The 71,609-nt window shown below is 40.5% G+C and overlaps 3 protein-coding genes, 1 non-coding gene and 3 pseudogenes across 6 annotated transcripts; 2 read left to right on the top strand and 5 right to left on the bottom strand.

Moving 5' to 3' along the window:
* Window positions 1-4,146: 4,146 nt before the first annotated feature.
* LOC114640332 (zinc finger protein with KRAB and SCAN domains 4-like) lies at window positions 4,147-10,820 on the top strand. The gene is made up of 3 exons (XM_028789272.1): window positions 4,147-4,825; window positions 6,579-6,735; window positions 9,330-10,820. The coding sequence occupies exons 1-3, from the start codon at window positions 4,409-4,411 to the stop codon at window positions 10,190-10,192; spliced, it is 1,437 nt and encodes a 478-aa protein (XP_028645105.1). The 5' UTR covers window positions 4,147-4,408; the 3' UTR covers window positions 10,193-10,820.
* Window positions 10,761-11,266, top strand: LOC114640333 (annotated as a pseudogene).
* Window positions 11,267-20,841: 9,575 nt separating this feature from the next.
* Trnas-gcu lies at window positions 20,842-20,923 on the bottom strand. The gene has a single exon. It is a non-coding gene; the product is annotated as a tRNA-Ser (tRNA).
* Window positions 20,924-28,855: 7,932 nt separating this feature from the next.
* Window positions 28,856-29,446, bottom strand: LOC114640355 (annotated as a pseudogene).
* Window positions 29,447-29,524: 78 nt separating this feature from the next.
* On the bottom strand, window positions 29,525-30,255 carry LOC114640312 (annotated as a pseudogene).
* A 7,784-nt stretch (window positions 30,256-38,039) lies between these two features.
* Window positions 38,040-55,963, bottom strand: Zkscan8 (zinc finger with KRAB and SCAN domains 8). 3 transcript variants are annotated; one of them, XM_028789266.1, is made up of 9 exons: window positions 55,863-55,963; window positions 53,428-53,493; window positions 51,475-51,953; window positions 50,073-50,241; window positions 47,109-47,200; window positions 46,665-46,788; window positions 44,144-45,779; window positions 43,043-43,148; window positions 38,040-41,872 (listed from the first exon to the last, which is right to left on the bottom strand). In XM_028789266.1, exons 3-7 carry the CDS (start codon window positions 51,892-51,894, stop codon window positions 44,818-44,820), a joined length of 1,767 nt encoding a protein of 588 aa, XP_028645099.1. In that variant the 5' UTR covers window positions 51,895-51,953; window positions 53,428-53,493; window positions 55,863-55,963; the 3' UTR covers window positions 38,040-41,872; window positions 43,043-43,148; window positions 44,144-44,817. The 3 variants fall into 3 exon arrangements, with proteins under 3 accessions (XP_028645099.1, XP_028645100.1, XP_028645101.1); XM_028789267.1 differs by lacking the exon at window positions 53,428-53,493 and having other exon boundaries at window positions 51,475-51,950; window positions 55,863-55,876; XM_028789268.1 differs by lacking the exons at window positions 38,040-41,872; window positions 43,043-43,148; window positions 46,665-46,788; window positions 47,109-47,200 and having other exon boundaries at window positions 44,417-45,779.
* A 7,299-nt stretch (window positions 55,964-63,262) lies between these two features.
* On the bottom strand, window positions 63,263-64,249 carry LOC114640365 (olfactory receptor 1F12). Its single transcript, XM_028789296.1, is given in 1 exon segment — window positions 63,263-64,249. A coding segment is annotated over 1 exon segment (987 nt).
* Between the last annotated feature and the right edge of the window lie 7,360 nt (window positions 64,250-71,609).

Below are 71,609 nucleotides of genomic sequence, written 5' to 3'. Positions count from 1 at the left end.
GCTGGCTGATATAGGGTAGCTGATAAGGTTAGGACAAGAGATTCTGTGTTCAACAATTGTATTATCTGGCAAGTTCTAAAAAAAAGTAAAGCTGTCTAAGTGTTTTTCATCTGCAGAGCAAAAGCAGGCAGAGAAAGAGAGAAGCCAGGGCGGTAGTTGGCGGTTTGGTGAAGCTAGCCAGGAGCAACAAAAGAGAAGGCAAGAGGGAACCTATGGAGCCAAGACAGCAGCTTCTGGCTTTCCTATGTTGGGAGATAATTGTGATCCATCCTGAGCTAAGCTGGACGTTGCAAAGAGAACCAGGAGAGGTCAGAGCGTGGACTGAGCTCCCAGGAAAGGCAGTAGTGTGATTTTAAAATTACATTCAACAGATGGGAACCAATAAATTCTCATTGTAATAGATGATTTCCTTTAAGGGGTAGGCAAAAACACAGAATCTTCTTTAGAAAGATTTTATTTTTAAATTACGTGTCTTTGTGTGTGTTTGTGTAGTTTTGTGTAAATACTTCCATACAGATGCCTGTGGAAGTCAGGGGTGTTGGATTCTTTAAAGCTGGATTTACAGGTGGTTATGACTGCCTGATGTGGGTACTGGTAATCTAAGTCAGGTCTCCAGGAGGAAGAGTACAAGCTCACTGCCTGCAGGTTGGATCTATCCCAGAGCCAGGGGGAAAAGGGGTGGAGCTCTAGCTGGTCCCTCAAACTGAGAGTCTAGATGTGTCTTTCTTAAGTTGCTTCTTGTCAGGTATTTATCAGAGCTATGAGAAGGTATCTAATACCTCTTGTAGATTAGTTAATTGTGTGATACTGTGACAATATTCCTGATAAAAACAAATTGGAAGGATTTATTTTGGCTCATGGTTTTAGGTGGATTTAAGTTCATTGTAGCAGGAAAGAAATGGTGACTGTCAGAGGAGGCAGGCGCTCTGCACAGTTTAGATTACTTGGAAGCAAAGAAAGGGAATACATGAAGGAGACAGAAAAAGCCATAGAACCTAAGGGCAAAGCATCAAAGACCTACTTCCTCCAGTTAGGCTCTGCCTCTTCTTCTTCTTCACCCTGGTTATATCATCCTATAATGAATCCATCAAGACAGTATCGGGTTTACGGGGTTATAGCCTTTGTGACCACAGTATAGATGGTGTATGTTTTATTAATCTCTTAAGTTTTTCTGAATCAACTCAAATTGACAAAATTAAAAACTATCACAACAGCTTAAACCAGAATGGGGTTCACTCTGGGCTGAGCTGCCATTTCCTTTCCCAACTCTTTCTAGCTCTACTTAGTAGTTTTTGGACTGAATTACTCACCAATGAAATAAGGTAGGATCTTGCTTAATTAAAAAGAAAATTGCTATGGAAATGGTTTTTTTTTTGTAACTGTACAACGAACATTACAATGGATCCTCATATGCCTCTCACCCAGCTTCAACAATTACCATGGTTGCATTATTTTATTTGTTTCCTTCTTTTTTTCCCTTAAGTTTGCTTTAGCAAATCTCAGATACTGTATTGGCTCATCCATCCGTACAAGAATTTCAATGTAAAGTTCTAATGAATAAGTTCAAAAACTGACAGGGAGACAGGAGAGGTGTCTCAGCAGTTAAGAGCATTTGCTGTTCTTATGGAGGACTTGTGTATGTTAGTTTTTCTTTTTTCTTTTTTTTTTTGACAACTTGACAAAACTAGAGTCATCTAAGAAGAGTAAAGCTCAGCTGAAAATATGCCCCCATTAGATGGCTTGTAGACAAGTCTGTGTGCTATTTTCTTGATGATTGATGTGAAAGAATCCTGACTGTGGATGACGCTATCTCTGACAGGCAGTCCTGGGACGTATATGAAACCAATCCAAATAAACTAGGAGAACAAGCCAATGAGTGACATTCCTCTAAGGATTCTGTATCAGTTCCTGCCCTGACTTCATAACGGTCTGTGATTGGATCTTATGCGGCAAATAACCTCTGTCCTTCTCAGATTGCTTTTGGTCATGGTGTTTATCACAGTAATAGAAACTCTAACTATGACAGGACCTGAGTTCAAGTCACAACTGCCTGCAGCTCTAGGTCCGGGGGACCTGATGTCCTTGTCTGGTTTCTGCTGCAGTAGCACACATACGGCATTCACACAAACACATTAATAAAAATAAATCTTATAAAAATGATAGTACCACTTTAACAATTAAGTTCCCAATAATTTCTTAGTATTCCTGAGTTCTAGTTTTCCCCAATGTCTCAACTGTATCTTTTTACAGTGTTTCGGGAAGCTTACAAGAGTTCATCACTCAGGCATAGTGTATATACAATCAAAGTCTTTATTCCAGACAACTGGGACCACACCCAAGTGTTGAGGTTCATGTCGAGGTTCGTGGCCCCCAGTGTCCAGAACACAAGGTTTTTGAGTGCAGAGACTTCATCAAGGCATCTCCCTCAGTAGCTGTAGTGGAGACTTCACAGAGCAAGCAGTTCAAAGCAAGCAAGTTTTAAGAGAAGTTAAGACAGGCAGTTAGCCAGCTGCAGAGAGATTCCACACAAACAGGCAGCTGAGATTGAAGACCTCCGCAGAGGGGAGACCCTCTCTCAAGTCTCAGAAAGTCGCGACCACCCAGTAATCTGCTCGAGACACCGTGTACCAGAGCAATTGCGAGGTTTATTAGGGCGTGACAACTAGCTGCCGGTCAATTCGTATGCCCACGCAGGAGCTGAATTGACCCCGACAGCCAGTTTGAGAGGTGTTTTTAAAGGGAAAAACCACAAACCAAGGAATGAGGAGGGGGTGAGGGGGTTGCTAGGGTGGTATAACATAAAAATAGTGGAACATTCCAAAGGAACCCAACCTACATGAGTCAGGGTCAGGTGAAAACTCTCTGTACGCTTATCTTTCTCAAGAATGTAGTCCTGCCCTGTCACTGTGGCCTTGCCTTGTCACTGCGGTTACCAGCTTGGTTCTCAGCTTGGTTCCCAGCTTGTTTCCACGTAGTTCACTTGCATTCTTTCCTTTCTCTTTGCGGGTCGGCCAGTTCCAGTAATGGTGACTGGTCTTTCCACATTCCTAACTTGCTTCATGGCTCGGTTTCTCCATGTCTTTATAAAGAAAGCCTAAAGAATATTTTATATGTCTAAAAAGGATTCTATATACCCAGTATCTATAATTTTTCACTCTACAAGATAAAGGCTTAGCTGGAGGGGTTTCCTGCACAAATAAGCAATTTCAACAAAGCTTAGGTAACTTAACTAGGACATTCTGATCTTCAGTTCCTAGAATAGTTTTCCATGGGATACTACAAGATCAGATTCCAGTTAAACCTGGAAACAGCCTCAGCAAGAATATAAGATGGAGGAAGCTTGCACCACCTCACAGAACACAACAGTTGTTTGCTTCTAGTCATGGTCACAGTAAAGTTTGTCATGGCACCTCACAGATCTGTCTATTGGGTTTCTTTTAGTCGATGGCAGTTCACCTTTCTCAGCTTTGGGAGTGTCTTCATCTAACCTCTGTGTTAGTGTGTCAGCCAGGGCTGTGGAGAAACAGGAAGAAATGAAGCTGGAATGGGATATTCATGAGGCTGGGGACTAGAAAGTTTCTGGAAGTGCATAGAGGCAGCTTAGATGCTTGCAATGCATAAACTTTTTTTTGCAGAAGAGGTAGGAATCTCTAGTTATTTGGGTAGGTGCTGTAGTAGTGGCTATACTGGCTCTTTACTGCCTATAGTGTCTTAAGAAGTGGTGGGAAGTAGGATCTAGAGTCCACATCTGGAGAATTTTTCTCTCAAATAGTTTGGCTGGAGAGGGAGAAAAGGGAGCAGCAGGAAGAGAACAGAACCTGGGACAGACAGGCCCCTGTAGACAAGTGAATGTCTTGCTTCTTTCATGGTTTCTGAGATGAGATGTACCAATTTTCTTGTCTTTTTCTACCAGCATTTCCCATTCTGCAAAGTCTACTTGCCAACTGAATTTTCCTGTCAGCATTGTGACAACTATGAAGGCAAGCTTTATATCAGAAAGAACCAAAGACCCCGGGTAACTTACTTCCTGTGCTTAAACATATACTCTTGTGTGACTCAGGGTCTACAATTCTCTCCCCAACAATAATGGGTTAATTTGGAAAGAACCACAGAGAAGAGCATCCTAGAGGGCACAGGAAGTGGCTTGGGTTCCCACAATGCTTCCTGTGTTCCACCAGAGTTTGGATGTAGTTTATTTGCCCGTAGCATCCCTTGAGGATATTTATTGTGGAGTGCAGAAGAGAACTCCGTAAAGGCCAGGGTTGTAGGTGACACCTCTGCAGTTGTGCCTTTGGGCGTCCCGGAACACAAGGGGAGGGAGGAGACAGATCCATTCTGAATTCCCATCTTGCGAGAATCTTCTGCAGAGCTAGCCTGCAGCTAAGCGTGAGCCTCCAGTTGGCACAGAATGGCTAGAGAACCCGGAGCGAGCGCAGCCCTAAACGCTCGATCTGCAGAAGAGGGAACTGGGCTTCTAGTGGTGAAAGTGGAACAGGAAGAGACTTCCCCCTTGGCAGAGGAGGTCAGTTGGCTGGGCAGTCCTGGGCCTGACAGCTCCCGCCAGCGCTTCCGTGCTTTCCGCTACCCAGAGGCAGCCGGGCCCCGCCAGGCGCTGAGCCGGCTCCGCGAGCTCTGCAGACAGTGGCTGCGGCCAGACATGCACAGCAAGGAGCAGATCCTGGAGCTGCTGGTGCTGGAGCAGTTCCTGACCATCCTGCCAGGGGAACTGCAGGCCTGGGTGCGCGAGCAGCACCCCGACAGCGGGGAGGAGGTGGTGGCACTGCTGGAGTACTTGGACAGGCAGCTGGATGAGACACCTCCACAGGTAGAAGGAACAGGTTTAGACCCATGCCCTGTGCCTTTCAGAAACCTCAAGCAAGATCCAAGGGAGGCATTGCTTAGAGCCTGCAAAGTCTCAGTCTGTGCTGGGAACCTGAGGCAACCAGCGAATTGACCTGGGCTCCTCAGAATAGTGAATCGCATAAAGGAAAAGAAAAGGATTGTGGAAGAACTCAGACCTAGTGAAGCTGGGGTAGAACGTGTAGAGCAGAGTGGAGAAAGGTTATATATGTTCTTCTTACTCTGTGTTGAGTAAGATACAAGGACGGGTTTGAGCACAGTGACAATAGGCACAAACGACTTTAGGTGTTTTCTTGGCTTGTCACATGTAACACCATCTGCAGTGGCTTGCTGGCAGTACTGTGGTACTTATGCCACACACACACACACACACACACACACACACACACACACCCTTGTAGTTCTCCCACTGACAGTGGAGGGGAATTCTAGTGTTTTCATAGAGCCTAGAACCTAAGAGTTTTTTTTTTTTTCTATCAAAATTCTTGTATATGTTGTTTCAGAATTTGGTAGAAAGCAGAGTGGTTTTGACTTCCATCTTCTGACCTAAAACAAAGCAAAATGAAACCCTTTTTGAAATTTCATACACGTCCACAATGCGTCTCCATCATATTCACCAACAACCCGGCTCCAATTTCTCTTGGCCACCACATGTCCCCTTCTCTCCTTCATACACCCCACCTGCTTTTAGCCTATTAACCTATTAAGTTCCATGAGTGCCACTTGCTGAACCATTGACTGATCGTGTCGTCTTGATCTGTGCAGTAACCAGAGTATCAGTGAGTTTGTGAGTCAGTAGCCATGTCTTTCCCAGAAGGTAGCTTTGTGCGTTACCCATCTCTATCCCTCAGTTCTTATGGTTTTCCTGCCCTGTCTTCCATGAGGCTCACTGAGCCCTGGGAGCCAGGGGTTGACGTAGATGTCCTGTTTGAGCATGAGCACCCCATAGTCACTTCTTCCTAGCTCTTTGACCAGTTATGAATATCTGAATTATCTGCCATTTACTGCATAGACAAGCATCTTTGGCTATGGTTGAGGGCGACACGAACTGACATGTGTAAACACATTTTGCCTGTTTTAGGAGATTTCTCCTCTGCAGTCCCCAATGTCCTTGTGTCAGAAGATACATGGCTAGAGCTTTCTAGCTAGTGACCAGGGACCAAGGTTCGAGACTTGGAGTTGGTGTCCTGAGCTCTGTAACAGGAACCTCTGAGCATCAGTTTACTATCAGTATCTGCAAGGGAGCTAGACTTTAAGGTGGATACACTGTCATGTTCTCTGTTACTTGATTTCACATACTGCAATTGGATTTGTTAGTTTCTTTAAAAAAAAAACCATTAGGTGGAAATTATTATGCTTATTTTTTAGAGAAATGCTGACATTTTTATAGATTTTCCCATTCGCTTCGTAATGATAGAGGGACAGAACAAGGAAGCAAAGCCGTAGTTAATCCACAGGCTCCACAGCTGGTCTGCCAGACCTCCCCTTGCAGTATTGCTTCTTATGAGCTACATGACAAGGGCAAGCTGCTTAAACTGGGCCTCAGTTTCCAGTTACAAAATTCTAAACAATTCCAAAGCTCACGGGGCTCTCTGTATTTCCATGAGTTAATATTTTCTTGAAGCTCTTAGAGTCAATGCCTGATAATATAGAGCCCTCGGTCAAAGTGTGATGGGAATGTGTGATTGAACAAATAAAAGTAAATGAATGGCTTTTAGGTCCCAACTGGGGAATGGAGTCGAGAACTTCTCTGCTGCAAGGTGGCATTGGTGACACCATCCCAGGACTCACAAAGTAGCCGCTCCCAGGCAGTGAAGTCTCTCTTCAAGCATGAATCTCGGGAATCTCTGGAGTGTTCACCCTTAAAAGCCAGAGGTAAGCATATGTTTATGAGTGAGTATGTTTCTGTGAGTGTGTGTGAGAGAGGGTAAGGGGCAAGGGAGGGATGGATACAGGGGAGGAGGGAAGGAGGGAGGGGAAGAGAGGGAGGGAGGGAGGGAGGGATCCGGTTCAGTGCCTTGCACATGCTAAGAGAGCAATAGAACAGCAGTAGAGTGGTGGCTAACACAGTACTTTTCTCTACAGTTCCCCACCGTCTTCCTAATTTTACATCAGACTCAGAGTTTCTAATCATTTCCTAGCAGCAGCAGTCTTCATTTGGGGTTCACTTAGGAGGCCCTTTCTTCATTTGGGGCTCACTTAGGAGGCCCTTTCTTCATTTGGGGCTCACTTAGGAGGCCCTTTCTTCATTTGGGGCTCACTTAGGAGGCCCTTTCTTCATTTGGGGCTCACTTAGGAGGCCCTTTCTGTTCTCTGGCTGCCTTGGAGGATTCTCTGTGTTCTCAGACCCCTTCTAACCCACTGCTTTGCTCAGGCCCTTTATTGATGGTTTTGTTTGTTTGTTTGTTTTTTGAAGTACAATTCAGGAAATGCAAATTAAAGTTAATTTTTTTTTTGTAATGTTAGTTTAGGTGTTTTGTTTGTTTGTTTTGGGCAATGTTAGGGTTCCCGCTGAGGGCTTCATCCATGCTAGGCAAGCAGTCTGCCACCAAGCCACCACTAAACCCTTATTTTGTTGTCTTAAATTATAATAACATGTACTCTCAGTGAAGGGCATAAACACCAGGCTTCTGCCCTCAAAGACTTATAGTTTAAGGGGACAGATACAGCCTGTCATTTTGAGGTATTAATGTGATGATAATATAACCTGGATTTTCATATTGATTCAGTCTTTCATTTCTTGCTTGAAGTCATCAGTGTTTGCTGTGGTAATAATATTCTTTACCTTTTCTCCTGATTTTTTTCTCACCCAAGACCCAAGTTTTATTTTATTAAAAAAAAAAATCTAATTCAATGAGCCCTCACTTTGAGTTTGACAATGCAAAGCATATATCTTTGGAAGTTTGGAAACTGATTTTTTAAGCCTTTTCATGTCCTGGACTGTTTATATATCATGCGAAAGTACTTACTCTCATGCATGTAGTTGTTTTTACTATTTGCATCTTCACATGAAAGCCCTTACATTAATGCGTGTCATATTTATTACTTTTGACTGTTTTTGAGACAAAGTCTCTCAGTATAGCCCAGGCTGGACATGAACTGAGAGCTTCATTGTTTAGACTCTCAAGTGCTTGAATTACAGGCATGTACCACTGTGCCACGTTAGAGTTTTTGTACGTGGAGGTATGTCTTAAGACACTTTACCCCTGCCCCCCTTAAGAGTTCCTTTAAACAGTTTTCGTGTGCCTTTGCATGTACCTCAGTTTGAGAGTATGAGCGGAGGTCCTCGTGGGATCATCTGTTTTAGGGGCTGCTGACCCTTTCACCTGGGTGGAAGGAGCAGATTCGTCTCAGAGGAATCTATAGAGATGAAAGGCAGAGAGCTCTGGGATCCTAGTTTCCTTAGAAGAACCTGACAGGCACTATCTGCTCCCCAAGTCTTTTCCTTTGTGTGTTAGAAGCTATTTGACTCACAGAAGCAGTTTGCTGCGTGCCTGGTTTCAGAATTACCATGTTGGAGTCCTGTTAGTGAACCATTGTTTAACTCTAAAACCCTCTGACCATCGCTTTTTTTTCTACCTTGCCAGTGTTCTGGTCAGTTTAAGTGAGATGAAGCAGATTCAATCCTTGTTCACATAAATGTCCCCTTTCCCTTCTATACCCTTGCAGGGAAGGGAGGCGGGGGGGACACTTCAGGAAGCACAGTCTGGGAGTTAGAAGTGAGCTTAGATGCTGACTATAGTCCCTGACCTTAGAGGCGAGTGACAAGTCACAGTGGGTAATGGGGCTTTTCAGAAGCCCCAGAATTCTTGATGGCACCTCCAATGTAGAACCCCCTTGTCAGTGATTGTTGGGAACACCATCTGTGCCTGGAATAAGAATAGCAGGGGTCAATGCATAACACTAACTGGCCATGGATCTCTGGGAGTCCTTACTTCCTTAGTTTCCTATAACAAGTTTCAGAAATACGTTTACTTGCTGTTTGTGTTGCTTTTGTCAAACATCTCAGCCTTCCTATTCTTAGGGACCATGCACTCATCACAGCGCCTCCTTTCTTTAGGCTTCTGCCTAAAGCCTCTCTAGAGAAAAGAGGCATACAGAAAATATTTTTAGAGCCTACTATTCTAGAGAGTGAAAAGGACTTATAAGGTACAAAAAAACTAAACTTTTCATGTTTTATTAAATGGTTTTAAGGAATTTTTGTGTTGACTGATTGGCCATTGTGGATCATGATCTTAGTCCTCACTTTTCTCCAACTTCCTGTTTTTCCATTTAATCCTGATTCCCATCAGGTTTCTTTCCTCACCAGCATCGCTGTTGTTCCCGTACTTATTCCTGCACTTAAGCCTGCATTTAAGTATTTGTCCTTGGGATACAGAGAGCTCTGTAACATTTGTCTCCTTGTAGGGTTTCTCAAAGCTTTCTCCCTTGCAAAACATAATTAACATTTGCTGACAATTGTGTTTCAGGTCTGGAAATGAAGCCTGAGACCAGGGACTTGCCTCCAGCTGAGGAATACATGGAACAAAAGCCTGAGCAGACAGTGTGCTTCCTGGGTGAAGACACTGTCCAAATTCCTACAGGTGCAGAAGCCAGTGAGCAGGAAGGCAAGTTACAGACAGCACAGAAGAATGCCATGGGAAACAGGCGGTTCTATTGCCATGAATGTGGAAAGAGCTTTGCTCAGAGTTCAGGCCTAAGTAAACACAAAAGAATCCACACTGGAGAGAAACCCTACGAATGTGAAGACTGTGGGAAGACCTTTATTGGGAGCTCTGCCCTTGTCATTCATCAGAGAGTTCACACTGGTGAGAAGCCATACGAGTGTGAAGATTGTGGCAAAGTCTTCAGTCACAGCTCAAACCTCATCAAGCACCAGAGAACCCACACTGGGGAAAAGCCCTACGAGTGTGATGACTGTGGAAAAACCTTCACTCAGAGCAGCAGCCTCCTTGAACATCACAAAATTCACACCAGTGAGAAGCCATTCCAGTGCAACCTGTGTGGAAAAGCCTTTAGGCGTAGCTCACATCTCCTGAGGCATCAACGGATCCATGGTGATAGAACTGCTCCAAAGCCTCTTTATGGGAAGGCCTGGGAAGGTCAGAGTAGGGGGGCAAGCCAGGGGGATGACGTTGAAACTCCTGAGACTTATCAGTGTAATGAGTGTGAGAGAACTTTCACTCGGAGTAGAAGCCTTCTTGAACATAAAAAAATCCACACCGGTGAGAAACCCCACCAGTGTGATGCATGTGGGAAAGGCTTTACCCGAACTTCATACCTTGTTCAACATCAGAGAAGCCATGTGGGGAAAAGAATTGTCTCACAGTGATCTATAGCACACCTGCTGGGGTTGGTGCATACTTGCCAGTGAGCTGAAGACACCCGGAGACCTTACTAACTGCAGAAGAGAGGGTATTGCCAGTGCACACTGTCCAGTGTTAGATGTTATAGTCTGGCTAAGGTGGATCATCTTTTCTGTTTGCAAAGTAACTGTCATGGAACTTACTAATAGAGGACAGGGGAGTGTTCTCTGCATGAGATAACACCGAAGTGTTCCCACTCTTTGGATTTACAGGGACTTCCAGAACAGTCACCGTTGGCCACCATATTTTTCTCCTGAATGGATGATTCCAGATTTTGGAGTGTACCTTCTTGACTATTTGTGCGTCAACCTGAATCTTTCATGTTTAGTTAGATTCCTGAGGTTTTAGCTCCCCTATTGTGCCTTGTGTATAGGTGCTAATAAATGTTTCCCACAGGGACTGACGAAATGTCCTTCAAAACTGAAACTCTGTGTCTGGATTTCTGAAGAAGTTCTAACTTGGAGCATTTGTGTTTGCATCTAATTGGCTAAGGTTCTAGAGTCTGAGTCAGCCCTCCAGTTTTCATACTAAGCACACAACGTTACAGAGTTCGAGAAGGAGACTCCATATATATTTATGAGGATAGAGAGTATGGTAAGAATACCTCGGTACGATTGTGTTTCTCAGGTGAAGCATGGCCAAAAGCTTGTGGAGTAAGTGGAAAAGGAAGGTTCCTCTTCTGAGAAGAGGAAGAAGAATGCACCCAGGGAGCTCAACAGGCTTAAAAGCATTCTCCGAGTTGACGGTGATGCTCTGATGAAAGATGTTGAAGAGATAGCCACTGTGGTAGCACCCAAACATTGCCAGGAGAGGATGGAGTGTGAGAAAGTGCAGTGTGACAGGGGTGACGAAAAGGATGACATGAAAATGGAAACTGAAATTAAGAGAAACAGAAAGACTCTTCTAGACCAGCATGGCCAGTACCCAGTGTGGATGAACCAAAGGCAAAGAAAAAGACTGAAGGTCAAGAGAGAAAAGAAACGGGGGAAAAGCAAAGCAAAGGCCACCAAGGGCCTGGCATGGTAGACCCTTAAAAGACTGGGAAGGGGCTGGAGAGATGGCTCAGTGGTTAAGAGCACTGACTGCACTTCCAGAGGTCCTGAGTTCAAATCCCAGCAACCACATGGTGGCTCACAACCATCTGTAATGAGATCTGATGCCCTCTTCTGGTGTGTCTGAAGACAGCTACAGTGTATTCATATATAATAAATAAATAAATCTTTAAAAAAAAAAAAAAGACTGGGAAGGGAGCCAGGCATGGTGGTGCACCCCTTTAATCCCAGCACTCAGGAGACAGAAACAAGTGGATCTCTGTGAGTTCAAGGCCAACCTGGTCTGCAGAGCAATTCCAAGACACCCAGGGCTCTTTTACACAGAGAAACCCTGTCTGGAAAAAACAAGAAAACAAAAAACAAAAAAACCAGAAGCTGTTTGTTTTCAGTTTGGACTTAATTCTGTAATTCAAAACCAAAATAACTCATTTGTGTTGGGAACTTCAATAAAATATCTTTGGTGATGAAAGAACGTTAAAAAAAAAGAAAGAAAGAAAGAAAGAAAGAAAGAAAGAAAGAAAGAAAGAAAGAAAGAAAGAAAGAAAGAATACCTCAAGCACATTCTGATGATGTAGGGTGACATTCCTGTCCAAAACAAACAAGCAAACAAACAAAAACTCCATTAGAGCATACTTCGTTTTTTGTTTGTTTGTTTACTTTTTACTGCGGAAAGTTTTCAGTTAGGTAAATAAAAAGCAATCTTATTTCCACAAGACAAAATATCTAGTTAGGATTTCTATTGTTGTGAAAAACTCTAAGGGAAAAAGCAACCTGGGGTGGATGAGTGGGTGTTTATTTAAATTTACAACTCATTTGTTACACTCCATCACTGAGGAAAGCCTGGGCAGGAGCACAAGGCAGGAACCTGGAGGCAAAGCTGAAGGAGAGGTTATGGAGGAGTGCTGCTTACTGGCTTGCTTCTAATGGCTGTCTCAGCCTGCTTTATTAGAACACTCAGGACCACCAGCCTGGGTTGGTACCACCCACAGTGACTTGGGCCCTCCCACATCAGTCGTCAATCAAGAAAATGGCCCATAGGTTTTCCCTGCAGGCCAATCTGGTGGTTGCATTTTAAAAGTTGAGGTTCCTTCTTCCCAGATAGCTCTGTTTTGTGTTGAGTTGACATAAAACTGGCCAGCACAACAAATGATACAGATGATGTAAATTCTATAACACTCAATGTATTGGTTACTTTCCTCACGGCTGTGACTACAAACCCTAGAAAAGCAACTTAAGGTGGGAATGGTTTGTTTGGGTTCATGGTTTGAGACAATACATTATGTTGGAGAGCCAAGGACCAGCCTTGGCTTGGCTTGGGCTCCTGAGAAAGGGGTGTTTGGGAGTGGTGAAAGAAACTACTTGAAGTCAACTGGGGGAGGGCAGTACAAGCTGACAGCCTTGTGTTCTGCTAGAGATGGCTCTCCAGACAGCTCTGTAGATAGCACTTGACTCTGTAGTCTGCTGGAGACCGCTCTCGGCTAGAGACAGTTCTCTAGTGCTAGAAAAAAATTCTTGGATTTTCCCAACCAAAGTCAGAAAAGCTATTAGAAAAAAAATTTGGGGTTTTCCGAGCAAAACAGAAATCCTATTAGAAAAAAATGCTTAAAGAGCTGTGTTCTTTTTCCAAGCAGTTCTCTCTGGGGAGCTCTCTCCTGTAGACCAAAGCCCAGTCTTTTATTTACATATCAATTCAGTTGTTTACTCCAGGATCCCTTTTGATTATATCCAGGAATCAGAATTTTATGACCTTAGCCACTTGATTCTTTAAAAAAGGACAGCAAGTAAATTAAAAAACAAAACAACAACAAAAAACCAACCAACCAACCAAACAAGCAAACAAGCAAACAAAAAAAAAAAAAAACCATGGCAAATGAGTTCAGAAATCTGCCTGCCTTTGTAAGCATAAACAATAATCTTAGCTGAGTGGGATCTTGGCCTGCAATCACCACTCCCCAAATCTCTTTGTTTCTTTCCTTAATATCTTTCTGACAAGCTGGCTCACAGTGAAGCTAGTCTCTGAAGCTCCTCATACAATTCATATTGCATTCTTATATTTTGCATAGTTGAGAAACTATATATTTTTGAACTCATGGTTTCAGAGTACTTTCCCACAGCCTTAGAGATTGTCCTGAAGATATTTACCATTTAGCTAAGGGCATAGACACACTCTTGCCTCCTCGAGTCTTGCTGTCTCTGGTTATCATGTAGTCATTAACCTTGGCAGAGAGGACATTCCCTGATAATCTTGGAAGGGAGAATATTTCCCGAAGGAGGAACATAAAGGTAATGTATATATTATACAAACAATCCTCATGCCCAGTGAGAGACTAGATCTTTTGGGTTCAGATTCCATCTTGGAGAACGTGACCTAAGGTTGAACTCAAGTTAATTAACAGACAGGTACCTAACACTAATTTCCAGGTTATTTTCCAACAAATCTGCACCTCCAGGTTACAAGCCTGCCCTGAAACTTCATTTCTTAACAGCCAGCGATCAGGAGGAAATCAGAAGTTAAGTTTATGGTTTGGCTCCTAGCACTAGCCAGTTATGCTAAAGGCCATAATGACTTCCCAATCAAATGTGTACCAGGCTAGAAACCCCCTATTGTCTCTATAAATGCTTGCCTGAAACTAAGTTTAGGGCTGCCCCTCCCATTTTCCTGGATCAGAGATAGCCCAAGCTGGAGATTGTAATAAAGAGACTCTAATGCAATCGGCTCCTTGGTGGTTTTTTGGGGTTCACGAATGCTTTCTGGCACAACACCAGCAACTGTCAAGACTCATGGAGGCCCAATGCCCATGGCTCTACTCCAGGGGTGGGAAACTTTGTCAGGAATGTCCCTTGCCCATGGCCATGCAGGATTTGGTAGTGGAAAAGGCATGCAGGCAGAAATGCGAGACAGCTGGTTGCACCGTGTCTAGAAGCAAAGATCAATGCTGATGTTCTAGCTGGCTTCCACTTTTTTCCCTTTCAATTCATTCCTGGACCTCTGAATGTGGGATGCTGCCACTCATGTTTGGGTAATTATCTAAACAATCTTATATATTTTTTCCAATCCTTGAGTTATTATTCATTTGCTTACTTGTTGCTCTTAGTAAAAGCAGTCCACTCAATGCTTAGTCAGTTGGTAGGCCCACATGAAGTGATGCACTGCCTCCCCTCAGTGAGACTTCAAATCTTCTCCTCTCCTCTCTTGCTGCTTCTCTGCATCCCCTTTCCAAAGGATATTGCTTGAACTCACTACAGAGAACCCCGCATGGGACAACGACACAGGCCCTGGCACGATTACTTGGGCATGGTAGGAATGAAGGCTTAGCGTGAAAGGTGCTAGTTGACCAGTATTTGTGAATGGACCCAACTGAGACACTTATAGTCGGGACTAGGACATTCATTCTCAGTGTTCTGCCTCTCCCTGACCACGGAGGTTGCCAACTCAGGCTTAGATCCAGTTCTTGAAAGTACTGGATCTTATCATTTGAATTTCATGTATACATGGAACACACATACAAGGTTTAAACAGAAAACATTAATGCCACTAACTATGGAAATACCATTAACTATTGAAAAATACTATTGAAAATGCCTATCCTAAAAACATTTAAGTAAACACATTCTTTCTGGTTTAAAAAAGCCCAGATGATACCAAAATCAATAGAGTCAAAGATGAGAACACAGCCATCCCTCCTCAGCCCCATCCCCCACAGCAGCCACCGCCACTGTTTGGATTTTTGTGTGAATCCTTCTGATACTCCTCTCATTTAGCTTTTAATCCCAATCCTGTTAACATTTTTACTTCATGTACAGTGTTTTAGACATCTTTAATTCATCATATAAGTTACATCAAGTGGCTGCATTAAGAGTCGATGTGGCCCATGAACAATGTTCTTGTAGTCATTCTCCCTTCTCTTTTTTCCCACCCATCTCTGTTCTTTCCTTTTTCTTTCTTTCATCCCACTATAAGAGTCATCAGGGTCATTAGTAATCATACTAAAGCAAGACAAAACCAATTAAAGAAGGATCATTACCACAAAAATAGAATTACTATTACTCATAGTTTTATTGTGTCAACCATAGTAGTGGTACCGGATAAGCTTGAACTATGTTTTGTTTAAGCAGAATTCCATTGTTTATTTCTGAGGCACATTCTGATATGCATGGCTGCACGAGGGTCACCCAGGGACAATTCTGCTTTTGCATTAAAGCAGGCTGGATTTAGAGCAAGGCCCCTGTTGCCTCTGAGTAGGAGCAGAAAGAGTTAATCTTAACAATCTCTGGCTGCAATTTGTCTTATGCTGTCCTGACATCATTGTAAAGAATTCCACTGTTAAATGAGTGGGCTCATATCTTTAGAAGTCTGATCCTGACTGACCCCAGTGCCCTGTACAGCCTCCTATTGCCAAAAAGTGACAAACCACATTGTAATATCTATTCCTCATTAAAATAATGAGATATTTGCCTAACCACCCACATCCCACAAGTGTCTCAGCCAATATGATAGAGAATAACTTTTCTTTAACTCCTGTAAAAAGAGTGTTCCCTCCCAATGGGTGTGATCATTACTCCAAGAACTTGCCCACCAAGGCTTTTGTCATTATCTTATTAAAGTCTCCTTTTCCATCTCTGTTCTTTGGTGACTTCATTCACAGCAAGATCATCACTAGCCTGGCATTGCTGTTCCCAATGTGGTAATTAAAACAGTGAAAAGACATTTATGTACTGAGGGAGGTTCCATGTTGTATTTTAACTGTAGTTAAAATCCTGTAGTTCTATACATTTCTTTAGCTATTCTCTCCAACCTCATCTTGTAAGGGAATTAAATAAACCCGCACTTCACTTCCTTTTCTCCCCATGTGTAGGTAATCATTAAGAGCACTAGCATGAAGAGATTGCTAAGTCCTCAGTGCTTTCTACCATGGGCCATGTTCACTTGTAAAGCTCTCATAACAAACTTTTTGATAGCTGTCTAACAGGAGTAGATACTCAATCACCATTAGCCCTGGAAAATGTTTACAGAATATATTATCCTCTTCCATTCTCAACATCTATTTGTAACAAGAAAGCATGATTTTCATGGGTAACTTCTTGAATGTCTCATAGGCAGTTGGTTAGGCTCTGTAACTGGTGCATGTGTGTTCATCAAGAAGGGTAACTGTAGAGCTCAGGCAGGTGCCACCTAAGAGTTAAGTTGGAAGCATACTGGAATTGAGGTAAAGACATGGACACAGTGCTGCTCATTTCCCTTTCACAGATGTGCAGTACTTATTGTGTAGATTTATTTAGGTTATGTCTACATACGGGAACCTGGTGGTTTTAGTCCTTTCTGTTTATAACTAATGCTGAAACTAAGTTTTGAGCATACATCATTTTGCACATGTATGAATTCATCACTAGGATACAGTTCAAGAGATAAAGATTATTTGCATAACTTGATTTTCAATGAGGTGGTATAAATGTGCTCTGTAGAAATATAGATACATACGCCAAGTATTTTCTCAGCTAGGAGTCTTCCTTCCCAATTCACTGTAGCTTGTGTCAAGTTGACATATAAAACTAATCAGGATGCCTGAAGTACAGGAGGAATGTAAAACCAGGAAATTTGGATCTGAAACACAAAGGATAGTGGGAGTCCAAGGTGACAGGATTGTACCAGCCTGCTTGTCCAGTTCCACAAGCCAAAAAGACAGCAAACCCTTTACAGTTAGGGATTCTATCTTGTAGTTATTCTGTAGTGCACGAGTTTGGGCGCTTGTACATGCTGTGTGTGCGTGTGCGTGTGGGGGGGAGGAAGAGAGAGAGAGAGAGGTTATATCTGGTATATTCCTCAGTTATTCTTCACCTTGTTTTTGAGACAGGATATCTTACTGAACCGTGATTGGCTGTCCAGTAAGCTTTAGGGGGCTGTTTAAAAAGCACTGGGATTCCAAAGGTTCTGGGGATTCAACTCAGGACCTATGCATAGACCATGGACCCATCTCTCAGCATTTTATTTTGTTTCATCCTGAGTCTGTGCCTCTGTGCTGGCCAGGCTGGTCTCAGCCTCCTCAGTTGCTCTTATGCTCACTCTGATTCCTGTAATCCATGCCCCAGGGGTTTACATTTTTATTCATTCATTTATTTTTCTTTTATTGATGTACCAAATTTCCCCTGCAAAAAGCCAAGATAAAAACCATCTTCCATCTCAGTCATCCCTGAAGGAGTCTCCATTGCTCTTATCATCTGTATTGACAGAGGTAAATTTGTCAAAGATTCCCAAGCACTGTTGTCAGAGGCTTGTACATATGATTCCCGGAGATACTCAATGACAGAAAATGTGAAAATCCATCTAGATTTTCCTACAGAAAAATAAATCTGCTCCTTTGACCAAAATAAAGCCTCAGAATCACAGAATCAACGTGGCTGTGTCCTGCCTGTGGAAATCTGCTGGTATGTCAGCTGCAAGGACAGCAGGAGGCAGCAGCTCTTGTCATGCTGCAGGTGGGAATCCACATGGGCCTCATCTGCTGGTGACCATGGCATACTGAACTCATTCAGCCACAGCACAGGTGCCTGGCATTCCCAGAGTCCAACTCTAGGATGACAATTGATGAAACTAATCCCTGCTTTTAAGCTGGATCTATTGTAGCAGACAAGAGGTTTCTCAGAATCCCTTAGAGTGAACCCAACGTTTACAAAAGACGTCTCCTCTTCTCTTCTCTTCTCTTCTCTTCTCTTCTCTTCTCTTCTCTTCTCCTCTTCTCTCGTCTCTCGTCTCTCGTCTCTCTTCTTCTCTCTTCTCTCTTCTCTCTTCTTTCTTCTCTCTCCTCTCCTGAATGACTCAGGAACTCAAATATTGTCAGGTTACTATTCTTTTCTAGTGTCTACCTTGCTCCCCAGTGTTGCCTGGGGGAAATGGTTAGAGCAATTCCTCTCTGCAGAGTTGGATGTTGAAAGGTGGAAAAACCAGTTCTGAGGAAAAGAAGACTTTAGCACAGTGGGTCTCAACCTGTGGGTCACAACCTCTTCACAGTAGTTGCATATCAGAGATCCTGCATATTAGATAATTATGTTATGATTCATATAAGTAACAAACTTACAGTTATGAAGTAGCAATGAAAATAATTTTGTTTGGGGTCACCACTTCAGGAGTAGCTGTATTAAAGGGTAGGAAGGGTGAGAATCACTGACCTAGCAGCTGGATAGAAACCATGAATCAGGTTTTCAGAAGTGAGGAAAAGAAAACAAAACATAAGCAATAGCCTCTCACCTTAGCAAAGTCAGTTGAAGCTAAAAGCCATCTTAGAATCCCTATTGCTGACCTTTCCAGGAGAGGATGGAGTGTCTGGGACAGGACTCTGAGAACCACCTAACGGGAGTGAAGACTGAATCTGCCATCTTATTGCCAGCATGTGCATTTGACTCTGAGTTTGTTTGACTTTGTTTATTTGATTGACATTACATAGTTGACAATAGCCTGCTGTGCACATGCACAGTAAAGTCTAGGCTGGCACAAATTCAAGCAAAACCTCTTGCCTCAGTATGGGGTTAACGAAACAAGCACAAGACTGGCTCTGATTCAGACATTTTTTATTTTTCCTCATATAAAACAATGAGAAGTTGCCCCTCTACCCTCAGAATAGTCAATTTCACTGTGCTGCTTAGTTTTTTGTCAACTTGAAATAACCTAGAGCCATCTGGGAAAAGGTAATTTCAACTGAGAAAATGCCTCCACCAGATTGCTGTAGGCAACTCTGTAGGGCATTTTTTTTTTTTTGATTAATGAAGGATGAGGCCCAGCCCCATCAGCCCATTGTGGGTGTTACCACCCTGGGCAGGTTGGCCTGCATTGTGTAAGAAAGCAAATTAGCAAGCCATGGGGAGTAAGCAAGAAAGCAGCTCTCCTCCATGGCTTCTGCATCAGCTCTTGTCTTCAGGTTCCTGCTTTGATTTCCTGCCATGACTTTCCTAGGTAATGGACTCCAGCTGTAAGGTAAAGTAAATCCTTTCTTCCCCAATTTATTTTTGGTCTTGGTGTTTCATCACAGCAAACAAAGCAAACTAGAACACTTATCATTAAATCTTGACTCTTTTACCAGCCCAGTTTATATAGGAATTACCCAGTATGTCTAGATATAAGTTGGACTACCACTTTAATAAGAATTCAGAATTCCTCATCACTTCCATTGTGGTGATTGTTTTGTTTTTATTAAGGTGATCTGTAGCCATATTAGATATAGATCCCCCTATAAAGGCTGCATAGTCAAGTATAGTCTTCTCTCTGTTCTGCTTTGTTAACTGAGTGTATACATGTACTAAACACCTAAGGAGAAAATGTGACAACATTTTATAAAGAAATAGACCAAAGATGCCGTACACACCTTAGTAGATATTATATATACACAACATGGTATATCCAAAGTTATAGGTAGAAATAATAAAATAAAAATGTGAGGAAACATTATTCATTTTCCCTTTTGAGGATCAGCCAAGAGTAACTAACAAGTAGAAATTGTGCAATGCTTTTATTCTTTGATTTTTCAGGAAGAAATCTTCAGTATCAGCAAGGACTGTTATATAGAATGAGTTTTTCTGTTTGTGATATTTCTAAGAGAAGCACACCTGTTCTTGTCAAAGACAAGGTCTGTGTACAATGGTAGCCTTAAAAGTTAGCAAAGATTCAGGTTTGATGACTTGTATTTCTTCCTAGATACTCAGGGTTAACGAAGATCCTCTAAGCCAGGAGTTCAAAGCTAGCCTATACAACATTGTAAGACCCTATGCAAAATATAACTGAGCACAAAATTATTGTAAAAGATAACTATCAAAAACTGTAACCAGAATAAGATTAATCTTTTTATCTAATTATACACGCAAACACAGTTTCTGTTCTTGTTTGTGTTTGAAACTGAGCCTCCCTATGTTTCTTAGGGGGACCTGGAAATCACTATGTAGTTTGAGACTGGCCTTGAACTTGTGGTAATCTTCCTGGTCCTGGCTCTTCTGCATTAAAGATTTTTTTTTTGTCATCACACACATCTGTATAACTCCTTAGATGATTTTCCCAGCTCCCTCAGGTTATTATGCAATGCTTTTCTATGATCTCCAATTCATTTGAGTCTTTTCTTAGTGGGAAATGAAAATTTGGCGGAGCAGTCAGGCACAAATTAAGTAAGTCACCTAACAGAATTCACAGCAGAGATAAAGAGCAAGTGTGGAAACTGAGAATGGAAAGTTGGAGGGAATTACTCAACTGGGTGATGAAAAAGGAATTAATTGATCAAAAGAGAATACCCATTGTCTAAGATTCCCTCTACATTTCCCCCCAAAACAAAAACAAAACCCTCAAAGACTTGACAGAATTGATAATTATTATTATTATTATTATTATTGTTTTTTTTTTTTTTGGTTTTTCGAGACAGGGCTTTTCTGTATAGTCCTGGCTGTCCTGGAACTCACTCTGTAGACCAGGCTGGCCTCGAACTCAGAAATCCGCCTGCCTCTGCCTCCCGAGTGCTGGGATTAAAGGCGTGCGCCACCACCGCCCGGCCAGAATTGATAATTATAAACCAAAAGAAACATTTGGTCATCGATGAGGATGGGATTCGAACCCACGCGTGCAGAGCACAATGGATTAGCAGTCCATCGCCTTAACCACTCGGCCACCTCATCCTGTGAAAGATGGCTCTTTATAATTTCTCCTCTCCCAAAGGATTCCCAGAAGCCTTTAGTGTTAATATTTTAATAGCCTTCCTCAAGCTGAATCTCCAAAACTGTCTGAGTCAGCTATCATAAAAGATTTCACAACCACAACAAAAAGAGAAGTGAGCTTATTTGGCACATATTCGATGGGATGAACCGGTTCTTGGCACATAGGACTGGGCAGGCAAGGCAGCAGTCTTGGCCACTTGGCTTGACTCAGTCCTGACTGAGCATGTCTCAGGACCAGGGACAACAGAGAACCTTCATGTACCTTGTTCCTTTCCAGCTACAGTTTGCATTCAAGGGAAGGAATGTCTCTGTTTTTCATAAAGAACATCTTCTAACTGCTGGTTTCCGGGTTTCCATCAACTTGGCTCTTTGATTCCTTTGCTTTTGTTTCTCTTCTACCCATAACGTCCACACTCCTTACAATCCCTACTTGGCATTGATCTATGGTGGTGTAGTTGGTTTGAAAAGAAGTGGTGAACTGCCAAGTTGGCCGGGCTTTGGTGAAGGCAGAGATAGGTGATGTTGCATCTGAGGCAAGGCTGCTCTGACTGGAAACTTCTCCTGCTACCTAAAGAATCCCACTGAAGTTTGACAGAGACCATTCTCTTTCTAGCTGCAGGGTGGAGAATATATTTGTCTTCATCATCTTGGTCACTGGTTACTTTGATGTCCAACTAAGCAAGAAAACAAAACAAGATACTACCCCGCCTCCCACAATTGTTGAATTACTTAAGCAATCTAAAGTTAGTACAAAATCTAAGCATGAGTATTACGATGATAATGTATTTTCAACTAGTTAAATCTTCTCAGTTAATAAGGAAAGTTTTCTAAAGTTAAAAAAAAATTTAAGCTGGGTGTGCCGGCTCACACTATAATCTCAATACTTAGGTAGCTGAGGCAGGAGGATTGCCATAGGTGTGAGGCCAGCCTGAACAATGTGTTAAATCTTGTCTAAAAACGGTTATAATTGTGATAAATGTTAAATGTGCATTATCAGCAAAAGTGATTAGAAAAATTATATAACACATAGTTAGCATTGTGTAGGTCATTTGGTAATAGGGCTGTTGCTTTTATCACCTAAACAAACAGAAAAAATGCAAAATACTTATCAATTACTTTCAGTTACATCTACTAAGAAAAGAAAACCTAGTAGAGAAGAAGATACTCTCCAAATACTCCACATTTATTCATGAGAAAGAACAAGTGGTAAATTAATGTATTTGAAGCTACTTGCCTAACTTACGTGAAAGGCTATTTAAAAAGTTACTATGTCTTCTCTGGGCGGAGGGAGGAAGCCTTGGGCATGCTAGGCAAGAGCTATCCCGCTCAGCTACATCCCTGGACCTAAAAAAGCAACTGCATCGTCTGCCTTTCTCTAGTCTCATTTAGAATTCGGAACCACTGCCCATGAAAACTGAGATAGCCCTTACAAGGTTAACCGAGAATTGCATAACAGCTAATAAAATTAAAAGCTTTAGGAAACAAGGATGTGGCTTAGTGGTAGAGCACTGGTCTCACATGAGTTGAGGGTCTGAGTTCAAATCTCATTACTGAAAAGAAGAGTAGAAACTTTGTGTCTTTCTTTAATTTAAGACCAAGAATTCATCCCTGGGCACTAGTATTATGACTTTTAACGACTGATCATTTTAAAACTATCCCAAAGCAGGATGTGATCATACCAGTACTCTCAGCCTTCTGGAGGCAGAGATAGGTGGATCTGGATCAGATCAGGCAAGCCCATAATCAGGAGTACGTAGTGAGACCCTGTCTTAAAAACAACAACAGCAAACAAACAGACATTTTATTTTCCTGCACAAATATGCCAGATTTTGTGGTCTGACCAGGGGAGAATAAATAACAAAGAAGACAAGAAAATGAACAGATATATACATATACATTTCCTGAAGGTCGAGTTTGAAGTAGAAGATCACTATCATTATTTTTGAAAATTCCTCAACTCCAACATCAAGTAACTAGAAGGAACTACAAAACTGAAACCTGATTGGTGGGCCGAGCCCAGCTCTTCTAGAGCGGGGTCAGCAGCCACCTATACTTTGGCTAAACCTAGAATGTGAGTATCTCTAAACCTAGTGATACCAGCCTTGGTACCAAGGTGGGTCCAGGAGCAGGGTCCTTCCGTCAGGCTCTCATCATCCCGCATCTGAAGTTTAAGGCCCTGTTTTCTACTTGCCCAGGGTCACAGGAGCTGCAGTTTTACAAGCTCAGTCTTTGGCTGCTCAGACCTCATTCTTACTGAATCCCGAGTATCCAATGAACACTGAAATGTCGGGTACTAGAATTTGAAATGCATCCCCTGTTCTCAAGGGAGACATAATCAAGTTAGAATGGGTTAAGGTTTGGTGAAATTCTTAAGGGTCGGTGTAATTCACGGTATTCCTAACTGTAGGAGAAACTTCTTGAAATAACTCATGCATTTTCTCCAGCTTTAGAGAGGTGGAGGCAGGAGGACTGTCTCCAAATTGGAAGAGAGCCTTCTGACCCTAATGCATGATGAGGTGGTTTTCTCAGGGTGTCGCCTGGGGCTTGAGATCTCAGACAGCGGGAAGTATGTGGAAGCTGAGTCCCTGTGTGTCCCCTGGGTCTCATCCAGGTTCATGCCCCTACAAGACAGTTACCAGACGCATTTCTTTCCAAGGTGGGTGCTTCAAGTATGGCGGTAGATACTTGTCTGGTCTAATCTCATCAGGAAGCTAATGAACCATTGGGAATCTAGGCATGGGTGGCTGTGTGGTGCCATTCCCGGCTGCTCTAATGCATGATGCATGCAGGCTTTTCTCTAGTTACTGGCTTATATGAGATCCCAGGAGAGCGCCGGGATAATTTCAGATTCTTCTCCAAGGTGAACTTAAAGGAACTGAGAATTACGGTGAGACCCAAGTTTTTGGTTTTATGGAGGCCACAGATGTTTATGTTAAATTACTCTTTTCTGTTTTCCACAACTGCATAGAGATAAATTGGATGGAGATCCTAGCTATATCTTCACATCCAGAAATGTAAATTGGCTGGATACAGAGTGAAGCTACCAGGATACTGGTTGTGCTTGATGGCTTCCTTAGAGCTGGTCAGCCTGGCCATTAGGCCTTCATGTTTGCCAAGCTTTGTGCTCCAAGTGGAAGGAATTGCTTTTCTAGGTTAGTGAACCAACACTCATGAGTTATTTTTGCTTATTTTTAATGCTGCAGTTAACTTATTCTGTACACAAAATTATGAACATTTTTAAAAAGTCTTCCTTAACATCACTGTTGGGAGAATAAGAAAACACTCATATTGCTAAAGGAAAGGGATATTTTCCAGATTTGTTCACCTGTCCTTGATGAGAATCTATGGTATCAACTATGAGATTTTACTGTTTATAGGTCAGGCTGCTGTCCACCCCCCCCTTCTCTTTCTTACTACTGTAGTTCTAAATTATGTATTCAAGGCTGGTCTAGAATTTGTATCCCCCCTGCCTTCAATCTCTGGGATTCTCACCCTAAATATGTATTGAGGTTGTTGTTGGCATTGGGTTACAATGCTACTTACAAAAGTAAAGTATGTATCAACACAAAATCAATTTTAAATTTGGTTAAACTAACAATGGAAAAATATAAACTGCCCAAGAATGAACCCAACAGCAATTGAAGACTATGCTGGATTTATGTCAATCTGACACAACTATAGTTATTTAAGAGGAGGTGTATTGGCTGCTTTTGTGTGTCAGTTTGACACAAGTTAGAGTCATCAGAGGGAAAGGAGCCTCAGTTGAGGAGAGGTCTCCATGAGATCCAGCTATAAGAATGATATAAATACACATATGTGTATATATATGTATACACACACACACACACACACACACACATATATATATATATAAAATGTATTTATACATACATATAAAAATACAATTAGTATGTATATAATGTATATATAGTGTGTTTATATAGTATATATGTATATGAGTATATATATATACATATATACATACATGCTATACAGTGTATATATGTATAGATACATATATACTATATATGTGCCATATATATATATATATACACACTAATTGAGAAAAATATATACTCTACATGTATATATAGACATTATATATACATGTGTGTAAAAGAATAATATTGGTGAGCTAGGGTATGTTAAAATTAAGAATTGTTTACCAAAAGACATAGTTGAAAGAAAAGAAGAATAATAGATTTGGAAATGAATTCCCACATTGAAGGGTTCATAGCCAGAATATGTAAATAATTCATATATCAAGAATACAAATTTTCCAAAAGAGTGCCAAGTATATAAGTGTTAAACTAGCTTATTCTTTGTCCAAGATATCTTATCTCATCTTGTGAAGTTACCAGCTACATGCCTGTTAGTAGGAAGTAGCCTGGATAAGGGTTGTCCCACCTTTCGAAAGGTGTAGACCTTAGTAAGACACATAGGAAGGCAAATGTTCTAAGATGGACTGATTTTCCAATTAGTGGTACATTGAGGTACAATATAAAATGAATTCATTTTTCTTTAAAAGTTTGTATATGTGTCTCTGCATGGATATGCACATGTGAGTGCAGGTGGTGTGGAGGCCAGAAGATGTTGGGTTCCCTAGAACTGGAGTAACAGGTGGTCATGAGCACCTGACGGGTGTCAGGAACCAAACTCAGATCCTGTATAGAGCAGTAGGCACTCTTACCTGCCAAGCTACCTTTCTAATTCATATAAAGTGCATTTCTTATTGCACACAGTTGAAAGAACACTGGCCTAGAGGATGTTTCATATTTAGTATAGGAAAACGAGATGTCTCCTGATCTGGCCATGGTTACATTACTACTTTATATGCAGTTATTGAAAACTTTCTTTCTCTGGGAGGCACCATGCCTTCCCATATGCTGTTGCTATTGTAACTTCCTTAGATTTCTCTATGTCATGTGGCTTAAGAGCTAATATTTCCCAGCATTGATCCTTTTCTTAAATCTGTCTAAGAAGAGTTATACTACAGTGCAAAGTATTCTAGATTATATCATGATAGATACATGCGCTGGCAAGCACCCATAATTTTTTAGTTGAGCATGGTGGCATATACCTTTAATCCCAGCCCATGGGAGGCAAAGACAAACAAATCTTTGTGAGTTCAAGGACAGCCTGCTCTACACAGTGAATTTCAGGCCAGACAGTGCTACATAGTGAGATCCTGTCTTAAAAAAAATTCGCTCTGCAAAACGACTGTTTTTATACTTTTGTTTTTAAATGCTGCTTTTCCTGTTCCCAGATAGATTGAAAACTCTGGAAAGCAAAAGTCTTTTTCCAATTTGTTTTTATATCCCTAATACCTGATACAGGTCCTGTGCATCCAAATTAGTACTAATATCTTTGAGCTTACAATAAATACCCTGAACTAAATGTTTGAGTAAAGGAAACTTCTCTTTCCAGAACGTCTGTTCCTTCTAAGACTTCAGAAAACTCACCACTCAGTGCTTAGTTTTTACAGTTGAGCCAGTTTGGATATAGTGTAATGTCATTTCACTGTTAACACCAGAAGGGTATTCTGTGCCAAAATGATTATCTGAAAACTCCTAAGAACATACCAAGTTAGCAAGGTCAAAAATAAAAAAAAGGCAAATGCTAGACATTGATAATAATACCGTAGAAACAGGGTGATGACCCATCCAGAAAATTAATTCTTCTTCAGTGTCAAAAGGCAGGAAGATTAAATAATTTACACTTTCAAACTTGCACAGAGATATTTCTGGTGAGGAAAGATATATCTGGTGTCTTGCTGAGGCTCTTCACGTCTATCTATAAGTATATGCTTTATTTTCTGACGTTTTCCCCATGATGTGAGGTTCTCTTTTAAATTTCAGCTCCAGCTGGGTTTGTAGTGGTAGAACATTTGCCTAGTATACCTGAGACTTGATCCCTAGCTCTACAAAGAAAACCAAACCAAACTAAACCAAACTCCTTCACCACCACCACCAAAACTTAAGCTTCAGAACCACGAAGCTTTCTTCCAACTCCCTTATCTGGCTTAAAGTTACCCGGGAAGAGTGGCAAATGCTATCATACACCAAAGCTTTACAATATGCTTTCTTACTACCTGGCTCAGAACTTCAGAGTCCAGCATGACTTCAGGTAAGTTGTGCACACTTTTCTACATAGAGTCCTCTTCTGAAAATGAACATTATTTTACAATGCCAAAGTATTTCCTCTTACCTGTCCAGAATGTGGACCAAAGAAACCTGCCATTAAAAATGATTACTTTTATTGTCATGTATGTATTCAATGTGCGTATAGATGCCTGTGGAGACCAGAAAGAGTGTCTGATCCTTTGTAGTTACAGGCAGTTTCGAGATGCCTAATATGGTGCTGAGAACCAATCTTGGATCTTCTGCACCAGCAGTACGTGACCTTAATCACCGAGCTGTCTCTACAATCTACAACCCACAATTTATAGTAGTTGGAATTTATTTTCAATCTCATATATATTATTTCAGGGGTGAGAATAATTTCATTCTTGTTAAGTAGGTATGAAAAATGAAGCACAAAACTAAACAAAATGATTTTAAGGTGCAAACTCCTTATGTGCACAAATATGGATTAAGGTGAGGAAACTCAGCTATGATCTGATAGAGCTCTACTGGAATTCCTATGTGTAATAAATGTTTTCCACATTTGGCTCATTAACTTTTGCCTTTCAAATCTGAACTCTCCTAGTTGATGCTTGGTATGGTATAACAGTTACATAAATAAATCTGTGAAAGTTATCCTAAAACCAATGCTAATTCTAATCTAGCAAGCATTCCCCAAGTCTGCTCCACTTTGACACCTACCTTTGCACACCTTGAGAAACACAAATTGCAAGGGGGAAGAAGGCAGATGCAACTCCTGAGAAACTATTTAGAACAAGGTTTTCATTTTGTTTTGGCTCAGGAATCTCAGGAATGTCAAAAATTGGTCAGGAGGCCACAAGGAAGTACAGCTAATTACTCTGGAAAGCAGTGATTGTCAAAAGAAACAGAATCAACAGGTAGGACTTCTTAGGTTTAGTGGGGATAGTCTTTCTTGAACAACCCCATTACAATTCAAACTTTAATGTATCATCAGTTAGAATGGTAACAACAAAACACGTAGTAACACTTAAACTGTTTGTATTTTGTATATGAATGTGCACATGTGTTATTGTGTGCATGGAGGTCAAGAGAACTTGTAGGAGTCAGTTCTCTCCTCCTACCATGTGGGCTCCAGAATCAGACTCAGGGCATCAGGTTTGGTAGCAAGCTCCTTTACTTGCTACTTACCTCCCTAGCCCAAAGTAATGCTTATTCTGTTTCCTCTTATTAAACTGGCAGTTACGGAGTAGGACTTCCGAGTGTGATGTATGAGTGTGCACATGGCCAGTGTGCATGTAGATGTCTGGTGATAACTTTTGGGAGGTGACTCTTGTCTTTCCCCTTGGTTGCGGAGAGGCTTCTTCTTTTTGTACTTGTGCTCATACTCTAGGCGCTGGACTGGAAGCTTCTGAATGGGACACTTTTCCTGCCTTTGCCTCCATTTTCAGGAAAACTGATAACAAATGCCTGCTACACCAGACATCTGGGTTTCTGCTCTGAAGACCTGAGCTTAGGTGCTTGTACTGAATTATCTCCCTAGCCCCTAGAAAATGATTTCTATTTAAAAAAAAACAAAACAAAAACAAACCTTTGAGTTGTAAAGCTGAATTCTAAAGAGGACAGGTGACTTCAGAGGCTTGTGTGGAATGATGGAGCTGTTTCCAGTGACTTTTCTTCAGTATTTCAAGGGAGGGCATGTTGATTTTTTTTGTCATATTCTTTTTTTTTTCAATATATAAGTCCTTTATTACCCAAATTGTACTTGTGATCAGGATCTTGTTTCTGGAGCTAGGAATCTGAGGCCTCACTCGTCAGCCTGCTGCATGGTTCCCTTCTCAGACACATAGATGCCATCCAAAAACTTTCTGATATCTTTGTTTTTAACTGTTGTAGCTTGCTGAATCAGAGCCGCTGAATTTGAAACAAGCTCAATATCATTTCCTTCAAGGATTAATTCATCCTTCTGGGCTTGGGAGACAGAACAAGCAACACCTGTCCTCATCCGAACCCTGTGGATGTATTTTTCACCCAAGAAATTTCGGATTTCAACCAAAGACCCATTCTCCTGAATAAGGACATTGATGGGGAAGTGAGCGTACACAGACATCTTGTAACAGAAGCCCAGTGTAACACCCTTGATCATGTTCTGAACATAACTGCAGACGGTTCTGACAGTGGCCAGGTCCTTTCTGTTACCCCACCATTTGTCAACCCGGAGCCTTTTCTTTTTCTTTCCAAGAAGACTCAGCTCTATGTTGATGTGATTGAAGTCCCTCCGCAGAGTTCCCCTGGGGCCCTTCACAATGATGGTGCACCCCTTCAGAGTGATGTCGACATTTTCCGGAATGTCGACAGTCTGATTGCTGAGAATGGTCTTCATTCTCGCAGTAGATGGGGCAAAGAGAGGTCATATTCTTTTGATGCAGCAAAGGCATCTAGAATATCTTTCCCAGGTGTATCACTGTTGACATTTTCTTTTGGTATGTCCTTTCTGGTGTTTGATAAGGTTAGAGCATCTTCAGAAAGCTTTCCCACATTTATCACACTCTTAGGGTTTTCTCTAGTATGGATTCTCTGGTGATGTCTCAGTTTGAATCTGACTGAATACTTTTCCACATTCTCCACACTCATATGGCTTTTCTCCAGAGCAAACCCTCTGGTGATTAATAAGCGTGCTGAGTTCACATAGAAGGCTTTGCTACATTCCTTATACTTATATGGCTTTTCTCCTGTGTGTGCGCTCTGATGTTTGATGAGGGCTGAGCTCCCACGGAAGGCTTTCCCACACTCACTGCAGTCATACTGCTCTGCTCCATTGTGGACTCTTTGCTGAGTGAAGACACTCAGGTGTCTTCTCACACTAAATGCTTTCTTACACTTGTTACAGGTATCGGATTTCTCCCCAGTGTGGACTCTTTCATGCACAGTGAGGGTTGAGTGCACACAGAAGGCTTTTCCAGAGTGATAGCGCTCATAGAGTTTCTCTCCAGTGTGAATTCTCTGATGCTGAATGAGGCCTGCGTTCTGGATAAATATTTTCCCATAGTCATTGCATTTATACTGTCTGCCTTTGGTGGGCCTGCCTTTATAGTCTTCTAACTGGTCCTCACACTGAGATACTTTTTCTTTCTCAGGAATTGGTAAAGACTCCTTAGTATGTACTTTGGAGACCTTCTGGTCTGGGTCCATCCTTCCAAAATCTTTTAAAGTCAATGCTTTGCTCACAACTCTAGCCTTGATTCCTGAAATGACAAACATTTTTTTTTGTCTGTATATACTTTACACACTGTAAGTATGGCAATGATATGTGATCCAGACTTAATTAGAACTCTTAGGCATTTGTTCCACAATCTGAGAACACCAACCAAACAGGAGCCAAATCACAGATCAAATGTTTTCATTTACCTGCATCAAGAGAGTAGCAGCATAGAACTACCAGAATGAACACCTAACACAAATAGCTATTTGTTTTTGTCTTTCTTAAAGGTATCTAAAACAATGAGTACACACAAATATAAAGCTAAGGAGTATGGGCTGGAGACACATTTCAGCGGTGTAGCACTTGCTAAACATGTACAAGATCTTGGGTTTGAACCTTGGCATTAGAAAAGAATAACGTAGAGTCTGTACTTTAAAAAACACTTAAGAATCACATTAAAATAAATTTAAAACGAAATAGGTGTTGAAGAGATTAGCAAATAGGGTAGGTGAAGGAATTTACGAGTAAGGAAAAGAAAGCCAATTCAAGTTTGGAAGAAGAAACAACATCATTGACAGAAATGGTTACCACCTAGAAGTCCCGTAATTTCAACTGTAAGGGGGTTCAGGGGATGCTTAGTTCATTCTAACAAGATGGTTCATTGTAACACTACTCTTGTAGTGGCTGCTGCTATGAAAAAACAGTATCTTGGCAAAAGCGTTGTTTTGTTCCCTCCTCCCCCACTGTGAAAACTGTGACAGAGAAAATGCTTTATTAGTTTACTATTCTATATTTACAATTCAGACCATTCGGAGAGCCTAGACTGCTACTAGTCGCATCCCTGGAAAGCAAACCTAATTTGGTCTTCAAGTTCTTGTTATAATAATTACCTTCCTGTCTTTTTCCAGTTACAGATAGTCTTTACAGTGGCAATGTGCATCCCTCCCAGTATGCACCCCTATTAAGATACCGTGAAAACGGCAGATAGTAAAATAGTAACAGTAAATTCCCTTTGAATAACATTTTACAAAAATGAACACAAACCAAAGGGAGGACCCCAGAGCAGAGACAACAATTAGGCCTCTGTGCACCCAGCCCTGCGGAAATTCAGTGTTCTGCTGCAGATCTGAGGTCTGAGCAGCACAGGACTCAGGCCAGCCTCGGCCAACCCCGCCCCGGCCCCGCCCCACCGAGATAGGGAAACAGCTCTGGGAAGAGTGAGGGGTGGAGAGAATAAAGAGGACACACGCGAAAAGGGGAAGGCTGGAGGTGCAAGGCAAGAACAAGCTTGCCCTCCGCAAAACCCTGGTGCTAACTAGGAGCTAACGAACTCACCCAGAAACTGGCTAACTGAGAGGGCCAACTGCCAGGCTAGAGGGACTCAGCTCGCCCTCTGGTACTCAGACGCTTGGTGCTCTCTAGGATGCCAGGAGGTTTTCTCTGTGGTTAGTGAGCTCAGGCTAGCTGGGAGTGAAGAAAGGAGGCTATGATTACTCAGAACGTTTTAATAACATTTTATTTCCTTAATCACGCAGAAAAGACAATAAAATACTCTTCTAAAGTATAAGAAAACTAAGTTTCTGAGGTCAGACATAATTTTGAACTCGTTTTGCCTCCCAGGTGGGTCACCTCCTGGGCTTAGCTCTCAGTAATCCATCTCAGAATTAATTTGTAGTGGCTGTGGATGTAGACTAGTAGTTTTTGCCTAGCAAATCGAGACCTTGAATTTCATTCTGGGCATAAAACAACAATAATTTGTAAATTTAAACAGTATTCCCCTAAAACTACCAACTCTTCAGAAGTAGATTTTCACATTCACACAGAAAATAAAACTAGAACAAAACAAACAAACAAAAAGAAGGGGCCTGCCTTAAGAGCTATAAAGCATGTTGTAAAGCCATGACACATTAATAACGCAATACTGGGCTTGGCGAACAAATGGTACAGATGTCCAGAGATGGGTGTAGTGAAAACAGCCAGAAAAAGAACCATCTTCAATAAATGTTTAAGAATAAATGGATAATCTTCTGGAAAGATGTCAAACCGGATCCCTACTCTACGTAACAGGAGGCATTCCCAATAAGTCAAGGCCATAAATGTTAAAAATAAAACCATAAAATTGACAGGTTAATGCGAGAGACATCTTTTATAATGTCAGATTAGAAAAGCTACTGAACACTGTGAACACAATCCAGAGGTCGTAAGTGAATGGATTGAAAAGATGACATTCCTGAACAACCAAGGTTATGGATGTGCCACAGTCAGGGCGGAGTCTTTCCATTCCAGCTTCACTCTGAACAGACTCTACCAAGCCGTCAGGACACACATTCTCACCAGAGGAAGTGATTGGGATTTGTTTTTTTAAGCCTCAGACTGGGGATGTCATTTAGTTTCACAATAATTGCTAGAGTTTAAGGATTTAATCCTCAGCATGGAGAGAAACACTTTCAAAATCAAAACCCCTCTGAAGATGATACCAGGACTTCCAGAAGACCACAGATTGTCAAAGACTAGCACTTACAAACCCCATGTAAGGGAGGGACTGTTGTAACTGACATTTGAGGGATGTGTTACTCAAATGAACTGGAAAGATAGTGTATTTGTAACTTTTCATTGCTGTAATAAAACACCACGATCAAGTGTCCTCGCTGGTGAGATTTGTTGTTGTTTTTGTATTTATTTTTCAACTTAGCACAAGCTAGAGTTGAGAGGAAGGAACAACAACTGAGAATATGCCTCTGTAAGACTGTCATGCAATCAAGCCTGTGGAGGTATTTTCTTAATTAGTGATAAATGTGGGAGGGCCCATGAGTGGTGCCCCTGGGGAAGTGGTCTCGAGTTATATAAGAACGCAGGCTGAGCAAGCTATAGGAGAAAGGCAGTAAACAGCACTGCTTTGTGGTTTCTGCATCAGCTCCTGCCTCCAAGTTCCTGTCTTGAGTTCCTGCCATGTCTTCCTTCAGTGATGGAGTATGACCTAGACTTGTAAGCTGAAACAAACCCTTTCATCCCCAGGTTGCTTTTAGTCATGGTGTTTTATTGCAGCAATAGAAATTTAACACACCAAGGCAACTTAGAAGGGTTTATTTGGGTTTACAGTGCCCGAGGGATAAGAGTCTGTCATGGCAGAGATGCATGGCAGCAAGCAGTGGCTAAAGCAGAGACAATATTTTGAACCACAATCGGCAAACAGGGCAACTAGCAATAGTTTAATCTTTACACTCTCAAAGTTTGCTTCTAGCGATATACTTCCTTCAGTAAGTCCATACCTCTTACACTGACCTAAATGGTGCTACCAACTATTTAAATGCCCAAGACTATGGGTAATATCTTGCTCAAATACCAAATAATTCTTAAAATAGTTATTCTCTCTTAGCTTCAAGAGCTGACATTTCTTGCCCTGTTATCTTCTAAGAGTGTGCAGGATCAGGAACTTAGAAAAAGTAAGTATGGTTCATGAAGGGATACCTGTCAATCACAAGGAATGTATGGATATACTTCTAAATCAAGTATGTTTACATAATCCCCTACAAGCCCCGAGAAGGTGCTTTATCACCTTCATTTATAGTTGAGAGGCACAGGGAGATTTACTTAGTCAAAATCATAGGCAATTTGGAGTTACATTTCTAAAAATTAGGGTGTGATGAGATGTGTGCGTGTGTGTGTGTGGGATGGGAGTGAGTGGGGTTTGAAAAAAAATTCCTTTGACACCATAAGTTGCTTCATTTTGTTTTAAAATAGGGTCTCACTATGTAGCCCTGGCTGGAACTCAGACTTCTTCTTGCCTCTCCCTCCACAGTGCTGGTATTAACATACGCGTGCACCACAATGCCAAGCAGTGACACAAGTTTAAGATAGGAAGTGCCCGTCCCTTCCTATCTACTGTCTGGGTTCATCCAACTCCTCAAACTTCATCCAGTTAACTGTTTCCCTCAAAGTGACCAGGCATGCCCCACAATCCCACCCTAGCAGTTCTGCTTCCTTTCCTGTCATTGGTACTCTTCAGGTGGGAACTGATACCTTCCTACCATGGCTTTGCCTCCAATGCTGCTATAGAGGGTGAAGAACCACTAAGAGATGTTCATCAGTTGCTGGAAAATGGATCTAGTGTGGATGGAGGTAACTGCTACAGTAAATGGTGACCTATTACAGGCAAGCCAAAATAAACAACTCTGTTCTGCATTCACAAAGAAATAGCATGGGTACCATAAGTATAGGTGGAAGAGGAAGAGAGCACTCTTGAATTTAGAGCACCTGATATTATTTTCCAGTTATTTGCACTCCCCTCACCTGTGCACGTATGCTTGGAAAAGCAAACTGATAACTGACGGATAGTGTGATACCAATGGTGGCAGGAGCAGACGTGCAGTTATGACCCACTAATGATGGCAAGAAAAACTAGGATTGTGGTCCCAAGAGGGTAGCAAGTCCAAATCAGTGAAGCAGTGAATATTGAGAAAGTCCTTTTCCTAGGTGGAAGCATCTGGGTACAGTTGGAAATCCTGCTTGCAACCTATTCATCTGAGGTGGCATACAGGAAACCTCCTCCCACTTTGCAGAAAAGCATCTGACGGCTCTCAGGACTTCTGGAGAGGCCACATTCCTCAATTCCTACCAGGAGGGGCCAGGTGCTTCTAAAGCCCTAGGCGAGGATTGATTTTGCTCTGGATTAGCTCAAACTGTGGGTTCCCCCCCCACACACCTTGCTCTGTGCTTATTGTCTAAATTTAGTTTTGCTACAGAACCTTTTGCTCCTGGCCACCAAGACTAATTTCCTGTTTTACCTTCCAAGAACGTGGGTTTTGCTTCCTTTTACCAAGGTAGGAAAACCATCAAGTATTGGGATTTAAATGTCATTTACAGCTGTGAAACATCTCTCATGGGACCGCATTATGGCCACAGAAACTCTGGTCTTAGTGCTATTTTAAAGACTAGAGACCAGACACAAAGCGATTTCAAAACAGCTTGGCTTACTGCAAAATTTCTCAGGTCACTTATTTAAGAAATTAGCTTAAGATATGATAGCCATTATGCTGGTTTGGATATACAAGCTGGTAAAAAGAATAATTCTTAAAATGATATACTTAGTTGGAGTTATAGATTTATCCTGTGGGAGAGTATGGATTAAAACACACAGTATACTTACTGGGTGATCCAGTGTAAGTCACTTAGCTTCCCCAGCTCTTCAATGTCAGAAGGAGTTGACAAGCTAAACAATACAGCACCCATTCTTTAGACTTTGACAACTTCAACACGTCAGAGAAATAAATGTCTTTGGTGAGTTACCCATCTGCTGAGTTGCTAACTCTCGAGTTGATTCTTTCTAAACTTTTTGAACGATGCACTACTGAACTGCAAATGGAGACTATAGTGTTCTCAAATGCTGGTTTAGTGACTGAATTTAGGAAATCACATTTCCTTAGAGTCCCATTTCTTCTAAGTAGAACTAGAAAAATATATAAAACTTTAGGACTGAATTCTGCTTGCAAACAGAATATTCTCATTCATGGTTTTCTTGGACAGATGGTAGTTAACTTTGTCTAGTGGCCACCAAAGAGTGTGTTCATTGCCATGTTCCCAAAGCTAAACATTTGATTAGACTTCAGTCTCCTTTCCTTTGCTTAAGAGCTATCCCCAGTATTTTATCTTTGATGGTAATGCGTCAACATATGAAAGCCAGACTTGACTTGTATCCTTAGCCTGCCACTCAGTAGATGGTGGCAGATCTGATGTTGAAAACAACTGTAAAACATCATCATAACAGGCACAAATGCATTTACATAGGCTATTTTTTGAAGTGCTGGCCACCAAATGTACAGGAGGATAACTATAATCAACAAAAATTCAGTCCATGTTTAAAAATAGTAGTGAGAATAAAATGTCCTAAGCACACACAAAAGTGTGACGACAGAAATGCCGGTCATCCTAATTTGATCATTAAGCATTGTACATATTCAAATGCCACTGCCTCATGGATTACTATGTGCCGAGTAAAGAGAAAGCACTAACAAAAACTCTAATAACATTGTTACTATGAATCTCAAAGATTAAGGCTTTTTAAAATCACACCACAGAATATATACAGACATCTATGACTCTATTAAAGCAGTGTTTCTCAATTCTTCCTAATGTGGCAACCACTCAACATAGTTCATGTTGTGATTCCCAACCATATTTTGTTGAACTATAATTTTGTTATGGTTTTGACTCATAGGTTTAGAACCAATGTGTTAAAGCTTGGCCTTGTTGTAAAGGATACCCTCAAGGATCCTTAGTAGCATCCTCCCCTCCCCCCTTTTCCCCTCTCTTTGGTAGTAGCATCCTTAAACTCTATCCAGTAGATGCTAGACACATTCCAGATGTTCACCAATGGTATAATTCCCAAATGTCTCTAGACATAATTAAACTTCTAAACTACTAAGCAAACATCAGATGCAAAACCCATTTTCTAGCTCATTTTACAGTCGTTTTATCAGAATAGGTATTTGTGTGTATTTCCTATTTTCTTTTCTCTTTACTTTTGGAAACAAGGTCTCACAAGTCTAGGATGGTATGAAACTCCTTATGTGTGGGAAATTTGATAAGGATGAGCTGGTTCAGAGTCCTGGCACCCAGGTACCCACCTGAGACTACTCAGGTGGCTCCTGCTCCCTACCAGATTCCTGGCCTGGAACCTGTGCCACACGTCCCACATGGAAAATGTGACCTGTGGTAATGTAGCCCAGAACAGAGTTCTCCATGCTAATGAGGTATCTAGAGGGTTTAGCCAATAAGCTTCCCTTCCCAGACATTCTTTTCTGTAAAAAGTATTTCATCTCTGGCCCACCCTGAGGAGTCAGTATGGACTCATTTTCCACAATGAACAGTCAATCAACAGTTTGGAACCAAGGACTATCTTTCATCAATAACAGCCATAGGGAGCATGGAGAAGGCCTTCACCTATATAGCCCTGCTGCCTAAATCTCCCGAAGAAGGCAGCCTCCCCCTCCACCTCCTAGAGAACTGCCACTAAGCTAAGGACTTAGCCGGAGCCCCTCCCCTACCTCCAGCCTGTGATCCTCTTCCATTCTCGGCTCTGGCTCTTATGCAACTTTCAGCAGTGTCTAGAAGTCCTGGGGTCTGAGAACCCCTAGTGCTTGTGCCCCCTCCCCCCACTCCATTCCCAACTCCCTGTGACCCAGTGCCTTCTGGATGTCCAGGAGTTTAGGAGCCCCCGACCCTCCGTTCCCAACTCTGTGGTTTCCAGTGGTGACTGGGCACCCAGGAGTTTAGGAACCACAGCTTTGGCCTTTCACATCCTAGGCTGCGTTTTCCTACTTCCTGAGCTGTGGATCAGGGTATATCAGCTCTTTTCTCGAGCTCTGCACCCAACAGCCGTGGCACAGAGTAAAAGTGGTCTAATGCTTCACAATTCATCTGCCCAGATCCCCAGTGGTGGGACGAGACACAGACCCACACTCAAGTAGCAAGGGTAGACCCTGAACTCTTGATCTTCCTATCTTCACATCCCACGTAGGATTCTAGCCTTGTGGCATGACATACGGCTCGTCCCCCTCAACCCCCAAATCATCAATAAGTTTCTCCAAGAAAATAGTTTATAACTTTAAAATTTTACATAGACTGTCCTAGATTTTTTTTAATCCCGTGATACAGACAAATCTTGATGTACTATATAGTATTTTATGGAGACAGTTATGTAGTTTTTGAGTGCACCAAACAGGTCACATCACTGAAAGCCCTTAAAACAATCTAAACATTACAAAAAATCCACACAATAATTTAACAAGCATTTATTAAACACCTACTATGTGCTCAGCACTGTACTAGGCACTAAAGAGAGTGCAGTGATACAAATGTTACAGTTATCATCCCTGCCCTCAGGGAGCTTACAGTTTAATCTTGGAAATAATAGATGTGAAACTATTATACAGACTGCTAGAAAATAACTGCAGAGCAAGGTATTAGTGAGTGCATGGATCACAGTACAAACTTGAAAGTTATGTGCTCAGGCAGGGGAAGATGCTATTGTGAGGTGAACTCAATCAGGAGTTGCTGTCTCAAAAGACATGAAGGGAGCAAATTTGAACAGAAGGTACAGCCAAAGAGTAATCTAAGCAAATAATAATAATAACAACAACAACAATGAGAGAAAGGCACAGAGTCAAAGGCTTGTAAGATAACACTAGAAAGCTGTAGGAGGTTTGAATGTGATCCACCAAGGTAAACATGCTTGAGAGTAATGAAAGCTGAGGCTTGAATGGAAAACAAAGTTATGGAACACTGGTGAGAATTATCTGCTGGTGGCTGAGTAAAAATGAGATACCATGAAAATGGAGACTGAAGATCATTTTCGAAGTGTTATGTAAGTTGGATATTCTGGAAGGCAACTGAAGAAAATCATAGTGACCTGAGCTTACATGATGTAGACCTATGTGGAAGGCTATAAAGTTATGGTAGAAATATAAAACAAAAACTATGCAACAACAAAAACAAACCTCAAGAAGAATATGAGCAAGATCAAAAGGTTCAAGACCAGGAGAATGGAAGGCAGAAAAGGAAGACATGGTAACTTCAAGGCTGGGATGAGAATACAAAAGGCAATGATTCTATTTTAGGGTACAACAATTAGGCAATGATGTTTATTTCAAAAGAAAATGCAAATTGAGGGAGAAGAATGGTGAGTTTTGGTTTCAAATATCAGGTTATGTAGGTACCTGAGGAAAATCCCCCAAGCAGTGAGATGACATACAAAGTGGAAAACACAAAGTTATTAAAATACATGAAGTAGCAAAACAGGTAAGTAGGGACACAGAAAAGTGAGTAAAAACTGGATACAGAGATTATTTTTAGTATAGAGGACAAAAAAGACTAATAAACAAGAGCCAGCTATAGAGGAAAAATGACCTAAAAATACTGTAAGAGAAAGAAAGGAGAACTCTTGAATTATGTGCATTAATCAAGGTTCTCTAGAGAACAGACCTTATAGACTGAATCTACACATATGCAGAGAAAGGGAATTTAACAGAGTCGTTTCCAGGCTGTGGTCCAGAGCGAACAATGGCTGTCTACCAATGGAAAGCCCTAGACTCAGGCAGTTGTTTTATTCCATCAGGATGGATGTCTCAGCTGTTCTTCATAACATCCCGGAATCCAAAGTCAGCTCTAACCCTAGCGAAGTCATGGACTTACTAGCAAGAGCAAGGGAACAATAGCAAAAGCTTCCTTCTTCCATTCTTATATTGAATGCCACTAGAAGGTATGGCCCTGACTAGATGTGGATCTTCTCACCTTAAAAGATCCAGATTAAAAGAAAATAAGTTTTTATATTTGAAATGATTTAATTAAGAAAAAAAAATCCTCACAGGTGTACCCAGCAGTTTGGCTTCAGTAAATTCCAAATGTAGTCAAGCTGACAACCAAGAAGAGCTATCTGAAGTCCACCCCTTATCAACTTCACATACAATCATATCTTATGCTATGCTTAATTTCCAAATGAAAATAATAACCAGGACATAATTATACCTAACATGATATAACTGTCCCATGTATAATTGCAAATGCATTACATAATTAATCAGATCATAATTACATCTAACATGATAAAACTGTATCTTGTACTACCTCAAATTCATGATTAATTTTAGAATAAATGGCAATGTCCCTCAAGGGACATTCTTTTGGTATCTCAAAACTTAAATTTGGCAACTACAGATATTCTCTTAATTGATGTTACATTACATGATAAAGAAATTGAGGAAAGAAAACACAAATATCTGTACAAACACATTCTTAACAAAATATGACAGAAAAAGTAATCTTCATTTCTGCAACTGGTCACATGGCCATAGTTGGTATTTGAAACTACCTTCCTTAAATACCCATTATTATTTCCTCAAAGGCAAAAAAGGCAATTTTTGAGGGGTAAGAGTACATTTTCTGCTGAGGGTAGAGAGACTATTCCCTCAGGTGAAGTAAACCCACGGGAATCTGAGGGTTCAAAGTTCTGGGCCTCAACAGGGTCCTACCACAGATCTCCACACCAAGTTACAGATCCAATTCTTTACTAATTAATGCTCTCTTACTTTAACCACAGACACTCTCTGAGGCTGGGACTCCAATTTTGTTTGTAATTTGGCCAACGTTAAATGAGGGCTTTGGTTTGATTGTCCACAATTTGAACTGTGATTGCTGGAGGGAAGATCCTCTTGCAGGGTGCACTTAGACTTTAGATTGTTTATGCATATCTGGAGCTGGCCAACTTTATCACTGAGTACACTGTTGCTTTTCATTGTACTCTGAGATGCTAGAAGTTGATTAATTTTATCAAGCAGTGCATTCTTTTCCTTTGTCAATTTATTCAGAGATACTTACAGGAACCAACAAGCATCATAACTTTTCTTATTTTTCTACAAATTTTCCAAAGTTTTATATACAGACTCATCAAATCTCTTGCCTCTCACAACTGGTCAATCAGGATAATCAAATGCATTTGTCCCTGTAAGTTTGTAAAAACAGTTCACAGCATGGGCTTTCAATATTCCCTGAGTTTCTGAGAGACTTCAGTAACTGTAGGTGTTTGCAAATTGGAAAACCTATCCCAAATAATTTTTAAAAAATTCACTTTAATATGTCTATTGTTCTAAAACCACTTCTGGTATGAAAATCTGTATTACTTGGTATTCTGTAGAAGAACAGAACTTATAGAATGAAAAATACATATAAAGGGGATGTATCAGAACGGCTCACAAAATTGTGGTCCAGGTAGTTCAACAATGGCTGTCTCCCAATAGGCCTAATAACCCAGTAGTACTCAAGATGACATCACATCACATATTGGGAAACTCAACATTATGAAGTATAAATGAGATAAGAAGGACAACAAAAATAAAAAGTCTTAATTAATACACTGGCAATTTCATGTACATTTTAGTGGAATGTTGACTATGAAAAGCCAGTAAAAGCTAAGGCAGAAATGGGTTAAAATGAGTAACACACTTGAAAAAAAAATCAAGAAAAACGCAGGACACACATGGTGATTGGAAACGGGAAAGAAGCTTAAATGGTTCCTCACTGCAGGCTGTGGATGAGCTTACTATTGCTACCTATCCATCTGCCCAACCTGGAATCTACTCACTCCTATTTCCTTAAGGTAGTCTACAGAGAAATGTATTTGTATCACTATGCTGTAACTGATTTACCCTCCTTTAAGCATGTTTTATTGAGAAAATAACTTTTTTGTACTAAGAATCAAGAATATCCAAGTCTAAAGATGGTCTCACCCCAAACAGTATTTTAAATCAATTTTCCAGCAATTGCAATGAATCCACACTATACCACTGCACATTATTTTACCTAGTATGTCTTATGACCAAGGGTACATGGTTTCATTTGGCTGGCTGGAGTTTAGTCAGTTGGTAGCAAAGCACAGTGATCATCACAGGCTCTAGCATCAGGCTGTATAGGTTAGAATCTTGTCTTTTGCTGGATATGTTATGTTGGTTAGTTCCCTAAATTTCTCTTTTATCTTCTACAGATGGGCCATGCAGTAGTGATATTGGCTTTTAAGTAGGATAAATATTTAACTTAGAGTTTGGCTCATGGCAATCACTGAAAAACAAAACAGAACAAAAATGTCAGCTATCATTCTGGAGGTGTAGAAACAAGAGTGAAGCTATACTGGTCCATGTCAGAACCAAGCACCACATTCTCGAAAACTTATCTGGCTTCATGGAGAAATTCTTTGAAACCTCATAAGTTTCTTCTAGTGGTATGTTGACAGCAAGTAAGTTAGGGAAAAACCACTTTTCTCTGCCACATCTTAAAATGAGCAGCTGAGGATGGGAGAAAATAGTACTGGTGAACATCTCATTTTAGAAGCACAGAAAAATTGGACACTATAGGATAAAGGCTTAATGAATGCCACTGAATTAAATTAAATACAGATTGATTAATGCTTGGTGAATTCAAGACTAACAATGACTTCTATGTATTTCTTCAAAGACTCCAAAGCCTTTTCTATCATTATATACTATAACATTTGGCCTGTTCTATACATGTGCTAAATCACCTCTGACAATTCATTTAACTTTTTTATTATTGGCAATTATGTTTATGTGTATATATTTATGTGTATCTGTGTGCAGGCCAGAGATGTTGGCTGCCCCTGGAGCTGGAGTTACAGGAAGTTTCTAGCCACCCAGTGTGGGTGCTGGGAACTAAACTCAATGGTCCTATGCAAGAACAGTCCACACTCTTAACCTCTAAGTCACTTCTCCAGCCTCACTTACTTTTTCTTTTCTTTTTCCTTTTGAGACTGGTCTCACTATATTCAAGGCTGGCTTGCTATGCAGTCCAGGGTGGCTCATCTGCCTCTGCTTTCTGAGTGCTATGATTAAAAGTGTGCCTCTCCATAATGGCTCCAATAACTAGGTTTTAAATGACCATCCTTTCTCACATTCACCCCAGATAACATTAATCTTCCCAAGTATACTTTCTTTTCTCTCGACTTCCTCCAGATACTTAGTAATTCTGAGACTGAAGTATCTGGTATATATTACTCTGGGTACAAATGCAAAAAGGGCAATTTTATTAGAAATCAAGGTAAGTACTTCACAAAAGTCTATGAAAGGAGTGGGCATGCATATATATGCACACATGCTCTGAAAACGTACTCATCCTACGTAACAACATAGAACTGACCTATGCAGAAACCCTGACGTATAGAGGGTAAGGCACAACTCAAGCAGGAAGCAAGGGTCTTGACATGGGCAGATTTACCTGCTTCTGGTTTCTTAAATGCTTGCAACCTTGCCTTAAAATGTTATTGAGGCTGGAGAGATGGCTCAGTGGTGAGGAGTGCTAGAGAGGAGTCAGGAATGGTAATCTGTATTAAACAGGAATGAAACAAACAGAACAGAGGATAAGAAAATAACAAATAATAGAGAGGTCTGTTCTGAGAAAGTTAACCAAAGAAACTAAGATGATCCTTTTCAAGACAGTCATGGTGTGAAATTATTTTTTTTCAGAGATTCCATCAGAAACTCCTTCTGAGTAAGATTAATGGAATAATTTTAAGTGTGAGGATTATTGTTGCAAAGCAAAAGTTGTTCAACTCCAAGACCACTGTTAATGGTCAAACATGAAATAATTGATAGTAACAGATGGTTTTCTTGTTCCTCATTACATGAGAATTCTAAGACTGTTCCCAGTATTTGGAGGACTAATAGCACTACTAGAATCATAGTACTTTAGAATATACATTTTAACAAGTATTTATTAGGTAGTAAGTGTAATTACTCAATTGAAAAGACACTACACTTTAGATGCACAAGATCTGTGTGCTCCTTTAAAACCAGTCTCATCACTTACACATACCGTATTCTATGTTATGCTGAAAGCCTCAGAGGTGAAGCACAGTGCCTGATGACAATGAGTGTGATAGTGTATCTTTGCTTTAGATGACTGATGGAGTGGACCAGAATGCAGAAGGATGAGCAGTCGGAGTGAGGTATTTGACAGATTACCATGGTGGATACTGGAGCTATGCAAATGGAAGGAAACAGATGGAAGATAATGATGGATCTGCTGTGGCCATCTGAGAAGGTCGGTCCAGGCAGAGCGTGTAGTCAGTGAGTTTATATAGACTGATAGGAACCTGAGAGTAGAACTGTAAAGGGCCAAGAGGGATGATGTACATTCTTTGTAAGGATTTGTAATGTCTTTTTCAAGCACCTCTGTCTTTCATGTGGTGCCCAAGCTTTGCTAGTGCAAATATTTTTCAAACCACAGTGTATAGTGGGGAGGTGGAAGGAGAGTCAGAAGACACCTTGAGAAATAACTGTCCATGCTCAAGAATAGCCAGGCTGAGTCTCCACTCACCTTTCTTTCCATCACGCCCACCATCATCACTAATGCGTCCACTTCCTTTGTTGACACAGGTACTGAGACTGGGGGTGGAAGAATATGTACAGATGCTCAGGGACTCAATGGAGTCAGTAAAGGTTCTAAATGAAGAAAAATGCTACAGTGCTGTTAAAAATATAGCATTGAGTTTGTGGAGGAATATGGATATCTATCATCTAGGAGTATTAGAATAAAAATTTAAATGTCTTACAATTTCTAACTAGGATATTAAAAAGCCAAACACAAATCTTAGTCTTATTGAGGTTGCCTTGGACTCAAGCAGCTTCTCAGATTAGGATTTATTGACAAAAAGGGACCACAGGAAATGGGAAGAACAGAAAAGCTTGGAGGAGTAGCCTCTCTCAAACTTAGAGCTACTCATAGGAAAGACAAAATATAGTGTTTCAAGTCACAATAAGCAATTTGCTGCTATTCTGAAGAATATACTGAGCTGCTAAGGCTCTGCGTCATCAGATGTCCCTAAAGGCAGTCAAACTAATCAACTCATAGCAGGGATTGGGCCCAAACTAGCCAAGTGCTATTCTTAGCTTTGTTACAGCTACAGTTTCTGCCCTTTTTCACCAGCCTTTTCCACTATTACATGGTTTCTCTAATGCCAAATAATGTTCAAACTACAACCAAAGCTTCCCCTAAACTCCTGTGGTTTCAGGCTTTTCTGCACTGTGGATTCTCTGATGTCGAATGAGACTTGATCTCTGAATAAAGGCTTTCCCACATTTGTTGCACTGATAGGGCTTCTCCCCTGTATGTATTCTCAGATGCTGAATGAGACCAGTGTTCCCATTGAAAGCTTTCCCACATTCTTTACACTTATAGGGTCTTTCTCCAGTATGTATTCTCTGATGCTCAATAAGGCCCGACTTCTGACTGAAGGCCCTCCCACACTCATTGCATTTGTAGGGTTTCTCCCCAGTGTGGCTTCTTTGATGGCCAATAAGATGTGAGCTCCGTCTGAAGGTTTTCCCACACTCATCACACTCATAGGGTTTCTCCCCAGTGTGAATTCTCTGATGTCCAATGAGGTGTGAACTATGACTGAACGCTTTTCCACATTCATTACATTCATATGGTCTCTCCCCACTGTGGATTCTCTGGTGCAAAATAAGGCCTGCACTCTGACTAAAGGCCTTCCCGCACTGATTACATTGATAGGGCTTCTCCCCAGTGTGGATTCTCTGGTGCAGGATCAAGCCTGTGTTCTGACTGAAGGCCTTACCACATTCCTTGCAGTGATAGCGCTTCACTTTGTTGTGGATATCCTGATGGGAAAGGAGGGCTGACCTGTAACTGAAGGCTTTACTGCACACATTACACTGATAGGGTTTCTCTCCAGTGTGTATTCTCCAGTGGCGAACAAGGCCTGAGTTCTGAGCAAAGCTTTTCCCACATTCATCACATTTATGTCGTCTCTCTTGTGTGGGATTTCCCTGCTGCCTCTCTAATTTGCCCAGAAGGTCTTGGGTTTCTCCATGCGCAAGACCCATGATAACATCCCCGTTGCACTTGGCAGTTGCTTCTCCATGTGGCTGGATTCCGGGAGATATTACCTGTTTTGAAAATAATTCCTTGTTCTCACTCCTGGTCTCACCATCTGAAACAAACATATGATAAATGATCATTCTGAAAGTCACTTTCTATTTTTTATATTAGAAGAAAGGGGGAAATGAAGTTCTCATTGGAGTTACAAGGAAATTCAAACTTCTCTATTCAAAATAGGGAGAGATATATGTGGGTTGATCAAACAGAGGTACTAAACAAACTCCAACTAGGAAAGAGGTGCCAGGACAAAGGGGTTTCCTGATAGGTGAGTAAAGCTGGAAAGGGATCAACTGAGGAGTATAAGTTGGGGAATAGAAAGAGATAAAGAACTCCTACAAGAGCTATTGAGTGGGTGAGAACGTATCAAATGGTTCTGAGAGGGCTGGAAGTACCACTGGCTCATGTGACAGAAATGCTCCAGTATCATGGTCCAACGGGAACTGGAAGAAAGGTGGGAACTCAGGGAGTACTACAGCGGCATCAATTTCTTAACTGGCAAAATGAACAATACTCACTATACAGGTATAAACTGTAAGGAATTAGAGAACAAAATGTTTCATTTTAGACCCCAAGAAGTCTCAACCTAACATCCATCTGTTGATTTCTAAGTTTCTTTTCCTTAAGATTTATTAGAAAAACTTTGAAGCAAGCTTATGACTATGTGTGTCGCATGTGTTGGGTGTCTGCAGAGGCCAGAAGGCACTGTATTCCCTAGAGTTGGAGTTACTGGTGGCTATGAGGTACTTGATGTGGATGCTGGGAACAGAACTCCAGTCCTCTGGAAGAGCAGAAAGCACTCTTAACCATTGAGCCATCTCTACATACCCAAATTCTAAGTTTAAGTCCCACTAAGTCCTCAAGAAATCTTATAAAGCTACTAGAAACACAATAAACAAAGAGAAAATTCTTATATTATAATAACTACAGCTCTCCTTACCCAGGGAGAACATGTTTCTGTATTTCTCAGGCCTGTTATCTCTACTCAGATCCTTCTGTGATGGATCAAGAAGCCACTCTTCTCGAATAAGAGACACAGCCATGTCTTCGATCTTTTCCAAAGTCTGAAACAAAATGAGACCCTCATTTGGGGCCTAGAAAGGACCCTAGAAAGGGCTCAAAATCAGTGTTGAAGATAACTATAGTGTTAGGAGAGGTGAAGAAGCAGGAATGTGCTATGCAAAAGGGTGTGAATAGTTGGGAAGAAAAGGAAAGTGCACTAGCTTTACTGGGGTGGGGGGGGAGATCAAAGATTGGTTTGTTACTAAGCAAAACAGATTCAGGTAAAGTTCTTAAACAGGCACCACTGCAGATAGAGACGGGCATTTGCCGAGATATTGTCAAACAGAGATATGGGCTTTTAGTGAGAAGGAGGACAACTCACCTGGAACCCTGCAGTGAGAAGTCTAGCTGTCACCTCCTGATCTCCAGAACTTCCTTTCTGGGAAGGAGTAGGTTTCTGAGAAGAAGACATGGCTGAGAGGAGAAAGGAACTATGAATTGACTAGTTTCGTTGCATGCTTGTGGGAGCTGGCATTCACTTATCCAAAATTATTTTATTTCAGCATATATATGCTAAGGATTTTGCACATAAAGTGCTGACATTTGGACTGTGGCCCATATCTATGAATGCTCATAGAACATCTGTACTTTAATGTACCTGAATTTAGACAGTCAAATAAATTAAGTATACTGATTGCCTAATGAGAGCTGCTCTCTAATTTCTTCTCTACCAAAAGTATTATCTTTGTCTTTATGTACAATGCTCCTTTTGATCCCAGTATCATAGAAACTGAACATGAGAACCAACCAATCTCTAGTAAGTCTGTTACCTTGTTGATCTCTGCTATGGCTGTTCATGTCTGCTTCTCATGGATACTGAGCATTTTATTAGCAAAATCAACCTTATAGTTAAGCAACGTATGTCTTGGGCAACAAGATTTATGACTTCAGACAAGAATTATGTAATTAACTAAAGCATTTCTATGCTGCTTTGTTAGAAATATTAAAAGGTCTTAGCCTTTTGACTAAGATCAGTGTAGGGATATTACAAGTTTATTGATATGCTGGTAGGGTGGCAAATGCCTACATATATATATATAAATATATAAAATGCCTATAGCCCTTATGGTATAGGCAGGACCACCACAAATCTGAGGGCAGGCTGATCTACAAAGTGAGTTCTTAGCCAAAGAAGACTACACAGACCTGCTTCAAAATACAAAAAATAATTTCATTTACATAAAACAAGGTATTATAAGTCCCATAAATGGAAAAACAAAACAAAACAAAACAAAAACCCTCAAACCAAACAAAGACAAATAGCCTAGAATATGCTATTCTGCCAAAAATAAGGCAGATCTAAAAAATAACAGGAAAATGCCAAAACAGACAGACTTAAGCCTTCTTCTGGCCAAACATGAAGTAAGCACAGTGAACACAACGGTTCTGAAAACAAAGAATTTATATGCCCATAAGTAAACAACGGCAATAAAATGGAAGGGTTGAGGTCATAGCTGAGTTAGAAGAGTGCTACCCTTGGGTGAGTAACACCCTGAGTTAAGATACTTAGCACTACCCAAACAACACAGACCCTGCCCTCTACACACACTTAGGGCTGGCATGATGGCTCAGTGGTAAAGTGCTTGCTGTGCATGTACGAGGACGTAAGTTCAAAATCCCATCACCCACATAAAAGCCCTATGTTTGAAGCCCCAACATTGTGAGTTGAAAGAGAAGAGAAACAGGCAGATCCTGGGGGCCTGGAGATCAGATAATCTAGCAGAAATGGACATACTTATTCAGGGAAAGATCCCAACTCAAAAAATAAGGTAGAGGGGCCAGAGAGAGCATTGGGGGCAAAGGTGCTTTCCATATAAGTCCAACAGCTCAAGTTCAATTTCTGGAATCCGTAGTGGATTGAAAGACCTGACTCTTGAAGAAAGTTGTCCTCTGCCCTCCAGGCAGGTGCATGTCTGTGCCCACACACTAATAGTAATAAAAGTAAGGCGGGAGGAAACAGAATATACGCAATATGACTTCTAATCTCCACATATGTACCAATGGGTAAACTAGAAGGGAAAGAAGTAAACGTTCTCTCTTGAGATGAACAATGCAACAACGTAGAAGGAATGATTGAGAAAGAACCACTTGCAACTGGTTTAGTAATAATCCCTGACTCAGTTGAGAAGCTTTAATAAAATAAAGCAAAAAGGAAACATCAATAACTATTAAAATTACTCTTTTAGCAACAAGTTTGATAAAGTTTAAGATATTTACAAAGCTTCATGAGAACTTCCTCCTAAATTACTTAATTATAAAGGGAAGAACAGTAACTTTATAGTGATTAACCTAGCAAGATTAATTGTAAGTCATCAAAAATAACATTACAATAGGCCAAATTTCTTTAGTGCTCTTGCTAAATATATCCAACTGGAACCTAAATATGAGAAAAGTTCAAACAAACCTAATTTGTAGCCATTCTACTAATTCTAATCTATGTTCTTTAAAACTGTTAAGGTCATTAAAAAAAAAAAGACTAAGAAATAATGCACAAAATGCCAAATTAAAGGATGCTGAAGAATTTATGACTGGCTGCACTACCGTCATAGGGTGGGCTCTGGACCAGAAAAAACCCTGGGACAACTGGCAAAAGGTGACTATGAACTGTGCATTAGGTCAGCACCACCATTTCTAACTGTCTTCTTATTGTAGTTATCAAACATTCTCTCATTAAAAAAAGTACTGAAGTATTTGTAAATATGCTATGATACTAGAAAGATCTAAAAAAAAAAAAGATAAAGTCTGCTGTAAATGGGGTAACAAATGTGTGAATTTATTAAAAAAAAAAAAAACCAAACCCTTAAGTTCTTTGTTCCTAAGTTTACCCCTAGAACTGATGGTCTATTGCTGTCCTCTAGGCATGACATGGCCACTGTCCTTCTGAACTCTCAGCTGCTGTGGCTATCTACCTAAGACCTGCTACAGAGTGGGGAAGGTTCACAAGCCTCCTTCCCCATTCCCATGTAGGTATGTAACTGGTGCTAAGAGATTTCTTTAGTGATGTAGCTGATGATAAGCTACCCACGTTCCTATAAAACAACAACAACAACAAAAAAGCCTTCACCTTACCCCTAATTAAACTCATTGGTTCATAAGTTAGTTTTCAATAGATTGTTTCTTTGGTGTGTTCTTTGTGCCCCAGTAGGGGTCCACAGCTATTTATCTGCATAGGGAAAGTTCATGTATTACTTCTATAAACATTCAAACCCAGAAGACTGGGACTACTCAAACACTGATGCTAGTTCCTGAATGAGACAGGTACCCAAATACAAGTCTCTTTCCTCACCTTTATAAGTGAAATCTGGCCTCTCTCTTCTGTCCTGTGGCTTCTGGAGCCCTGGAGATTTAGGCATGGTGGCCAAGGGCTGGATGTGAATACTTGGAGGTTCTGATGCAGATTTTGAAGGTATGACTTCATCCCAGAGTACTCTGTGCCCATGTGTACGAGTTGAGACCTAGAAACAATGGGACAGCAGAGTTACACAGAGTTCCTTTGAGAAATGAAGTGAAGGTGGTAGTGGAGTCAATGCCTTTCATTGGTGTTGATATTTGGGAAAGCAAGCAGTATAATATCATTTACTTCCTAGGGCAGCAAGAAACTAGCACAGAAAGACGGCATTTGTTTCTATTCAGTACTAAAGAAAAAAATTTCTGTTGATGTTTCTCTACTATATCAAATACCAATATTAGGATACAGAACTCCAACTTAGGATGAATAACCCAGAACACTAAAATAGGGTCACACAATAGCAAAATAGTCTTCTGATAAGGAACTAGGAAGCTTATATTCTAGGAAGTAGTCATCTTTAATTATCTAGGCAAGGCAAGCAAACATACAAAACAGTTTAGCAAGCTGGGCTTTACTTCACTTGTTTGGTATTAAGAACTGCCCCCATCCCTTGCTCTCTGCACAATGCACCTAGTTAGTGATCTAGGACCTTATCTGCATTGAGCTGTATCTACCCCCTACGCTGCACAATAGAATAAATTTCTCCTCCCCCTAACAACCATGACATGTAGACAGCTTGTACCCAATCATATTCCAGTTACTTTTGGGTAAGGAACGTGTGTGTGAGTGTGGGGGAGGGCAGGCCTAGACTGATTTTGGGTACATGAGCCAATAAGGCAAATTGTATCCTCCAAGAAAACAAAGAACCATCCTCACCCATGCCTGTTAGCAAACAAACTTCCTTTTCTCTCGAACCTCAGAAGAAGTCCCAAATAATTGGGGCTCTTGAGTACTTGAATAGTCTCACTTGAGTGGCCTAAGACTCTTGACTGTATTTCTTGCTTTGTACTATTGTTCTGCCATTGAATAATGCTTCCTTGCTGTCTGTACAATTTGTGTGGGTCTTTATTTCAATTCCTTAAACAAGAGGCCAAAGATGTAGAAACATCTGGCCCAAACCCTGGGTATTATGGGTACCCCAGAAAAAAAGTAATATAAGCTCCTTGTGTATTATGGTCCCATTTAGCAAGCAAGGACAATAATATAACTGTGGGGATCTTATGAGGATGAAAATGAATTCTATCCTTTACAAAAAAGGATTCTATCCTTTAAAATAAATTAAAATAATTTCTATCTGCATTTACGAGAAACCAGTGAACAGAATTTGTTCCTCAAAGTGAAGCCAATGTCTTTCTACCAAGCTCCCAGGAATTCAGTCACGGCATGCACAACTACTTACTGGTTGCCCTAGGACATTAATCTGCCTTTCCAGGTCCTCCAACAGGGTCACTACCTCCTCTCCATTCTCTAACTGGTGCTCCTTAACCAGAGCCTGCAGTTCCTCAGGCAGGATGGTCAGGAACTGCTCCAGCACCAGCAGCTCCAGGATCTGTTCTTTACTATTCAAGTCTGGCCGCAGCCATTGATGGCAAAATGCACGAAGCTGGATCAGAGCTTCCCGAGGTCCTAATGTCTCCTGGTAGCAAAGCTGTCTGAAGCGTAGGCGAAACAGTTCTTGGCCAGGTGTGTTATTTTCATGCACACTAGATTCCTCATCCCAGCCGTGATCCTCCTCTATCTTGACAATGACAAGGTCCTCTTCAGGAGCCTGGTCTGGTGGAGATGGGGCTGAAGAAAGCTTTCTTGATTCTGTAGCCATTTAGGGCCAGAAAAGCTCAGTATCTTCTTAAAAGTCTTCCAAGGACCTCCAGGGTACTTCTTCCAGAACAGAAAATGATAAATATGTTAAGGTCAGGCAACAATCATAGTAACTGATATCTTAATGAGTGCCCTAAATCATCTGCCAGCCCAAACTTACCCAGGGTACAAACCCTTCCTTTTGCTTTCTGTTTAGGGTTGTGGAGGATGGAGACCATGGAGACTCAGCCTATAAAATTCTGTTTAATTCTCAGGTACTCTTCAGCAGCACTCACTGAACTCCTTGTGGCACCTTGCACACCTGCCATTTCCTGTACTTTAGCTCTTAACTTTGTTCTAGTTTACAAGCCCTTTAACCCTTTCCTCTTCACTACCTAAGATTCGCGACCCTACTTAGGCTTCCTATTTTCCCTCCTGTCTCAGGGTTATCTCTTGGGCTTCATCTCTTACTTCTAAAAATCTATTTGGAGCAGTGTATCTGCAAAGAACAGAATGTCTTATAAACATCTACAAACCTAAACCCATACACCAATGACCTTCCAGAATGTTACAGAAATAAAATACTGTAGTGTTTGAGTTGACAGCCTTCACTTAGCAGAAGGAACCTGACGTTAACCAATATTGTATCTGTTTATTCCCATACAAATGTCTATCCATCTACACTTTCACCAGGTGAGTTTTTTCCTGTTTGTAATTAAGAATAAAACCACTGAAATCACATGCATACATGATCTTGTATAAGGAGTTTTTAATTCAGTGAAGTAAAACTTGGAAGTAAGAAGTAAATTGATAAGTCTTAATGTAGTATCTAAAAAATTGCTGAATTGTTTCTAAAATGGCTACAATATTTTGCATTCCAGTAGCACTTGACATTGTATTAAAAACTAAACATTATAATAGGTTTATAGTAACGTCATGATTTTGACTTCTTTACTAACAGTATTACACATATATTGGTGAAGTACCTATTTAAAGATCATGGTCCACTTTGCTTTTGTTTTTTGGCAAAGTCACATTCTATAACCAAAGATAGTGTCAAACTTGTGATTCTCACACCTTAGCTTCCTAAATACTAAGACCACAGGCAAGTACCAGGTTTATGCTTATTTAACTTGTTTAGGCTGCTGAGATAGGGTCTTATCAAGTAGCCAGGATGATTTTTAACTGGTGATACTATTGCCTCTCAAGTACTGGAATTCCATGCAATCCCATGCTTTGTCCAGGATTATTTTGTAATTGAGGTTTTATATTGTTTGTATGTGTAAGATCTGAGAACTCTTATATATTCTGGATACAGGTCCTTTATGAGATACATGATTTACAAATACTGACTCTCTTCTATTCTTTTAACAGCAACCTTTAAACATGATATTTATAATCTTTTGAAGCATAATTTATCAAATTTTTAAACGATTGTACTTTTGATATCAAGTCTAAGTTTGTAGTTTCAGGTTGTACTTTTAAGTCTATGATCTATTTTTAATTAATCTTTGCAGAGGTGAGGGTGTGGCTGGAGGTCTCCCTCCTTACTTACACATGACACACATAACAGTCTGCTGTAGCACCGTTCACAGAAAGGATTACACACGGGATCACTTGCCTTAGAGAGAGAGAGAGAGAGAGAGAGAGAGAGAGAGAGAGAGAGAGAGAATATGAGAATATGAGCACAAGGTAGTCTGACTGACCACAAACTATTTCTGGGGTCTCTTCTGTTACCGTGACCTATATATCTACCTTCTCTTGATACTAATTTTCAAATGTTAAAATCAAGTTCTTATCCTAAAATTTTTCTGTTTTTAAAGCTGTTTTAGCTTTGCTGGTTGTTGCTTTTTGATACATATATTAGAACAAGCTTATTGGTTCCCAATAATGCTGGAATTGAACTTGTGTTGCATCTATAGCTCAGTTTAGAAATACTATCTCAACACTATTGATATCACATTAGGAATGATACCTTAACAAGGATTTTCCAGTCCATGAATGTCAATATCTCTTTTAAGTCTTCTTGGACTACTTTCATTATTGACCAAACTATTTTCCTTACTCTCTACAGATACTACTTTTCTCATAATGGTACATTAATGGTTGCAAAAAAGTTTTGGTTTCTTAATTTCATACTCTTCAAAACTTTATCTTATTGATAGAATTAAAGAACATTAGAGGACTATAGTCTAATACAACATAGAACATGTCTAGATTTAAGAGTGGAGGCTACAGCTAGAACTTCAGGTCCAAAAAGCTCACTTTGATGGCCTTGTTTCTTTGTGGGGAATATGTACACTAATGGTTTCTCTCTATTCTTGTGTATATATCCCTTGCTAAGGCTGTAGTGGTGACTTCTCCTTGACTTTGGTTATGCTTCTCTTCATTCATGTGTCATAATGCTACTAACTGTCTTCAAAAAAGATGCCTTAGGTAGTACCTATAAATGTAATTTTATCTGCAGACAGTAGATATATATATAAAATTAACATTAAGTTATAACTGGAATACGATGGGTCCTCAATCCAGTATGACTGATGTACTGTTAAAAAGACACAGGGGTCTTCGAGACAGTTCAGGAGGTAACGGCACCTGCTGCCAAGCCTGACAACATGAGTTTACTTTCCCAGGACCCACACAGAGGAAGGAGAAGACTGATTCTACAATTGTCCTCTGACCTCCACTAGGGTACTGCGGCATGAGTGGACCTTACCCATCTCCCTCAAAGAAAACAATATTCTCTAAGACTGTTTTCAAACTGGTGATTTCCCAACCTTAGAACTGCATGCACCAACATACATGGCCTTTCCTTCTCCCCTCTAATAATCTCGTGGGTACACTCTGTAGTGTTGCAAAGTACCTACAGATAAATGCTGATCCTTACATAGCATCCTTAAAGAACATCCAGTCAGGATGACTGTCTTATCAACGAAAAGGCAACAATCCTAGGTTTCTTCAGGATCGAAAATGTTAAAGCTTTGACAACTAAGAAAGGCACAACTCAACTTAAACAATACTGGCTTTTCAATAGATGTAGGAGATGTACGTTTCTTTCAGATTAATTAACTTGAGAAATGTCTGAGAACTGAATATAAACCAGGAATGATAATCTCCAGGTTTTAAGAGATTAAGGAAAAGTAGATGAAGCAAACATGCTTTGTAGTTATCTGAAATGGCATTCATTCATTTTTTTTTCTCGTTTTGGAGACTTTAAAAGTTAATTTAGTAAGCATGAGGGTTAAGAGAAAAGGTACTCAGGAGAGGGCCAGACACACAAGCGTGGGTATGGGCTTAAGGAAGTTGCTTTGATGAATGCTTTAAAGATTTACATTTTTATATTTAACTAAGGAACTCAAAACGTGCATATTCACTAAAATAATGATTGCTGCATAACAATACTTCAGTGAATTTGTCAAATAGAAAGATGTTGTCAGGTGGTGGTCAATGTCTTAGAAATCTAACAGAGATCACTCATGAATGACCTGAATTTTGGAAATGGGAACCCACCGAGTTTTCATGCAACTATTTCAGTTAGCTTCAATAAATTAGGTAAGCAAAGTATTCTGAATAAGGTTTAATTTTGTTACCCCGAAATTACTGAGAGTATTTCTTTTGCACACAACTGTTCAGCCATTACGTCAACCATTTTTTGAATACACTTCTTTATGGGTTTAAAAAAAAAAGAGTAACAAAAATCAAAGGTTTCCACGTGGGGCAGAGGCTTCAAAAGAAAAAAATATATTATCTTTAAAAAATGAATTTTGAGACCGATCGGCAAAACTGCTGAGTAGAAATGGTACACGGGCCGGCTTTACAAGTAAGAGCGAGTGCAAAATTACACATGATGACTGGCGGTGAAGAGAGCCATCCCGTGGGTAGCTGGGGCCCGGTGTTGGCCTGCTCAGCTGCGGCAGGCCCTGGGCCGACCCGCTCCCCGCGCTCGGGCCTCCGCTGCCCGCGTGGCCCTGCTCGGCCCAGCGCACTCACCGAGAGCTCCCCACGCTGCCCGAGAGCGGGAGGCGGCACAGTGCGGACCGGGAAGCGCGCGAGGAGACGCGACGGACACCGAACCCGAGCGGGACCCCTCCAGCCGCTAAGTTCCAAACCCTCGGAGCCGCAGAGCCGGCCAGCACGCATCTTGCCCCACAGCCACTTCCGGAAGCTCTCTAGGAAGCTCGGAGGTCTGACAGCTCTATGGTAGGTCGGCGAAGGAACTGAACGTGGTCAGCTACACCAGGTGGAGGCCTATGCCGGACATCCTGAGGGATGACATAGCTTCAAGTCACCTAAGCTTTTGTCTGTCCAGCCTCGGGCTTCAGGTGACAAGGATGAGTTGGGTGGCTGATCGCAGACCCAGAGGCCTGGGCTAGGCTCAGGAGTATACCTAACGGATTTCTCTTTGTTCTTAGATAATCCTGTGCTTTCCGGTTAATGCTTCATGAATTACTCCAAATTTCCAACGTACACTGCATATTGGGAGAATTTAAACCTTTATAGTTCCTAGGAACAGTATTATATTTATAAAGTTTCTACTGACTACTGCTATGTCTTTGACTGTGAGGTGTTCTCAGCCTCCAGATACTTACATTTGGAAACAACAAAACTTCTACAAAATAACCAGACCCCTAACTTAAATTTTAAAGAGGATAATGGTGGAAAATAATGAACATTGGTTTACTTTTTAATGTCAAAGACAACTTTGTTGTTGTTGTTATTGTTGTTGTTTTTTGAGACAGGATAGCCTGGGCTGTCCTTGGAACTCACTCTGTAGACCAGGCTGGCCTCAAACTCAGAAATCCACCTGCCTCTGCCTCCCAAGTGCTGGGATTAAAGGTGTGTGCCACCACTGCCTGGCCAAAGACAACTTTTTATCTGTTTCAATTTGTCAAGACAGAGCTGGTGAATCTTATTCTCATCTAGAGTTAATGAGGCAGAGGACATTTGCATGTCTTACCTAATGCCATATAAACAAATGGCCAAACAAAGTCTAGAACAGAAGGTAGAAGTCATATTCAACCAGGAATTGTCCAGCTTAGGTCACAAGTGGACAATAGATAGGGTTTTTTTTTGTTGTTGTTGTTTGTTTTTTTAGTTTGTTTAGATCAAGTCTCCCTGTAGCCCTAGCTGGCCTCAAGGCAAATCTCCTGCCTTACCATCCCAAGCGTTGGGATTATAAGCATAAATCAAGTGATTATAAACGGGATTATAAAGATAAGTCAACAGAACAGGTTAAAGCTTTCTGAAGTTTGTTCTTCTTTCAAAACAACTAAATTAGAAATAAAAGAGTATTTGACTCCTATTCTTTGATTAGAGTTTTTAAATGATGACTAAAATTTTGCTCACATTAAGGACATTTGTGGTCTCTAAGGTAATCTGACGACTAATCCAGAGCACTAAAGAATTTTTGGTACTTTTCTCTGTTTACTAGAAGTTATTTACTATAAAATTCTCTGATATCTAGTTAGAGCCTAACTTACCACAGAGGCTTCCACACTTGCTGTATCCATAGGGTTTTAGCTACATGGATTCTCTGATGTTGAATAACACCTCTGGGCCCACTGAGATATTTCCGATACTCTCTACATTTATAGAACTTCACTCCAGTGTGTATTCTATAATGTCCAACAAGATGTGATTGTTGAATGAAGGTTTTTCCACATTTATTACATATACTGGCTGGTTTTAATGTGTCAACTTGACATAAATTAGAGTCATCAGAGAGGAGGGAGCCTCAGTTGAGAAGATGCCTCCATGAGATCCAGCTGTAGGGCATTTTCTCAATTGGTGATCAACGGGGGAGGGCCCAGCCCATTGTGGGTGGTGCTATCCATGGATGGTAGTCCTGGGTTCTTATAAGATCGAAGGCTGAGCAAACCAGGGCAGCAAGACAGTAAGCAGCCTTTTCCATGGCTTCTGCATCAGCTCCTGCTTCCAGGTTCCAGGCCTGCTTGAGTTCCTGTCCTGATTTCCTCCAGTGATGGACTATGATCTGAAAGTGTAAGCCAAATAAACTCTTTCCTCTCCAGCTTGCTTTTTGGTCATGGTGTTTCATTACAGCAATAAAACCCGAAGACAAATTGTTACCTTGAATGGGGTATTGCTGTGACAGAAATAACCATGTTTGGGGGAGAAATGTGGAAGAACTGGATATTTGGGCTAGAAGAACCATTGAGTGTTGAAACCTCAGTGTTCTGTAGGAGCTTGGAAGATAAGAATGTTGGGAGCAGAGCAGAAGATGAGGGCCTGGCTTGTGAAATTTCAGAAGGAAGATTAAAAATTCTATCAGGGTCCTTTGCTATTTTGATTTAAGATTCTGTGGTTCTAGCTAGTTGATGCTGAAGAATCAGCTGCGAGTAACAAGATACCAGAGCTACTAAAGTGGAACCTTTGTGTTACTGGGACAATTGATGTTGGTTAACTGGAGCTAAGAAATTAGCAGTGATTAAGATGATACCAGCCTCACTGAGGAGAAATCTTCTGGGAAGTGTTTCCAGAGAGCACAGAGAAACTGTGTTCCAGAGGAAGTCACAGTTGTACCTTGTGTTGGAAGCCAGACTTGGTAATGTGTAAGAGTCACCCAGGTGGTACTGGTTTTGAAAGCATGAAAGGGTTATGGAGAGCAGCTGAGGCTTGGCACTGAGAGAGGCCAAGAGAGGCTATTGGTGAAGGTGCAGACTCAGTGGCAATTGAAGGCCCAGGACAGAAGGGGTCATGCAAAGAAGTTGGGTACATTTATAGAGCTTCGCCTCAATGTGAGTTCTTCTCTGAGCTACTACTGAAAGTTTTGTCACATTCATCTCACGTTTATTGTCTTCTTTACCTCTGTCACCATTTTAATCACCAGTCATTTTCAACAGCATTTTTGGATTTAGGACGCTGAGAGAATCTTTGTTGAGTCTGTTTATAACAACAAGGAATTCTCTATCTGTAGGCATATCCTCTTCTGGGATGGCTCTTCATTCTCATTCCTGCTTTGATCACAAACAGAACATAAGCAGATCCATTTCTAGGTTGGAGAAAAAAAAAAGCCTGTGGCAGAAAGAATGTACAAATATAAAGTAGTAAAAATATATACTCTCATATATTTGATATTATTTTAGTTTTGGTAATATTTTAGCATAGTGTCTCAATATAGGAAAAAATGCCAAGAAGCCAGAAAGAGAGATAGCAGCAGGATAATTTATTTGGAAATTTGTTGAGAAGAAGAGGCAAAAGTGTGGATCAATGGATTACCTAGTTACACTATACTGTGGGAAATGGAAAGACTGACTATGCCAAGGATACAGAGGGACATCAAGGCCAGGGGATAATGAGACAGACTGCTGGACAGAGGATAATGAGACAGATTGTAGAAGAGAGGATAAAGGCATAGAGCATCTTCAGTGCTTTTCAGAATAGACCAATATTTTGATTTTATAATTGACAATACTAGGAATTCCAATTTGCAAAAGCATGTAGTACACAGTAGCACAGGTATGGTTGGAGTCATTTAAGATATTTTAGGAATTCTGTCTTAACCACAAACCAAAATTCATTTGATGATTTTAGTTTTTCTTTTTGTCCAAGTTGGCTTCAAACTATGTTTTTGAGGATGATCTGGAACTCTTCATCTCCTCCTACCCTGACCTCCCAAGTGTTGGGATTACAGGTGCAACTCACCATGTCTGACCCACCTAACAATTTTTTTAAAAAATGAAACTCAAGTCAGCAACTCAGAAATTAAAAATATCAAAAGTTCTAATACCATACCATACCATACCATACCATACCATACCATACCATACCATACCATACAATCAGAGATATGCTAGTATCTGTGATTTGATACATGCCGAGGAACAATGGTAGGAACATCAAAAAATATTTTGTTTTCCATAATTAAATTTTCTTTCTATAAAAGCAGAAAAGTTTGTTGTATAGTAGAAACTCTGAGATCCATAAGATTCGATAGTCTTATCTTTGAGCGGAAGTATTTTAGGTCGAGTTTGTTGTTATTACTTGGCTTGATGGCATGTACAGTGTGAAGTGCTCATGTTATGTGTTGAGAAGCACACCTGTGGTGAAGTCACATGTTACAACACAGGCAATGCTGCCAGAAATGTCTGGAATTCATTAGGTATTAAGTCTAGAAGTTTCACTTTCACATGTTCATAAGTCTTTTGGGTTGTAATATTGGATCTTTTTGAATACAGACTTTTGTACTTTCATGGAGGAGGGGTCTTGCTTTTTGAGACAATGTCATACTCTGTGTTGCCTACACTGGCCCACTGCTCATGATCTCCCTGCCTTGTCTTCTGGCATGCTAATCACAGGTTTGATTCACCATGCCCACCAGCTTGTACTTTACTAGTGCCAAGTCACTCATCATGAAATCCACTGGCAGCCTTCTTGATTGCCTGCACTTGTCAACTCAATGATATTATATATTTTTTCTTTAACAATCCAATAGCAGAAAAAAATTGTCTTGATTTTGTCTTCCCCTTTCTACTTTTTGCTAGAAATATTATTCAATGCCTTCTATGCCCACCACTATTCTGAAAAGTAGAACTAGTTTTGAGCAGAGGAAAGTAAGCAGAGTAAGTCTGCTTACTTTCATGAAATTTATAATTGTGTCTGTGTGTGTGGTATGTGTGTGTGTATTGAATTTTATTTATTACTCTGCTCCTTCCATAAGGAGATATTATTGGGCCCAATCTTGTGATATTCTTAGTGTGGATAATTATAGCTCCTCTAATTCCATGGTGGCAACAGACATACCCAAAGGATATCACTCTATAACCTTTTTGATCTGAAATGCTTTCCCCTTTTACTAATTTCATGACTAAATTCCTACTCCATTTTTAGAATAGAGCATACATGCTGCTTCCTCTAAAGGATTTCTCTGACTACCTTCTTCTCATTATATAACTTGCCAGTTACATAATGGCGCAACTCTCCTCACGAAATCAAAAACCATATTTGCTTTGCTCACTATTCTTAGTGCCTTGCACAAAATAATGTTTTATTTACTGAATGATGAATGATTTAAGGTTTCCAAGAAATCCAGTGTCAATACTAACGTTTTGCTATCCCAAGAGTCACCTATAACTTGGTTCTCCCTAGGTTAAGGCTGAAGCTATCTTACATGCTTAGGTAGATGTGAAAACAATGTTGTCTTAGAAAACACTTTGAGAACATAAACCTAGGATGAAGCCCAAATTATGTAGGCTCATCTGGACATTTGAAAAGCCAATAGTGCACATGACCTCCAGAGCACCTATCTCAGGATATAAAAATGCCTGCAGTGTAAACAGGAAGATCAAAGCTTATCCACCAAGAGAAAGCTAAATTGAGAACTCCAGTTGGCTGCTCCAACTTCCTTATTCTATTTCTGCTTCATGGAAGTGGTTTGTAAGCTCTTGATTTAATGATATTACCATTGTTAAGTAAATTATTATGCTTCCTTCAATTGTGCTAGATGTTGTGAACTAACTCCTGATTTGAAGATCATTTACTATTTGCTACTTGCTACTTTCCTTTTGCTTGCTATATCCTCAATTAACTCACTCATTTCAAATAGAAGTACTGGATATCTTAGACCATTGCTCATACTGTACAGAGCATCTGCTTCTATGAATCTTCTCATGCATGAGCATTTCTCCAAGGAGTAGAACTACTGAGTAGAGCATGTGGGTGTCAAACCTTGTCAAGTATAATCAAACTCTTATAGAATGTTTGCCCAGTCTATGATCCCATCAGTGATATTTAAGCAATACTGTTTAATTAATACTCTCTTCAATGACTAATTTGAAAGATTTATTAATTTTACAATTAGATAGGTATTAGATATATTACAATTTCTAATGAAACTATATATTTAAAAGTATTTCTTGATGGTGGGATGTGGTTGCATGTCTTTAATCCCAGCACTCAGGGGGCAGAGGTAGGCAGAACTCTGAATTTGAGGCCAGCATGGTCTACATAGTGAGTTCTAGGCTTAGCCAGGTCTATGTAGTAAGACCCTGTCTCAAAATATTTTTTCTTCCTATGTACTTCTCTTACTATACTATAACAGTTCACATCATTTGTTCAGTTTTCTATTGATTTCTTTAAACTTTTCACAATGAGTTGTATCAATATCTACTTCACCAATTCATTCGATATAGGGTTTCATATAGCCCAGATAGTCCATAGATTCACTCTGTAGCCCCAGGCTTGCCTTGAACTCCTGATGTATCTAGCTCAGCCTCTCTGGTACTGAGATTACAGACATGAGTCACCATATATGTAGACCAGGTTGGTCTTGAGCTCACAGAGATCCTTCTGCCTCTGCCTCTTGAGTGCTGGGCTATGTGAGACGCTAGCCCAAGTGCTGAATTTTTACATAAGAGAATGAAACAGTTATAGAAAATACATGCAACACTATTCAAAAAAATGTTAAGTATAAAGCCCCCTAAAGCTTCCTAATGACTATCTGTCCAGTACTTTTTTCACCAGGTTCTTAGGTGACTTCACTCCATACAGGTTAATTTATTCATCATTTTTACTTTTAAATGACATGTTCCTCCCTATACATCTTCCCCGTAGCCTTTGAATATTCTCATCATTTCTATGTAGCTTTGGTTACCACAAGTTTACATTATAAATACTACTTTTGTTGGTTGCAAACACTTTCTGCCAACCTATACTACTTTCTTTTTGCCTTCCTGTCGAGCTATTTTGATGAACAGAAATTAAGGGCAGATTAAGTGCTGTCTCTTGCAGCTTCACTTGAATTTGCCTCACCATCTTCACCCTTTGACCTCATGTTGTCTTTCTAATATGAGTTTTTCACAACAGTGACTTTATTCTTCAGATTTTTTTCATGCATGGCAATATTATTACATACTTCTGTCAATTATTTGAGGCATGCAGTCCTGGGAAAGTGAACCATTCAATACTCCCTGTGAGATATACCCTTATTAATTTGTAATGTTAGTTTTTTGTTTGTTTGTTTGTTTGAGATAAGATCTCATTATACAACCCTGGCTGGCTTGGAACTCTCTTCATAGACTAGGTTGGCTTCAAACTCTTAACAATCCTTCTATTTCTCTCTCCTGAGTTCTGGGATTACAGGTATGCACTACCACATCTGGCAATTTGGGCTGTCTAAGCAATACATTCAAATGTTAATTTCATATTTTATTGTTTATTTTTCATGGATTTAAGTTCTAAATATTTGTCTACATCAATACAGTATTATAGGGCTCAAATGGATATGATCTGTGGTTATGTCAGTTTTAGGATTTGTAGTAAATTGAGGTCAGGCAAATTTCATTAAGTATTTATGATAGCTTTTAAAATGACAATAAAAATAATGACACCAGCAGGCTTTCTTGCCTATTGAACTCCTTTCAGAGAAGTGTAAATCACTTGGAACATATTTTGCTCTGGCCAAGAGTCTTTTTTAAGGTCCCTTTCAGCTCATTGTTCCTTAAGCTGTAAATGAAAGGATTCAATACAGGGGCTACAACCATAAAAATTACAGATGCAGCTGAATCTTTTTCAGTGGAATGGTTGGATGAAGGGCTCATATAGATTCCTGCAATGGCGCCATAGAAAAGAATAACCAAAGCAAGGTGAGATCCACAGGTTGAGAATACTTTGAGCTTTCCTTCCATAGAAGTAATTTTCATCACAGCAGAGACAATGCGGCCATAAGATGCTAAGATGCACACTGACGGTACCACAAAGATCAGTCCCACTACAGACAGAACCATCAACTGATTGAGACTGGTGTCAGAACAGGAGAGAGGGAGGAGAGAGTTGATGTCACAGAAGAAATGGTGGATAATATTTTCAGAGCAGAAATGAAGTCGGGCCATCATGAGGGTGTGCAAGAGAGGATTAAAAGTGGCAATGACCCAAGACAAAGCCACCAGAGATGTGCAGAGGCATGGGGTCATAATGGTAGTGTAGTGCAAAGGATGACAGATGGCCACATAACGGTCATATGCCATCACAGTGAGAAGAAAATTGTCCATGTTAGCAAACATCATACAGAAATACATCTGAGCCAGGCATCCAGGGTAGGAGATGGACTGAGACTTGGTTTGGATGTTCAACAGCATCTTGGGGACTGTAGCTGAAGGAAGGCAGAGGTCTACCAAGGACAAATTGGCAAGGAAGAAATACATAGGTGTATGGAGGTGGTTGTTTGAGCCAATGGCTAACAAGATGAGGAGGTTTCCAAATAGTCCTGTTAAATAGAGACATAAGAAGAGTGCAAAGAGAAGCCCTTGATGACCTGGCCAATTTGAGAAGCCCAGGAGGAGAAACTCAGAGATGCTGGTTCGATTTTCCTTCTCCATTGGATGTACCTATATAAAGAGCTATAGAGAGAAATAAAGATACATTTGGTAAAACACAACTTCCCTTGGTATTTCTTTAAATATCTACCCAGTCTTAGCCCCATTTACGAAGTGGTTTTCTTTTATGGCATCCTGTCTCTTCTCTGATGCTCTCTGCCAAAGTTCACCTAGCCATGAGTGTGCCTCTGTGCCCCATCTGTTGGCTTTATGGCTATCTTCTTTTGCTTTAAGCGCAACATCATCAGAGAGCTCATGGAGTCTCCATCTCTTTCTGCTTAGTAAGAAGAGGCTCCATTACAGCTTATTTTAAATTAGCATGTATTAGTTGTACAAAGTAAGATAATTCATTATCATATTTCTACTCCTATATAGTTTGTTCATACTCTATTACCTTATCTTCTCTTCCCCTCGTCCCCTGCTTTTGTAAGTACCAAATTGTATTGCCTTTACTTTTACAGTCGTGTCTTCTAGATTCCTTTTATATACACAGCACTGTGTGTGGCTGCCTATCTGCTGTGTTGAAGCGTACCCATAGGTCTGACATAATGTCTCCTTGCCTAACACTGGGATTTGAGTGAGGTTCTCTTCCCAGGTACTTGTCCGTCACTATGAAAACCATCCTATGTGAAAACCAGCCAGATACCTATTATTTAGGTTATGCAAGATGAAGTTTAAAGTAGCTCATCTCCTTAAGTTTCAAAAAAAAATTTCAGTTTTCAACAAATGTACAAAGTTATCTCCAAAGATAGTTTACTTGAGCTACAAATATAAAAGAATTCAAATAAGTTTAAAAGTTATATACCACCTATGGCTGTACAAGGAATATAGATAAAGCTGATGAGAACATGGGTGTAAAGATTTACTTGAAATGTTTTTGTGATATTTTAACTATAACTTAAAACAAGGGCTCATGGACACCAAGTACCTGATATCACAGTATTACCTCAGTTAACTGTATTTCTAGGAGATGTAGAAAACACAGCATAGTAGCACAAGTGTTCTTCACCAGACACAATTATATTTGAGAGGTTATTTCTCCACCAGTAAAATGAGCCAATCCAGGCCATATTAGAGCATATTAAAGGTGGATTTATTGGGAAGCTGCTCTTTGGTGAGTTCAGTGGCCCCAAGGACCAAGGCCAGGGAAGTCACCATTGGGGGAGAAGAGGGAGAAGAGAAAGAGAGAAAGGGCAAGAAAAAGAAGGGAAAGGACAACGGGGAGGAGGGAGAGACAGAGGAAGAGGGAGATAGAGGGAGAATGGGGGAGGGGGAGGGAGAGGGGAGAGGGGAGAGGGGAGAAAGGCAAAATGTTTGGATTATATAGGGAAGAGGCTCTAGGATAAGGACAATCAAGCCCCTGGACTGGAAAATTCAGGGTTGGGGGCAGGGTATGGTAGGTAGGGGCTGAGGGATGCTGGGAGAACCCAGAAGCCAGGTCTGCTCTGATATGTAAAATATGCATCCTAGTCCCTGTTTCTGGGTCAGGAAACTGCACAGTATTAAGGACACGTTTGGACAGAGAGCTGAGATATTATCAGAACAGATGACTTTGCAATATTAGGAACAGATGCTAGAACATAGGCTTGTTTAGTCAGTGTTGAAACCAGACTTCATCACCTGTAGGCCCTGTAACCTGTGAACCTCAACACCTCTGGGAGACATAGACTCACAATTTGGCCCTGGGTAGCTGCAACAAACTTCTGAGCAGCCTTCCTTCCAATGGTCTTCCCCCTTGGAGTACCACTTATATCTCTCCTGTAGGATTATCCTTCAATATAAAACAAAGATTTGTCCACTTTTCTCCTTAAACTGTTATGATTTTTCCAGTTAGCCTTTGGTTAGCATGTAAGCAATGGGTCCCACTGTGACATTTCAGACGGGTACCATCATTATACCTTGTCCTTATTCACCTTCTCACTGCCGTGCTCCTTTCTCTTTTCCCTTTCTTGATGGCTTCCCAAATAATGTCACCTCTGCTTTCATGTCATTACCCATTCTTGTTCCTCCTCTCCCTTTAAACATGCTTCCATCCACTTATAGTCCAATTTGTACATGGGATAAAACACACAGTATTTGTCTTTCTGAGTCTGGCTTATTTTGTTTAGCATGATAACCACTAACTCCATCTGTTTTCCTGCGAACATCATAATTTCTTCATTCAACAAAGCTCCACTGATCTTGTGCAGGAACAAAACAAAACAAAGCAGAACAAGAACAGGCAAACAGGATCACATTAAAACAAAAAACTTGTGATCCTTTAAATTTGATTCAATCTAAATTCCAAATTCTGTATCATGGCCCAAGTGTCTTCTGAGCCGCTCCTTACCTCTTGAGCTTTATATCTTCCTATGATGATTTTTTTCTTTTGCTTTTAGAATTTTCTGACACACACTGAAATTGTATCTCTCTATAGCTTCTTACGTTTGAAAGTCTCTGGCTACCTTATCTAAAACTTTCCTAAATTATTATATTGTCTTCATGTAACTATTATCTGGGATATTTTTTCTTTGTTTCTTTTTATTTGAATCTGCTTATGTAAAATTTCAAGTTCAGATACACAGAAAAAGCTACTACATACATAGTATAGTATCTGCATGGGTCTTCAGTATTTATCTGTTGAGTAAATGAGTGAATCTAATTGAAGATTCAGGAGCCATTTCTGCTAATATTAGACACAGGTATGTTCCCTCTGTGGTGACTTTTCTCTCTGGCAATGTACTATAGAATCATTTTGTTTTTATTATGGTGGATATTAGAAAGCAACTGTAGACTCTGCTTTATAAATACTTTATGTTTGCTCATCAGGTCAGTCTAAGTTTTTTGTTTTTGTCTTTTTAAAGTGGAATAAACTGCATGCCAGAGAAGGTAAGATAAAACACATAAAAAACTTCTTTGCTGGATCATGGATTGCTCACAGTCCACTGGCTTGTGTCTGAGGCAGAGGATTGAAGTCTATTGGTGAAAGCTAAGGAAAATGAAGTGGCTATCCCAGATCACTTGTCATAGACTGAATATAAGGTGGGAATCTGAATTCCAGAGAACACTGATGCTTTGGACTCCAGAGAACACACAGATCAAGTGAGAGTTTCCTGGGAACTCCCAGAAATGATTAGAAACTCTTTCCATAGTCTGCGGACTTACCATAGTAGATAAAATACCAACCTACTGCTTACAACTGCTCTTATGTTAAAAGACAGATATGATTTTAGGAAACACAGGTTTGATAGTATTACATCACTTGGCAGTTCCTTCCACACAGCACTTAAAATTTTGGTTGAATAGATGTTCTCTAACATATGTCAAGAGCATAAGGGATAGATTTTCATAAGAGACTATCAGAGGCTACAGATGAAGGGAAAGAGCAAGCTATGAGCTTTGCAGGAAGCAGAATTAATAAACCATTAATTTCTGGAACCCTTCTTCTTGTGCCTTGCTCCATGTCCACCTCACATTGTCCCAATAGAAATTGCCACTTTTATCACCATAAAGTTAGCTAGGAAGTTCTCATATGAGCTTGCTCTTCTTGGTGATGCAATCTGTAATCGTTCCTGTTCTAATCCAGGTTGCTCTTTGCTGCTGTTCCGATGTGTTGTCTGGGTGTGGGAGGCAGGGACTTGCCAGGTGAAGTGGGATTAGTTCTTGGATAGAGAGATTATGAATAGGATTTGAGCTATGACCACTGTATGCTCTGTGAACTGTACAAGAGAGGACAACTGCCTGCCGAGAGGTAGGAAAAATAGATTTACAGAAAAAGATAAAGTTACAATATGTTCGTCATCTACGTCTCAGACCTTAATCTCTCTGTGTGCCTTTGACTGTCATGCCACATTGAATTAGATTCTAATTCTAGAATTAGAATTAGTTCTGAAGACACAGGATCCTTAATTTTCATTATGGTTTAGGCAAAATATATACTTATTGTTTACTTAGAAATTTCAACTATAGGTAATCTTTTTCTAGTACTTTCTCCTGTTATTTTCATTCATGCCTATCATTAGAGGTTATCTTAAGCTCTTAGTATGATTCTGTTTACAAAGAATACATAAAGGGATTATTCTACAACAATATCCTGCAAGATGCAAAAATGGCTTCTCAATAATTTATGGTAGAACTATGCTGTAGATACTTCTGCTGCAGAGTCATCTGTGGCCACATCAAGACATGAAGGGTGGAGACCACAGTCCGGGAAAGGCACCACATCCTTTATTTTTCCTAAGAAAGAGCATTTTTCCTACAAGAAATATAAAGCAATTAAGAGCACGTAAAGCCAACTGAATAAATTCTATAGTAACACAAGAAACCATACATTCTTCACCAAGGCGGAGAGCACAGTGGTCACCAGTACCCAACACTCTGTGCCACATCACACATTTTCATTTGCTAATAATCTCAGCAACCTTCTATAGCTTCACTTTGTGTGTCATCATATGTATACTGTGTCCTTATTATGTAGGCAATGTGTTTAAGTACAGGCAGGATCTGAAACAAGATTCCTTCCTTCCTTCCTTCTATCCACTTTTCTTTCCTTCCTTTTGTTTCCCTCTTCCAACCCTCCTCTTTCCCCTTCTTTTTGTAGTTCTGGGGACTGAACTCAGGGCCTCACATATGTTAAATAAGCTCACCAACATTAAGCTATAATTCTCAGTCTCTGACAGATTTTCTTGATTTGAAACCTAGTCCATTTTTCATCATGACTACTGAGTATCTGATTCCATATTTTCAGAAATAGGCATTCACTATTTGATTAATGAATTCTACAGGTGGTTATTAAGTACCTACTATAGGTTAGACAAGACCTTACCTACAGTCTGAACTTGTCTTCCTTGTCTAGGAAGTGACATATTTTCTTCCTGGTTTTTCAAATCTCCTCACTTTCCCTGTTCAGTTCCATGTTCACTTACCAGGTGATCATATGATTTCTTTGAGTGGATTAACTTCTAAGTTTCACTTGGAGGTAATAAAAATGCAAAATGTGAGACTGTTTCCCTTTCCTCAGAATGCACACAGTTGAGAGAAGGGACAGTTTTTAAGGAGGTCACAAAAGGTGTAGGGTGAATGTGAGTGACTAAAGGACTTCTCCATATTAAGGCTCACAGCTTCTTTGAGCCCTGTGGGGACCCAGTCTTGACAAAGTCCCTGAACTCCAGCAATCATGACTTCATATCCTTTGTGGTTTCCAAATTGTAACTGTAGGGACAATACTATGGAAGATGATTCCCCAGGGAGACCCAAAGAAAACATCTAGAGATTATTGTTTGTATGCTTCCAAGAATGTTGTAGCTTGCCTCTCTTCCCCTTCACAGTACACACTCAAACAACAAACATCACAACAACTTGAGGAATTTCTTCTTTAGTAGGGTTGACCAGTTCTCTAAATGTTCCATGATTGAAACATCCCATTAGCACTATCTTCTTCCAGCTTACAAATGCCTGATATTCAAGGACCCATTTTGTGACAAAGGAGATGAGATAATGAATATGTAGCCAGGAATCACGTATCTCTTCTTACATTCTATTCCCCAGTACTAGCACTAATATAATAGTGGAACTAGCAAGGCCTTATAGGCTCAGTGCATAGTTTTTCCTGGGGTCAATACCAAAGGTTTTGGAAATGTTCTGTTTTAGCATTCTGTGTATACATGGGAAAGATGACCAGTTTGTGTGGTATATTCTTCCTGCTGTTGCTATTCTTATAATGCATAGCTCTAAGTGTCAAAAGGGCTGTACCAGTAAGTAGTTTTCTATATAACAAATTTTTGCAAAACTAAATAGCTTAACATCAATCATTTATATAATGTACAATTAGGTGCATCAGAAATTTGAGCTGTACAAAGTTGAATAGTTCTGTTTTTTTTTTATTCACTTATTTGTCTGACTTAGATACAGGGTCAGCTTAGGATCACTGGTTTCAGATGGCTCATATCTGCTTGATAATATCCTCCATCTTTGAGTAGAATATCTTGGGTTTCTTCTTATGATGAGAGAGGAGAGAGGGATGGAGAAAGGGAGAGAGTGGTGGGTGAGGGGGAGAGGGAGGGAGAGGAAGGGAGAAAGAGAGAGAGAGAATGCCAATATCTTCTGCAAAAATGTTTTCTACTTACTAAATTTTTCCCTCTAGTCCTTACCTTTTGAAAGTTCTAATGCCTCCCATTAGCACCATAGCTAATGACTAAGCTTTTAATACACAGTTCATCAGAAAATATTTACCTAAACATTGTGAATCAACAATGTATTTTTTAAGACAAGATTTCATGTAGCCCAGGCTATCTCTGAACTTACTATATAGCTGGAGATGACTTTGAACTCCTGATCCCCTTGCTCCTACCTTCTGAGTAATGGAATTATGGTTCTGTATTCCCTCCCTAGCTTATGCAGTGTTTCATGCATTCTAGGAACATACTTTATCATCTAAGCAGCATGCCCAACAACAGTGCATTATTTTATATATGCATAGAATATATGTATACATATATATAGCATACATATTATATATGCTGATGTATATCTGAAACAAATAATAGCAATGAAGCAAGGGACAGAAAAGAGGAATTAGAAATGTTTTGTTACTATAAGATACTTGTATATCTGTGAAACAGTTTTTAAAAATTTAAAAAATTTTATTATTATTATTCTTTAATCTTTTTTTTACAGTTCAGTTGCCATTCCCTTCCCAGTCTGCCTTTCAACTGCTCCCCATCCCCCGCCCCCTCCCTTGTCTCCAAGAGGATGTCCCCACTCCCACCCCACCAGACTTCCCCATTCCTTGAGACCTCTAGTCTCTTGAAGATTAGGTACCTCTTCTCTCGCTGAGTCCAGACCAGGAAGTCCTCTGCTGTATATGTGACAAGGGCCTCATATCAGCTAGTGTATGCTGCCTAGTTGGTGGCTCTGTGTCTCAGAGATCTTGAGGGTCCAGGCTAATTGTGACTGCTGGTCCTCTCATAAAGTCCCCTTCCTCCTCAGTTTCTTCCAGCCCTTTCCCAATTCAACCACAGGGGTCTCCAGCTTCTGTCCATTGGATGGGTGTAAGTATCTACATCTGACTCTTTCAGCTTCCTGTTTGGGTCTCACAAGAGGGCAGCCATGCCAGGGTCCTGTCTGTAAGTACACCACAGTATCAGAAACAGTGTCAGATCTCGGAGCCTCCCTTGCCCTGAGTTGGATCCCAATTTGGGACAGTCACTGAACCTCCCCTCCCTCAGGCTCTGCTCCGTTTCTGCCCCTGCAGTTCTTTTAGACAGGGGAAACTCAGAGGAAGCCCTTGACTGTGGGATGGCAACCCCATCCCCCCACTTGATGCCCTGTCCTTCCTCTGGAGATGGACTCCACAAGTTCTCTTTCCCCATTGTTGGGCATTTTATCCAAGGTCTCTCCCTTTGAGTCCTGAGCATCTCTCATCTTCCAG

This window comes from Grammomys surdaster, unplaced genomic scaffold (assembly GCF_004785775.1).
Source record: "Grammomys surdaster isolate TR1022 unplaced genomic scaffold, NIH_TR_1.0 125807, whole genome shotgun sequence".
Classification (NCBI taxonomy): domain Eukaryota; kingdom Metazoa; phylum Chordata; class Mammalia; order Rodentia; family Muridae; genus Grammomys; species Grammomys surdaster.
Note: the sequence above shows the minus strand (reverse complement) of the source record. Positions and strands in the feature narration are given on the sequence as shown.

Coding starts and splice junctions, on each gene's coding strand:
- LOC114640332 (XM_028789272.1), top strand. CDS start 4,409: ATGGCTAGAGAACCCGGAGCGAGCGCAGCCCTAAACGCTCGATCTGCA. Junction 4,826..6,578: donor TGGATGAGACACCTCCACAG/GTAGAAGGAACA, acceptor AATGGCTTTTAG/GTCCCAACTGGGGAATGGAG. Junction 6,736..9,329: donor TTCACCCTTAAAAGCCAGAG/GTAAGCATATGT, acceptor ATTGTGTTTCAG/GTCTGGAAATGAAGCCTGAG.
- Zkscan8 (XM_028789266.1), bottom strand. CDS start 51,894: ATGGCTACAGAATCAAGAAAGCTTTCTTCAGCCCCATCTCCACCAGAC. Junction 50,242..51,474: donor TTAATGTCCTAGGGCAACCA/GTAAGTAGTTGT, acceptor CATTGTTTCTAG/GTCTCAACTCGTACACATGG. Junction 46,789..47,108: donor TTCTCACTGCAGGGTTCCAG/GTGAGTTGTCCT, acceptor ATTTTGTTTCAG/ACTTTGGAAAAGATCGAAGA.